Source organism: Saccostrea cucullata, unplaced genomic scaffold (assembly GCF_032062105.1).
Source record: "Saccostrea cucullata isolate Sc308-1 unplaced genomic scaffold, CSIRO_AGI_Scuc_v1 ctg1973, whole genome shotgun sequence".
In the NCBI taxonomy this organism is placed as follows: Eukaryota; Metazoa; Mollusca; class Bivalvia; order Ostreida; family Ostreidae; genus Saccostrea; species Saccostrea cuccullata.
In genome coordinates, this window is record NW_026937468.1 from 2,224 (window position 1) to 74,312 (window position 72,089).

The window sequence follows — 72,089 nt, forward strand, 5'->3', positions numbered from 1 at the left end:
ATATATATATATATATATATATATATATATATATATATATGAAAGCACTCATCATTTTGTTTAAGTTTGGAAGAACAGTATTGATTGAATTGAAATGTAAAAGGGAACGACATAATAGTAAATAATGATCGGTGTTAAGATTTCACGCATCAAAAAAGGAAAGTCAGCTTGTTTGTAAACTTTAAAGTTCATATTGAGTTGTTTAATTTGTGCATTTATATATATATATATATATATATATATATATATATATATATATATATATATATATATATATATATATATATATATATATATATATAAAGCACTAAAAAACCAACAACACTGTATATCCTAAATATTTCAGTAGATACAAGGTCACGGATGGACATATATATAAAAAAAAAATGACCAACGACACGAACAATAGAAATTGCAAATTTTAGAGACGCCCTGTCCCTTCCTCAGGACAAAGAAAAAAGTTAAAAAGTCATAAGAACAAAGGAAAAAGAGAAACAAAAACAACTAGCACTACTACTAAACTACACACTAGATATTTACATACTTAATTACATGATGAATTGGAAATTTTTAAAAACACTAATAAAGAAAGAAATCGGACCGCTATGAAATGTCCGGTCTATCGGGTATACTCGGGCGAAGTGCGATTTACATAATTGAACGAATTAATTATGCTAATTAATTACGACAATCAGTAAATCGTACATTGTTATTCTCTCAAAATGGCGTAACTTTACTTAATAAATATATATATATATATATATATATATATATATATATATATATATATATATATATATATTATAAATTATAAATATATATAGGACTAATTACCGGGAAAAAATAATTAACAAAGGTGTAAGCAATACATAGTTATGAAAGTTGTTCGAGAGTTGGTGACGCAAATTAACTGTAGAGTTTACACTAAATTGAAGAAAATCTTGTTTAGTATCATCAGGAAGTCTAGTTTACGTTCATTCTGGTGAAGTCATTCAGTTTGTTAATACCATTAGGGCACTAATGACTTCAATCTGTGCATCCAGAACTTTTCTTTGCTTTTTAATAAATCTACATCTTGGGTTATGGTCAATCACCACTACTGTCATGTCCTCCCATTTGTGACCCTCAAGGTTGAAATGTTCCCCAACGGGTTCATTGAGTTTTTTGGTCCTAATGGTCGAACGGTGGTTATTGACTCTCCTGCGGAGATCTCCTGTTTCACCAATATACTGTTTGGAGCAAACTTTGCAACTGATGAGATAAATGCAGTTGTCAGTATGACAGGACAAATTCCCTAGTATTTTGTAGCTGCGGCCTGTAACAGGGCTGTTAAAACTGTCTGTGTCAGTGCTGTGCTAATAAAGAATGTCAGAGCAAGTTTTAAAGCCCCCGTTAGGTAATGGGTTGTCCAGTCTGGATATTTAAACATGTGAATTATGATCCATTATAAATTTATGCAGCCAATGGGGGTTCCTTAAAGACCTCTGCCATTCGTTTGTTTGAATGGAGAATTGGTAGGTTCTTTTGAAATAACAAAGGCGAAAGCAATACATAGCTATGTGGGTCTTTTCTTGTAGCGTAATAGGTTTTGCCTGACGCAAATCATCAATAGCTGTACGGTGCGGGTTTACTCTAAATTGACTTAAGAATACCACTTTGCTCCTGATATAAGGCAGGGGACGAACAGAGGAATTGGGTCTAGTTTACACTTAAAAGTGTGTGGGGGATGACAGCTCATTAGTTTGTTAATACCATTAGAGAAGCTCCTTTCAATGCCAGACAAGACTCCCGACAATATGTGGAAGAGAGATCTTTACAATCATTAAAAAATGCTTTTGTAATCAAGAAAGCATCAAAGGCTCTACATCTTGTAGTAATGGATAAAGAGACTTACATGTCGGAAGCCCAAAGACAACTCTCAAGAACGTTTCTATAAGAAACTGTTCCCCAACAGCCATTACCAAAATTGATATGTTTTGAGATTGGTATCAATGTCTATGAGACCTTAAATCCTATTGACTGTAGACCAGGACAATTTTATCTGCTTCCTAAAATACACAAAGAAGGCATGCCAGGTCGCCCCATAGTCAGCGCAATTGGACACCCCACGGAGAAAATTTCTGAATTCATTGATTTACATCTCCGTCCACACGTAGAGAATTTGCCATCCTATCTCAAGGACACCACGGACTACATTAACAAGACGCCCTCTACTGGCCTCCCAAATCATACCCTCCTCGTGACTATGGACGTCACATCTTTGTACACCAATATTCCACACGATGAGGGTATCGAAGCCTGTAGAGAAGTCTGGGATAGTAGGTCCATACAAATTCCTTCTACAGAGTCCCTTGCTAAGCTCCTTGAACATGTTCTCAAGTTCAACAACTTCATGTTTAATGGAGAACATTACCTGCAGGTTAATGGCACTGCTATGGGTACGAAAATGGCACCGTCTTATGCCAATGTCTTCATGGGCAGACTAGAACGCAACTTGTTACTTCAAGCACCATTTAGGCCCCATAGCTGGTTGCGTTTCATTGACGATATAGAGATGAAGTGGGTGGAGTGTCGCGAGAGCCTCGAGGCATTCATTACGTTTGCCAACACCTTTCATCAATCGATCAAATTTACAGTAGACGTATCTAATTCGAAAAACATATTCCTAGATACTACATCTACCCTGATTGATGGTGAAATCGAATTCAGTCTCCACACCAAACCCACAGACTCCCACCTATATCTTATGCCCTCTAGCTGTCATCCCCCACACACTTTTAAGGGAGTGCCTAAGGGTCTAGCCACCAGAATTCGACGCATCTGTTCGTCCCCTGCCTTATATCAGGAGCAAAGTGGTCTTCTTAAGTCCCACTTATGCAAAAGAGGCTACAATGCCCGCACCGTACAAACAGCTATTGATGAGATGGCGGGACATGGCAGGCAAAACCTATTACTCTACAAGGAGAAAGACAATAGCGACAGGCTCCCTCTGGTAACCACATACCATCCCGTCTTTAAGAACCTTAGCGGTATCCTTCAAAAGAAACCTTCCAATTCTCCATTCAAACATTCAAACAAACGAATTGCAGAGGTCTTTAAGGAACCCCCACTGGCTGCATACAGACGCCCAAGGAACCTAAAGGACATGGTAGTAAGAACCAGACTGGACAACCCATTACCTAACGGGGGCTTTAAAACTTGCTCTGACAGAAGATGTCTTCTTTGCAAGCACAGCACTGACACAGACAGTTTTAACAGCCCTGTTACAGGCCGCAGCTACAAAATACTAGGGAATTTGTCCTGTCATGCTGACAACTGCATTTATCTCATCAGCTGCAAAGTTTGCTCCAAACAGTATATTGGTGAAACAGGAGATCTCCGCAGGAGAGTCAATAACCACCGTTCGACCATTAGGACCAAAAAACTCAATGAACCCGTTGGGGAACATTTCAACCTTGAGGGTCACAAATGGGAGGACATGACAGCAGTGGTGATTGACCATAACCCAAGATGGACAGATGCTCAGAGAAAAAGCAAAGAAAAGTTCTGGATGCACAGATTGAAGTCATTCCGCCCTAATGGTATTAACAAACTGATGGACTTCACCAGAATGAACGTAAACTAGACCCAATTCCTGATGATACTAAACAAGATTATTCTCTCAATTTAGTGTAAACTCTACAGTTAATTTGCGTCACCAACTCTCGAACAACTCTCATAACTATGTATTGCTTACACCTTTGTTAATTATTTTTTCCCGGTAATAAGTCCTTAAATATTTCAAAATTTATAATTGATCATAATTCATATGTTTAAATATCCCTGCTATATTATTTTTCTTCGATTATTCTTTATTAAGTAAAGTTACGCCATTTTGAGAGAATGAAACAATGTACGATTTACTGATTGTCGTAATTAATTAGCATAATTAATTCGTTCAATTATGTAAATCGCACTTCGCCCGAGTATACCCGATAGACCGGACGCATTTCATAGCGGTCCGGATTTCTTTCTTTATTAGTGTTTTTAAAAATTTCCAATTCATCATGTAATTAAGTATGTAAATATCTAGTGTTTAGTAGTTTAGTAGTAGTGCTAGTTGTTTTTGTTTCTCTTTTTCCTTTGTTCTTATGACTTTTTAACTTTTTTCTTTGTCCTGAGGAAGGGACAGGGCGTCCCGAAAATTTGACAATTTCTATTGTTCGTGTCGTTGGTCATTTTTAGTGCTTTTATATATATATATATATATATATATATATATATATATATATATATATATATATAAGTACTTTTCATTGGCTGTCTTACCATTGCCCTGTCAACTAGGCTTTGTCCGTATGTCTGTCTGTTGACTTATGAACCCCAACATGGCACCACCCTCAAATACAGGTAAACAAATGTTAGTATATTAATGGACTCTGACCCTATCCCCGCACTGCAGAGGTTCGAGCCCTAAGCTCTTTTACTTATCTACGTCATAGTTCCTAGTTTTATTTCTCTTGATCATCTTAATACATGTAAGAACGTTGCATTTCCGTTCCACTTTATTACTTAGTATCGGTTGACTAGAATGGTCTATTCTGATCAATTTCCTTACAAAATGATTTACAAAATTATAGTTCATTGTCCCATCAACGGGATCCAATTTTTTTCTGACAAGATAAGTATAGTTCATGAGATGAAAGTCTTTTTGTCAAATTATAAAGTCACAGTATGTGGTACACTAATAATATTCATCCTTGTTCAATAAACTTTCATTTCGTTTAACTATCATTAGTAATTTCACTTTTAATAACTAAAATGATTTTGATATTAATATTGTCAAATTTTAAAATGTTCAAACAATATGTCTGTGCTAATCCCTATAGGTTTACAGTACCCAGGACAAAGACCACAAAATCAGGACAGATGTACCCAGGACAAAGACCACATAGTCAGGACAGATGTACCCAGGACAAAGACCACATAATCAGGACAGATGTACCCAGGACAAAGACCACATAATCAGGACAGATGTACCCAGGACAAAGACCACATAATCAGGACAGATGTACCCAGGGCTAAGACCATATAATCAGGACAGATGTACCCAGGACAAAGACCACATAATCAGGACAGATGTACCCAGGACAAAGACCACATAATCAGGACAGATTTACCCAGGGCTAAGACCACATAATCAGGAGAGATGTAACCAGGACAAAGACCACATAATCAGGACAGATGTACCCAGGGCTAAGACCATATAATCAGGACAGATGTACCGAGGACAAAGCCCATATAATCAGGAGAGATGTACCCAGGGTAAACATCACATAATCAGGACAGATGTACCCAGGACAAAGAAAACATAATCAGGACAGATGTATCCAGGATAAAGACCATATAATCAGGACAGATGTATCCAGGACAAAGACCACATAATCAAGACAGATATACCCAGGGTAAACATCACATAATCAGGACAGATGTACCCAGGGCAAACACCACATAATCAGGACAGATGTACTCAGGGCAAAGCCCTGTCCTCAAGAAGAAATACATTATTCGTTTTTATAATAAAGCGATATATACACATGTAACCCTACACATAATAAATGAGAATATTTTCCCGTTGTTTATATATTATCCTTAACATTTTTATTTAATTTATGAAAAAAGATATCTTTTGTATACATTCTGCAGACTGGCCTTAACATCCGACTTAATACACGTTACGCGCTGAAAAGGTACACTAGGACATAAAGGTTCAAATACTTTCAGGGTAGAAATAATTCTTCTTTTTTTTTTTTTACATATATAGGAAAATATTCTACGCACTACGGAATGAACTAGCGCACTTCGTTAAGTATACCTAGTACGTTGCAAGTCTATGTTCTGTACAAACCAATACCTTACACAGAACTTTAACCCCCCCTTAATACTTTTTGGAAAACACCAACTTTCTCTTATTAGACCCCAACTGGTGAAACTAAGGCGGTCTAATATACGTTTTCTACTTCTCTGTATCTTTCTGTCTGCTCGTCCCACTTTCTAGCTCTCCCTCGTCTGTCTGTCAGTCTGCTAATTTTTTTTTCACTTCTTTTCTAAACGCTTTGATTGGCTGATGTTTGGCTGAATTTTGGTACATAAGGGTATTTTGAAATATTACTGATCACATTTGGATAGTGTTCTCATTCAATGATTTTTGAAGGACAAATGGATGGGTTTTTTTTTTTTTGTTTTTTTTTTTTTTTATTTTTAACGATTTTCAGTTCTTTTTTTTAAAACGTTAACTTTGCAGTACTGCTTTTTTCACAAGTTTGTTTACCTTGTTGAGTTGTAGATCCAGTTTGTATTGCGTTGTCGTTCAATGATTTTTGACTAAATTACGGAATTTTCAAATTTTAATGGGAACCAGATAACACGGTGTTACCGGTAGGGGACTAGTATTGGTAATGCAATACTCTTGGAATGTTTGTTATATTTACCTCTGAGAGGTAAGTAAAACAGAATTAATAATATTCCTACTACTAATGTTTAAGGCAAACACCTGCTTTTACAAATTTTCATAACCATCGTTACTTGCATTGATTTCGTTACTGTTGGGAATTCTTGCGTTAAGACGATAAAGTGTTCCAATATAAATTGGATTATTCAGGTTTTTCGTAAAAAAAAAATGAATGTTGCATGAACATGTTTCAGAATAGTAAAACTTTTTAAAACACACGATTCGTTGAAAAAATATAATACGGAATTTTTGTAATGGTTGGGAGTTTTTTTTTTTTAATATTTCATCACATTATAAAAAAAAAACAGAATATAAGAATATCCTTCTAAATTAGATCTTAGAAATTATTTAATAGTAGGTACATAATATATATATATATTATTTTCAATGTCATAGCTCAAAATATTCAATATAGGCTGAATAAATAATAATTATTTTTATCAGTAGGGTCGAACAGGTAAAATCGTTCCCGATGTGCATGTCAATGTTGGGTCACACCTGGCTACATGTAGTGTCGCGTTGAATTGAGTTCTTTGTCACACTAGTAAATGTAATAATAAGCTTAACTATTACATGAATTTTATTGCATCGAATTGAAGAATAAAAAGTATTCCTAAAAACGTAGTCAAAAATACATCTACTGCTTTGTTTTGTTTTCAGACATACATTTAGACAGTTACTTACAAGAAACATGTATCTGTGGGGATGTTGGTAGGTACTTCAGTTAACCCTTTGTCCACACAGTCTACATCTGTCCCGTTACAGTAGTCACTCCTCCAACAACTACAGACACTAGGACAGGCTTCAGTCACAGGTCCGTACATCAGGACACAGAGAACTAACGTCCACACAATCAGAGTCATTCTTATCAATCAAGGATATTCACATCTAGGAATTCTATATCATACAACAAATCTACAAATCAGTCCCCCAAAACATATTTTCTCAGTGTTCGCATGTAGTACAGTGAAATGAGGAAGCAGTTCAGATTTGACACATCTTCACACATGCACAAGGAAAAGCCCCTCCCCTTTTCCTTTTAAGGAAGAGACCATGAACATACAAAGTCCTGTTTTCTGAGAGAACATAAGCAATCTGCATACATTTTCTGTGTTGAATATGAAATAAAAACTTGCATATTCATGATTGGTTTCCTTAACTTTTCATTGAAAATGACCGTTTAAAATATTGTGTTTTATCCTGCTTACCCCTGAAAATTATTCCTTGTATCACTTATTTGGCCAAGCTTAAATAATAAAGGATCATTAAAGGGATTTATCTAAATAAATCTGAAGACCTCTCTCATTTAATGGATCTTGAACTTTGGTTATGTTTTAGATAAATATACAAATCAATCTCGCAAAGTTTAAGCGAGGCCGACAAGGAATAAAATTAAAGAGTTGCATTCATTCTCTCTCAGACTAAGATGCAGGTTCCACGTTCCTTTCTCTTTCAGACACTACTACAGTGGTTTTTCCTAAGATTTTTGAAATTGGGTAAAATATAAATATCCCAAAAATTGATTGCATTTTCTTTGTCCTTATTAGAGAATTTTAAACTCATATAGAAACGACACCAATTACCGGTTCCGGGCTTCTATTTTAACCTTTAATCTTAATCAGGTCGATTGATCATTGACTGATCCCTATCGTGCATCCGCCAGTGGTGACACAGGACCTGATCACATCCGCATATTCCACTTCAAATTGCTGAGCGCACTGTAAAGAAATAGCTGCTACGTATTTCTTTTAATCAGGTCAGTCGCAGCCGGGGTTAATAACCGACAACTTTCTGTTTACGAAGTCGCACTCTATTGGCCGAGCTACCGAGTAAATTATTACATGATTTCTCCAAAATAAACGAAGATCAAGAATAACTTTTAGTAAAAACATATTACTTTTAAAAGAAAAATATTTGGGCAATCATTTTATTGTAATAATGTAAACAGGCGTACTGTTTATCGTGCAAATTACAGTGATTTTGTGTGAGCCATGGACAGAGATGGATATCAGAACCTGTAGTAAAGGGTAATGAAGCAGTCAAAACCAGACGTATTTTTACAGCTAAAACAAAGGAAGAAGACTTAATAATCATATTAAAATATACTAAAAAGGGAGCAAAAACGCGTCTATTCCACTGGCAGATATAAAGAGAAAAAAATCAGCAACAGTGGGGTATTTTTACATCAAGTACCGTACGTAAGCTCGTTCATTATGCATCCAAATAAGCTCGTTCATTATTTATTCAAATAACGGAAGACTAGGTGTGCCAAGAGAAAAACATACTTAAAACAAGATGTGTTTGTGAATCACTATGCGCCCGGCGTTCTATAAAGCATTTTTTATAAAATAGGTAACAGTCAAGGTCACACGATCATTGTCCTTGGGGTATCTTGAAAGCACTAAATTACTGTAACAAATATTTGAAATACAACCCTTGTTTAATAATTAAATTGTATCTCGACCGCGACCTATTTTGTACTAAATTTTAATTCCACTCTATTCTAATTGAAAGCAGGATATGGCACAAATCAGAACATATCCCAAGTAAATGTAAAAATAAAAGGATACGCAGGTATGTTCAGGAAGCATATAAATCATTTCTCGGCAAATTAAGACTTTTTAAAGAAAATCAAGTTTGATAATTTACCCAAACCACTGATAAACGTAAACTATTATTAACTATCGCATAGAGATAAAAGAGTGTCTAACGGAAAGACGTGCACCACCACCACTGCATCACGTGACTTCTATTTATAGCGAAATGTTCCTTAATAAAAAAGCTAACAAAACAACAATACCCCGGAGTTTAATAAATTCTTTGAGTAAATAATATAGTCGGAAAACATCTATTTTGCATAAAAAGTACTGTTAGAATCCCACTGTCCTGTTAGTAAAACAGTAATTCCTCACATTCGCACGAAACCTTACCCGATGTTTTGAATTTTATACATATGAACCGAGATTTTTCGTAAAACCATGCTTAACTCTGGATTCTAGCAGCACTTTCCGAGTATTTTAGAAGACCTACTTCGATCTGTATAAATCTCATGTTTTGAAATATCCAGCTTATTGTTGTTCTGCTGCATTATTTTTGTCGGGAATGACAAAGGAAAGGCCGACCAGGATACGTTTATAGCTAACTGTCTTCAATAGAGAATATAATCGATGAAAATAAATTAGCATACCTGTTTAATTTACTTAACTCCAATATGAATTTCGCATAATATTTACGGTATTGCTTTTAAATGCCATATATATATATATATATATATATATATATATATATATATATATATATATATATATATATATATATATATATATATATATATATATATAACTGTATAAGCAAACTGTACATAATCCTCTGCACCTACTCACTCAGTTTGGTACAAACGAAATCAGGTGGAAGGTTTGATTTTTTTTTCTACTTTAATAAAAATGCAACAAATATGTGGGACTCCTCGCTGTCTCTTAGAGGATGTTAACCCCCCTTCCCAACTCCCTCTAGATCCAACACTAATCTTCTGTTTTGGTGTTGAGATGTGGCGGGAAAATGCTTGGTACATTGTAAACCTTGCTTTATCTTAGTCTCCTGGACCAAAATCTCGTAAGATTCTGTGCTTTTATGAAATCAACATTTCATCATATTTTTGAATTTTTACATAGGAAATGTATAAATGTACACGTCATTTTACAATAAATACAACAAATCCTGTTTTATAAAAAGAGACTATAAAATTGTTGATATACAACGAGGTCTTTGTTTTAGATTATGCCTAACACTCGTGCTAATTTCCTCTGCACTTCAGTAATGTTAGGGTTTGTCTATCAAGATTGGATGAAACATTTACCCCATTATTTATAGAATTTTAATTTTGCTTTTGTTAAACATTTAGACAATCTTTGTTTAATATTTTATAACATAAATGTTAAATATTTTTTTTTTTTTACTCTGCACGACGACTTCAAACTTTTCATATCGAATAACCGACCGCCTCCTGGCGCGCGGCCGGTGTAAAGACGATTAATTACCCCCATCGATTAATGACCGGGGGTCTTTCTTCGACAGCGAAAAATGACCCCTGGTCATTATTCGACGTAGAAAAATGACTCTTTTGCCCGTAGAAAAAGTGTCACCACCCTAAAAATTTGCAGAACCCACGTGAAGAAAAATGACCCCCGTAGAATAATGACTCCCTCTGAATAAAGCTGAAATTCATAGGGGGCAAAAAAATTAGATAAAGAAGCATATTGGCCAAAATGCTCACCTGAGCTTATTTGGAATAAATTGATGATATGTTGATCTCATAACATACGATTATAGCTATATTTTAAGGTCAATGCAATGATTCAGAATCTAAAGGAGTAAAGATTTATCGAGCCTAAAGGGTTAGGTAAACATTGTTTTTCGATTGTGGAAATCATCGTACTGACAGAAAAAATCAACAGTATCACATATTATTATTTCCTCCGCTTGAAAAGCGGGATGGTATGTAATGATTGGGACGTCCGTCCGTCCATCCGTCTGTTACGCTTTGGGGTATCCATCTATTATCCGCAACTTCTCATATATATAAAAAGATGTGTTTGTGAAACAGCTATGCTCCTGTATGGCAACATAGCGAAGATTAAACTTTTCTTAAATGCAATTTAAATATAATGGTACAGTACCCAAAGTAGGGTCTTCTCACAAGAAATACAATTGCAAAATAGGAAAGCCCTAGCACCACTTCAAAATTAATGGCTAAGGATAAGTGTTTGAAGGGTAGGTCGAACTCAAAGGTCAAAGTTGATTGTTTCTTAAGAAAGGTTTTATGTAACAAGGATTACATTTTTGAAGTATGAGAGAACTAGTATCTACAGTTAAAAAGTTATAGCCAAAGTAAATTAAAAATTTTGTATTTTTTTGTAAAATGGGACAAACTCCAAGGTAAAAGTCAAAAGGTCAAATTTGGTGGTACCCAAAGTAAGGTATTGTCAAAAGGAATATGTATACATGTTGAATATGAAAGGCATAGCTAAAATAAATGAAAAGTTATGGTCAAGATTAAAGTTTTTGCGGAGAAACAGACCGCCAGATAGACAGACAAACAAACAGGCGGACACAATAAAACTATATACCCTCGAATCTTCGATTACAGGGACATAAAAAGAAATGGTCTTCAATTAACATTTCATATTATGATACAGTAAAAAGGACGAAACAAAAATGAAAATATTTGTTCTGGTTTTCATATTAAATTCTTTGAAAAATATACTCAGAACTTGGTAAATGGGTGGAGTAAAACAAGAATTAAGAAATGTAATGAATACTGTGTGCAAAATCACAGGAGTCTGAAGTTTTTATCGTAAAACAAAAGAAAAAAAAAATCCGGAACAAAAATTTTCTAACCTTAACTAAAAAAGAAAAACACGGGTTTTATTTTAGTTAAAGGTAGAAAAAAGAATTCCGGATTTTTATTTATTTATTTCTTTTTTGACGATAAAAACTTCAGACTCCTGTGGCTAAATCAAAAAGTTATGTCTACATGTATAGTTTTTGCATTAGAATGTGTATTTTACACTAGCTCATAGCTTTACAGAGCATGTTTTTAGTTGTTATACCGAGCCCACCCCCTTACTTATTTAGAATGAAGTCGATTATCAACAAAAGCGACAAAAAACTACCCTACCTTTATTTTTCCATAAGGAGGGACTAAAAATAAGCTTAAAATTATCTTCTATTCTACTAATTTTCAACTGTTACTTTGCCAAAATACTTTCAAGTATATCCCCAACAACATTTAAAGTATGCTTTAATCATGGCGAAGTAAATTATGATATGATAGAACGTGTGTGAAGGCTTAACTTCATTTCAATATTTTATCTAGAGCCTCTTTCAATATTTATGAAAGGTATATAGTTTTATTTATATTTTTGCTTTTCATTTATTTATTTATTTTTTGTTTGATTTAACGTAATTTTTTTTTTTTGGGGGGGGGGATACAAATTTCCTCCTCTTTCATTGTCAAAAAGGATTTGCCAAACTTTTACAAGCTAAAAGTTGAAATGAAGGAAAAATTAATTTTTCTCGTCAAGAGTATTGAAACCTGATTGTTGCATGGTTTGATTTCTAAAAAACGAGTGGAATATCATTCTTTAAGCAAACACTCTAAGGAGCAAATTAAAAAAAAATATTTTACTTGACAGAATCTCTTTTCACTTTAAAGGGGGTCATTTCTCAATGGGGGTCATTTTTTTATAAGACTAACATATAAAATAATGACCCCTATGACACTTTTTCTACAAAAAATTTTTCTACGGGTAGGGTGTCATTTTTTGTCGTTGAAAAATGACGCCCGGTCATTATTCGATGGGGGTCATTATTCGTCTTTACACGGGTAATAATTATCGCGGGAAAAGCTAGAGGTTTAAGAAGAGATTGAATATCATGAAAAGTATTACGACGGAGGGAAATATGATATTTCATGGTGCTGTCACGTGACGGTGTTCTACCAGGCAAATAGCTAAGCTGTATATACTCATCATTCAAAACACAATAGTTTTACCTACTGCTTGAAAGGGATTAAAATACAAACACTATTCAACTTGATATTAGTATAAAAAATCAGACATGAAGAATATCTTTATCATTTCATTTTTTATTTAATAGTGAGTCTTAATTGCAACCTTTAATCATAAATTAATTAAAGGATTTTAGGCACATAAAATGATATTATTATATAATATGGGTATAAATTATATCACAATAATTGTCACTATTTTAAAAAGAGGCTCATGGACCTTATAGGTCACCTGAGCATCATGCAATAAATTTCAAATGATTGAATTTTGTTCATGTTTTTAATTAGATGCTATGGCATTCACAATATAGAAAGAGGCACCATTGCTAATCAAAACTATGCACTAAGCAAAAGTTAGTTTGTTAACTTAATACCCATAAGCAGGGTAAGTGAACAAAAATGCATGTCAACTAATCAGTAATATTCAGCGATAATCAGGGTGCCCCTACCACAAATGAACCCCTGACCCTAGGTCTACACATTGCACAATGTTTGAAAAGGCACACTTGCTTATCAAAAATGTCTTATTAATACCAAGGAGCAGATTTCAAACAATTCAGTTTTAGTATATAAGAAGAGCCCCCCCCCCCCTCTTTGGTATCCCTGACCCAGGGGCCTTGAAATTCACAATTCTAGAAGAAAAGCCCTTGCAAATCATAATCATATAGATAGTTTATCTGCTTATTACCCAGGAGTAGAGAAATAGATTTTTATAGATGTAATGTATTTTCACGATATAATCATTATAGATAAAGCCACACTCACCACCATAACCCCTGAACCTGGGGCCATAAAATTCACAATTTTGGTAGAAGAATTCTTGCTCATCATAACTATGTCCTTAATTAGTTTATTAAATACCCAGAAGCAGATAAGAAGCTTTTCAAAGATTTAATGCATTTTCACTATATAATCAATAGAACCCCGACCTAACACCAGAATCCCTGACCCAGGGGTCATAAAATTCACAATTTTAGTAGAGTCACTTTTGCTTATTATAACAATGTACTTAGTTAGTTTATTTAATACCTAGGAGCAGAGAAGAAGATTTTCAAAGATTTAATACATTTTCACTATTTAATCAATAGAGCCCCACCCGAACAACAGAATCCCTGACCCAGGGGCCATAAAATTTACAATTTTTGTAGAGACAGTCTAGCTCATCATAACTATGTACTTAATTAGTTTATTTAATACTCAGGAACAGAGAAAAAAATTTTCAAAGAAATAATGCATTTTCACTATATATTCAATAGAGTCCCGTCTTAACATCAGAAACTCTGACCCTGGGGCCATGAATTTCACAATTTTGGTAGAGGCACTCTTGCTCGTCATAAATATAATCTTAATTAGTTTATTTACTACTCAGGAGCAGAGAAGAAGATTTTCAAAGAATTAATGTATTTTCACTATATAATCATAGAGCCCCGCCCTAACACCAGAACCCCTGACCCTGGGGCCATGAATTTCACAATTTTGGTAGAGGACTCAATGCTGATTACAATCATAACAACAGTTTGACTGCTTGATGTCCAGGAGTAAACAAGAAGATTTTTAAAAAATGCACTAATTTTAGTGGTTTTGTCCCACCCCCAAAGCCCCAGGAGAGCAGGGACCATGAAATTCACAATTTTTGTTCCTCTTTACCCACAGATGCTATATACCAAATTTGGTTAAAATTGGTTCACTGTTTTCAGGGAAGAAGCTGAAAATGTTCAAATGTTAACGCACGACGCACGACGGATGACAGACGACGGACGACGGCGGACGAAAACAGATAACAATAGGTCACCTGAGTTCACTCAGGTGACCTAAAAATTAAAGTTAAAGTGTCTGTCACGTGGCAGTGTACTACTTACAAAACAGTTTAATTGTAAAAAAAAAACATAATAGTATTAATAAGTTCTTCTTTTAGAATTTTGTTGACCTTGATTAATTCAATACATCTTTTAAAGAAAGGGGATTGAAAATAACAGATACCATTCAGCTTTTATTAGTTTAAACAAAGGCTGGCTAATATTAGAATATTTTTTTTGTATAAACAATGGGGACTTCAAAGGAAAATGCGCTTGGAAATTGACAGATCTTTTAAATTAATTATTTTTTTACAATACAAAAAATATACAATATTACACACCACGACGTGTCTGAATGTTTTTCCCATTAGAATTCATCAGTGATTTAGAGAATTCATAAGTTTCATTTTGGGTTGGATCTCTGTCTTTCTAATATTTTATTAAAACACAGATTCTTTGAGTATTTTATTTATTGAGATAGAATATCAAATAAAATATATTCTATTGCATAACAAGTCAAATATGATAAGAATACCTAGTGCAGAATAGCAGAACAAGTATAAATAAATATTTTCGACTGGATATACTAAAAATCCGTTCCTAGATGCTGTCTAATCCCAGCCCAAACCGCTCTTGTCGAACGGTAACAGGATTTGCCCCAGGAACAAAAAACTTTTAAAAACAAAGGCATCTTTTTTCAGGGTGTATATCTTGACAATAGCACTTTGGAAAGAGAAATTAAGTATTGTCTCAAGTTAATATATGTAATCTATTTATTCAGATAGTTTTGAATCTACAAAGGCATCTTTTTTCAGGGTGTATATCTTGACAATAGCACTTTGGAAAGAGAAATTAAGTATTGTCTCAAGTTAATATATGTAATCTATTTATTCAGATAGTTTTGAATCTACAAAATATATATACTTAAATTCAGTTCAGTTCATACTTTTGCTTATCTGAAAAATGTCATGACAAGTATGTCTTTGCTTATACAAGTATAGAAAAATTACAATACAAACGATCAATTCATTACCAACTGAAAATTTCTATCTACACCATGTAATCAGGTCATTGTGTTTTGTACATATTGTAGCTGGAAAAACCACAAAAACATCAGCCCAGTGTCTGCTCAGTATTCAAAATTACAGAATACAAGCAGTCAGTGTTTGTTTACACAGAAACGTTTGAACGATGGAGTACGAATAAGTCCTCTTTCAAGCACAATGACAATTTCAAAGAAACCCGGCTGACACTACTTATTTCCAAGTAAATGTAATACAATGTCTAACTATAAGCCATAAAATTCAGCTTTGTGAAAATTAAAAAAAAAACTGTAGTACTTTGGAAGGAGAAATTAAGTATTGTCTCAAGTTTATATATGTTATTTATTCAAATAGATTTGAATATTACAGAAGATATGAATTAAAAAAATTCAACCAGTTCATGCTCATGCTTATCTGAAAAATCACATAACAGTAAGTTCTGTGCTTATACAAGTATGGAGAAATTACATAACAAACGATCATTTTATTACCAGCTGAAAAGTTTTATCTACACCATGCAATCAGGTCATTGTTTATTGTACATATTGTAGCTGGAAAAACCACAAAAAATATCAGCCCAGTGTCTGCTCATTGTTCAAAATTACAGCATATAATCCAGTCAGTGTTTGTTTTCAGAGGAGAGCATGATAAAAGGACTACGACTTAATTTTATTTATAGCACAATGACCATTTCAAGGAAACCCGGCTTGCGCTACTTCTTTCCAAGTAAATGTTATAAAATATCAAACTATTTAACATAAGATTCAGGTTTGTGAAAGTTTATAAAACTGTAGGACTCTGTTAAATAAATTGTGTAAAAGGTTAAGATTTTCATAATATCTTATGTCATCACCATGTTTCAAGAATTTATTAAAACTATGCACAATTAATCGAACAAGAAAATCTCAAAAAAGGGCAAATTTGAAAAGAAACGTCCCTCCTCTAAGGCTGTTGGACCGGTCACGGTAGCCTAGTGGTAGAGCGTTCGCTTCGTGATCGGGAGGCCCGGGTTCGATTCTCGATCGCGGCGCCGCGTCATACCTAAGACGTAAACATAGGTAGTGACTGTTCCTTCGCCAAGCGCTCGGCACTAGAAGTGAAAGTCACGGGTCTTTCGGATATGACCTTAAAAACGTAGGTCCCGTGTCACGGTAGGCGTTGGCACGATAAAGAACCCTCACTGCTCAATGGCCCTGAGTGCCGAGTATAGGTCTAAATTTGAAGCCCTTCACCGGCATCGGTGACGTCTCCATATGAGTGAAAAATTCTCAAGAGGGACTTAAACAATATACAATCAATCAATCTAAGGCTGTTGGTGAGAGAAGAGGCAAATTTGCTGAATCGCGTGGTCACAGTTGTATTTTTAGATTTTGATTGTTCAATCTCTGCTTGCTTTAAAAAATGATACAAAATGACCATTATAAAACATCACTATACACAATTTGAAAAATTGAAGGAGGATCCTTATTGATTATATTTTTTTTTTAATCACGCAGAATTAAATTTGTTGATATACAAAAATATAACTACAATTGTAATATTTAAATGAAGACAGTGACGTAGCATCGTTTTTGAAAAGGGGGGGGGGGCTTTCAATGAAGATTTTCAATAGTAAAAGTAATGCTGGGGAAAGAAGTTTGGGAGCCCCCCCCCCTCCCTTTGCTACGTGCCTGGAGATTTGCAAATTAATTGCCTCCTTTGTATGCATCATTTAGAATGAATATTGCTGCGAAGCCCGTTATCCGTAATTGATCCCATGTTTCCAACAATCGTTGATGTCCCTACTTACTAGACATTCATTCCTTATTTTTTTTATTTATAGTAAATGAAGAAAAGACTATTATTTTTACTGCATGACAAGAAGTTTTGGAAAATCCGATACATGATCTATAATTTAAAGATTTTTAGATTAAGCCTAAAAAAAAATTCATAATTATTTTAGATAATTTTTAAATCTATAACTATTAGAAATATTGATTATATATTCTAGCTGCAATGTTACATGTTTGTGTTTTACATTAATTTGTAAAATGTAAGAGCAAAAGCCGACGACATGCAGACAAAGGTGAAGTTTTAAGGCCCTGTCACGTGACGGTGTACTACCAGCCAAGAAGACAAATTTTATAGAATAATCATATTAAAACATAATGGTTTCATTTACTGCTTCTTTTACTGCTTTGTTGACCGTGATATTTTATAATACATTACTTTTAGAAAAGAAATTAAAACAAAGACACTATTCAGGTTGTATTTAAAAGTAACTCATGGCTTCCATTTTTCTGTTTTTACTTCATAACTAAGGCTGGCGAAAAAGAGAATTGTATGAACAATGGAGACTTATACAAATTGTTTCAGATTATTTAAAGAAAAACGCGCTTGGAAAAAGACAAAGGATCTTTCAAATTAATTTTTTTTTAAATACAAAAAATGAGGAAATTTTACACCCCACTTAATGTGTCTAAATGTTTTCTCTCAGTAGAATTCATCATTGATTTAGAGAATGCATGTTTTTTGTTTTTTTTTGGGGGGGTTGTTGTTGTTTTTTTTTTGTTTTTTTTTTTTTTTTTTGGGGGGGGGGGGGGGGGGAAGGGATTGAATCTCCAATTTGTTTTTAAGCAGGTGCTTCAAGTATTTCATTTCTTGCGCTAGAATATCAAATATAATACATTTTATTAAGTTAAAATGTTAGATATGATACGAATGCGTAGTGCAGAATTTTAGAGGTAAGTGTATAATATTTTCGACTGGAAATACTAGCAATCCGTTTCTAGATGCTATCTACACCAAGCCCTAACATGCCTTTATGTAGAAGAACCGGATTTGCCCTAGGAACAAAAAACTTTAAAGAACAATGGAATCTTTATTTCAGGATATATATTCACAGTTTAGCACACTATAAGCAGAAATCAAATATTTCAAGTTGACATATCTATTTATTCGAAAAGCTTTAAATCTGATAAAAAAAGATCAATAAATATTCAATTAGTTTATTGCCCTTTCCTTATATGATGAAATTACATAACAATCAGTTCTTTGCTTATATAAGTATAGAGAAATTACATAACGATGGATCAGTTCATCACCAACTTTAAAAGTTTTTCTATACAATGCAATCAGTTTAAAGTGTATTGTAGCGGGGATGCCACGAAAAAAAAAACTATCAGCTCTGTGTCTTCTCATTGTTCAGAATTACAGCATGTATACAATGCAGTCAGTGTTTGTTTACAGAGAAGAGTATGGTAGAAGGAGTACGAATTAATCCTATTTAAAGCACAATGACAATTTCAAAAAAACTCTGGTCGGTGCTTCTTCTTTCCAAGTAAATTTACAGTTATACAATGTTAAACTATTAAGTGTAAAATTAAGCTTTCTGAAAGCTTGTAAACACCTTAGCACTCTGTTAAGTAATTTTGGTAAAAGGTTAAGATTTGCAAATATCTTATATCATAACTATGCTACAAACAATATATGAAAACGTCGCACAATTAATTGAACAAGAATATCAACCAGGGTTTTGACAATTGAAGACAAGAAAAAAAAATTACTCATCAAGTATTTGATAGAATAAAAACCAAACTTCTTCTAAGATTGTATGAAGAAGGATATGGAGATGACGAGCAGTATTCATTATCAAGTCCATAAAGTTAATGAGGGGGAATTTGTCGACCTTAAGCAGATTGTATGCTGATGATAATTCTTTACAGAAATGTTCAGAAAATGTACATGATATTCAATTAGGATTGAATAATGATTTAAACAGTGGCTTTTGAAATTTAATCTTATGAAAACCAAAGCTGTATTTTTGAGTACTAAGAAAAATGTAGATTTACCATTGCTCAGAGGATGACTGCACTTAAGGAAGCTTAGATATTGCGACATAATTAATTCTAAAAATGGGCATTTTTCTTTTAATGGTAGAAATGGCCAATGACTTAACTGCAACTTTATACAATTAAGTTAATTAATAGTTCGTATTAACGAAGTTCGAAGTCGTTTTTATAGGGAGGGATCATCGCATATCCAGGAATCTCCATAGGAAAATGAGTACGCCCACCTTTTTACAGGCTTAATACATAGTCAGCGCATGTTTGTCTATTGTTCTCCTTTTTATGGTAGTTGTATATTTATATATATTAGCTCATATTAAAAGGAGATCAATAGACAAACATGCGCTCATGGTTAAAAAGAGAAAAAAAAACTTTCTTCACGTGTTCACTTTCTCCCTTCTAAACAGGCTATTTTGACCACGTTGTTACCAGTTGAATATTATAATTAACCACGTGATTTCTATACCCAGGTAACTCTGAGTGTATTCGATTAAGACAACCCGTGTCGCACTAGTGTTAAATATGCTCATGCTCATTGATTGAACTCAAGTGATCTAAATAAAACATCTCGTGTTGTTTAGTGTTTGTATAAATATGGCAGGGAAAACAGTATATTCCCTGTATATCGGGTTTGAACAGGACAAACAATTGATTAACAAACAATATCCAATTATCAAATAAAGAATAGCAGATAATTTAATACAAGACATCAAAGCTGAAATTAATTGTTCAACAAAATTTATTTTTTACAGATACCGGTACAATCACAGGAACTTGTCGTTACTTATTTTTCTTTTAATAAAAAAATATATATTAGGTATGAGTATATTCTTTTTTTATTAAACGAAAAATGAGTACACATGTAACGTCAGGTGCCTGTGGATACAACATGTATTTTATAGATTATTTATCCTTGCAATATTATTTAACAAGTCAATAGCTCCTCTTATTAAAATAAAAAAAGTAGAATAAGAATGTCTCCACATACATACATGGAAAAAGTTTTAAATATAATAGTGACGTACCATCGTTTTTGAAGGGGGGGGGGGCAAGCCAGAGAAAAAATAAGACACTTCTATTTAGTTGGAGGAAGAGGATGTAGGTTCCACTTCCTTCAGTACAAAATTTTATTCATACGATACGACTTCAGCCTTGCTTGGCTTTACTGTAACAAAAAGGGGGAGGAAGCAATCGGTGGTATTTCAATGAAGATTTTTTAAAAAGGAAAGAGATGTTTGGAAAAAAAAGTGTGGGGAGCGCTTCCACCAGCTGCTACGTGCCTGTATCCCCCCCCCCCCCAAGTAAAATTTTGCACGGGTTATAATAATTGGTCAGAAAAGTACCATAGCTGACGTTTTTCATTAATATAGTGTTAGGATGTGATAGACATATACTTTTACAAAAAAAAAAAAAGAAAACTTGAGCGTATGTGTTTTTCATGGTCTTACATGGCTGTGGATTTTAATTTTGAGTCTGTAAATTTAATGTTCAATATTTAAACTAATTTTTTTTTTGAAAAAATACACATAGAATTGTTCAATAATCATTACGATTGTAATTAAAGGCTGAATAGGTAATTTCTATATACTTATAACATTTATTGTAAACAAAGAACCGGTTGGTTCTTGGGACCCGACTTCATATTTATAAGTTTACATTGTAATACATGCATGTAACTGAAATTGCTCTCACATTTGATCCTGCAATTATGTTAAAAATGAATTATTAATTATAATAATTTAACTTCATAAGGTAATTAACACGAGATATCTATGCTGCGATTGTTAAATCTATCAAAATAATTTTAGTGAATCAATATGCATCTATTAGACATTTTTGTAATCAAGTGGCCCGTTTTACAAAAGAACTTACACCGAAGACCAAAATTGATTCTGCGATTTTATTCTTCTTGAAAAGAATTTAGAATGTTTCTATGGTAACAATTTCCAAAAAGGTTAATTTTAAAAAATTTATAATCAACATCAGTTTTTGGGTTTAGTCGTAAGTTCTTTTGTAAAACGGGCCCCAGAGGTTTGGGCAATAATTATAGACAGATTAAAAAAAAAAAAAAAGATAAACTTTATTTAAAAAAAAAATTAAAAACTGCCAATGATAACACAGCCGTAATTTTAAGAGGTTGACCTAAAAACTAAAAAAAAAAGGGGGGGTATCAAAATTATAATGCAGTCTTTTTTCATTGACGTTGTAAATTTCTAATACAAACACTGACAAATTTATGCAGAAACAGTTTTCGCATTAACAATGCGACTTCACTTCCCGCCATTTCTTTCACCTGTTACTCCAGGTAAACTGAGGAGTATACTCGCGTAACACGGGTTGATCACCCGTGTCGAAGAAAGGTTGTTTTATTTACAACTCTAGTGACTCGTTTAACCCGTGTCGCTTAATCGAATATACCCTCTGTGAATACTAAAATTACATCACGTGACGTGTAAGGAAACACGCATTCTGCTGGGCGATATTAATTGTCCTCATCTGTTTCAATCCGTTCCCATCGAGCCACTGGTTATTTTTTTCTCTTAGATATCTATATAAGAGTGTTCTTATTCTTATCTCAAAAGCGTCTCATTTTACTATATCAATATTTTTGAGTGTATTTGGTTGGTTTTCATGATTAGTCTACAAGAAAAAAAGAGATATGGGTTTTTTTTTTAATGTTTTGAACCATTGCTTAACATGAATATCCAAAACAAGATGCAGTAAATAAAAATTATATCATTACCATCCTCAACACGCTTTTATATGGGGGAAAGTAATTTTAAAAAAAAACCCATAAAAACATAAGAAATTGTGATGTTTTTCCTTCTTTTTTTTTTAAATAAAAAGGGGAAAATAAAAGTAACTCATTAATAAAAAAAATATGGTAGACTTATTGTTGTTAGCGGGTCTCAATCCCGGACCTCATAGTTATTGCATCGGTGCATTACCGACTGAGCCAGTCGGTACTTATATTCGAACACGCGAATTATTGACATCAACCATTGCTGACCGATTATCAATGGCTACTTCTACCGGTCGATGTTGTATGTTAATAGTTACAGTATATATGTTTTGTTTGAACTTAGAAAATAATAGTGACGTAAAATGGCGCGCGCGAGAGAGAGAGAGAGAGAGAGAGAGAGAGAGAGAGAGAGAGAGAGAGAGAGAGAGTGCACCACATATATATACAGAACAACTTTTCTAATTTTTGACCACTCATCACAATATTAGCTCCACCTCTTATGCATATTTATTAATCTTATCTTCAATCAAGGGCAGATAAGTCTAAATTCCCGATATTTGCAGAGAGGTGGGGTAAGAAAACAACGAATTATTTTATTGCAGAGCTGTTTATAACCATTATGACATTGCATTTCATTTGGAAATAGACCAAACTCTATAACAAATGATTTAAGGCAAAAATAAGCACAACTAGATACGATCTCGTTGCGAGCAACGAGAGGTCTTCCGTCCGATTCAGGAAAAAAAAACTTGTAAAATCGAGCTGAAAACTGATTCAAAATTTTGATCACAAGGAGGATTGAATCCAGGTCGCCAACGTGAATGCGCCTTTTTTTCTCTTTTCTCCCCAACGCGCGAACCATTTAGCTATTGGGAATACTGCTTTAAATATACTTGTGTATACCTTTGCAACAGTACACCTGTCTAAGAATCATAAAAGGCGGGCCACTATTCATAATTTCGTGTCAAACGCCACGCGTAAATATTCGCACCTTTCCTTTGTACTGATCTATTAAAGAGATGCAATAGCTTCAATGAAATTAAATAATAAAACATTCTTATCATCTTTTTTTTCGGCGTTAGGAAAGTATTTTAACACATTATACACATTACATATCGTATCTAGCCCAGTAACACTAAAGCAGTGAAACGGAAATTAAGTTTTTAAGATTGACACTGAATTGCAACGTACTGCTACGTGAGAGTCCAAGTAGTTTTTTGCATTTCATGTATCCTTATGTCAGAATGGTTTAATCAAACGCTCAGCTGCCTCCATAAGCCCCTACTCGCGAAATGGCGGAGTTGACAAAGACAGCCGCCATCTTGGATCCGCTTCAGATTTTCAAATATTAATATCTAGAGTTCAGATTAACCAATATTAAAACAACTTATATAGTAAGCCTCAAAAGAAGTGTCTCTTTTAATATTCCAAAAATAAATGAAAAATATTGAAAAACAACGAAAGTTGAAAAATTGGACTTTTTGAATTGGCTTCCGGTAGCGACAGGAAGTACTGACGACGAACGAAAAGTCGCGTCCTGGAAAGTATCGATCATCATCTATAAACTCTGAAAGTTTCAAATTGATATCTTTTACCGTTTTTGAGTTTAATCGTGGACAAAATGTCGTTTTAAAATCAGGAAAATGGTCCAAAACTTGGCACCAGAGAGGAATTTCCAAAAACTGTCTTGGAACTTTGAAGAGTATCTTACAACACATCTTTCCTGAAAATTTCATGTAATTCTATCCAGTAGTTGTTGAGAAATCGTGTCAGAAAAATAATAATAATAACTAGAAACGATCTCGTTGCAAGCAACGAGAGGTCTTCCGTCCGATTCTGGAAAAAAAACTCGTAAAGTCGAGCTGAGAAGTGATTTTGGTCACAAATTGAATCCAGGTCGCCAGCGTGAAAATCCAATCCGCTTTTCCCCTTTTATCCCCAAAGCGCTAACCATTACCCTATTGGGAGTACTGCTCTAAATGTACTTGTGTATAGTTTTGCTACAGTACACCTGTCTAAGAATTATAAAAGACAGGCCATTATTCATAATTTCGCGCCAAACGCCACGTTAAATCTTCGCGCCTTTTCATTGGACTGATCTATTAAATATGTGTGATAGCTTCAATGAAATTAAGAAAAAAGAATGTTCTCATAGCCTACATTTCGAGGTTTAGAAAATATTTTTAACACATTGTACACATTCTATAGAAAAGTAACACAAAAGCAGTGAAATGACTATAATTTTAATTTTTTTTTATTTCCCGTCTCAGAAATGTACTATGCCGATTAGTTATACTTTCATAAAAAGGTTGAAATGTTTCGCCAAAAAACATGCCTCGCTCTACGACAGTCAAGGAATCAGATACCAGTTATGTTCAATAACTTGATTCAGATCTTTGAGAAAAGAATGTTAATATAAACTCCATTAGACGATTTTATTAAAATGGTTTTCTCATTTCTGTCTTTTCTATTCGTTTAATATCACACAAGTGTGCATGGGAAAAACAGTGGTTATACGTTTTATACTTACTCTATACATGCATCGATATTGTTTCTTGAAAAACTATAACTTATAACTATGATTTAAGATCTGTTTTTCCGTCTTGCAAAACAAATGATAATATAGGTATCTCTCATTTGCACATTTAGTCTTTTCTTTTTCTACTTTGAGAACCAACCAAAACCAGTTACAGAAGACGTTTGAGAAGACCCTGGAATAAATCTTTAGTTTGACACAGAATTGTAACGTAATTACTACGTGATCTATTAACGCGCAAACCATTAAGCTATTGGGAGCACTGCTCTAAATATACTTGTGTATACATTTGCAACAGTACACCTGTCTAAGAATTATAAAAGGCAGGCCACTATTGATAATTTCGCGCCAAACGCCACGAGTAAATATTCGCGCCTTTTCTTTGGACTGATCCATTAATAGGTGTGATAGCTTCAATGAAATTAAATAAATAAAACGTTCTTATGGCCTTTATTTTATTTCGACGTTAAGAAAGTATATTTAACACATTGTAAACATTACATATCGTATCTAGCCCAGTTAAACTAAAGCAGTGAAACGGAAATTAAGTTTTAAGATTGACACGTAATTACAACGTACTACTACGTGAAAGTCCAAGTAGTTTTTTATATTTCATGTATCCTTATGTCTGAATGGTTTAATCAAACGCTCAGCTGCCTCCATAAACCCCTACTCGCGAAATGGCGGAGTTGACAGAGGCAGACGCCATCTTGGGCCCGCTTCAGATTTTCAAATATTAATATCTAGAGTTCAGATTAACTAATATTCAAACAACTTATATAGTAAGCATCAATAGAAGGGTCTCTATTAGTATTCCAAAAATAAATAAAAAATATTGAAAAACAAAAAAGTTAGAAAATACATTGTTTTTAATTCGTTTCTCCTTACGACAGGAAGTAACGACGACGAACGAAAGGTCGCGTCCTGGATAGTATATATCGCGATCTATAATCCCTGAAAGTCTCACATTTATATCTTCTACCGTTCTTGAGATTAACCGTAGACAAAATGTCATTTTAAATTCAGAAAATGTCCCGTAACTTGGCACCAGAAGCGAATTTTCAAAAAATCTCTCGGAAAAAATAACTTCAGATAATAACACATAATTTCTGTAAATTTCATGAAAATCCATCCAGTAGTCTTCGAGAAATCGCGTGCACAAAATTCGGTGTACGGAAAAATAATAATAATAACTAGATGAGATCTCGTTGCGAGCAACGAGTAGGTCTTCCGTTTTATTTCTCGATAAGATGAGATGTGATTCTGACTGAGATATCAGTTAAAAGAGAAAGAAATTAAGTTTTTCTTCATCAAATTTAAAGTTTCTGATATCTATCAGTCTCAAGTATATAGTCTCAACATCTTTTGTTCAATATGGCTTATAAAACTGTTTCCCCTTTTCGAGAAGTAAAGCAAAAAAAATATAGCATTTTGGCCCCTTGCAACCCTTATATCCATAAAATATGACCAAACTTTTGTAATATATTGTTGCAAATCATAAAGGTGACTACTTTTGCTTCAGTGATGCATAACAAAATATTGATCATTAGAGAATTATAGATTAAAGAGTTTTGGCCCTTCTGAGCCCCTAATTTGAGGGGTCAGCCCCATTTTTTTGGTATCAAATGAAAGTTCTTGTGATTTTGAAATTTTTTTATTCAGTATTTATTCGTTTTTAAACGTATTTAAAGATTTTTATTCGTTGTGGAGATATGCTAAACGGAAATGTTATGGGGCCACCCCTACAAATCCTTAATGGGGTCGTTTTACAAAAATCCAAAGTATGGATATTGTTTAGAACATTATTCTGACCATCTTTTGTTCAATATGGCTTTTGAAAGTATTCCCCCTTTTGAGATATAAAGCGTCAAAGATTTGACATTCTGGCCCCTTGTGACCCCTAATTACGTAACATATAATCAAAATTTTATCATATATTTTTGCAAATTGTTAAGATGACTAGTTTTGCTTCAGTAATATATAACAAAATATTGATCATTAGAGAGATATAGATAAAAGACTTTTGGCCCCTTTGAGCCCCTAATTTTAGGGGTCAGTCCCATTTTTTTAATATCAAATGAAAGGTCTTGTGATTTTGAAAATTTTTTATTCAGTATTTATTCAGAGAATTATTTTCGTTGTGGAGATATGCTAAATGGAAATATTTAGGGGCCACCCCTACAAGTCCTTAATGGGGCCGTTTTACAAAAATTCAAAGTATGGATATTGTTTAGAACATTATTCTGACCATCTTTTCTTCAATATTGCTTATCAAAATATTCTCCCTTTTTGAGATATAAAGCGTCAAAGATTTGACATTCTGGCCCCTTGTGACCCCTAATTACGTAACATATGATCAAAATATTATCATGTATTGTTACAAATCGTTAAGATAAATACTTTTGCTTCAGTAATGTATCACAAAATATTGATCATTAAAGAGTTATAGATAAAAGACTTTTAGCCCCTCTGAGCCCCTAATTTTAGGGGTCAGCCCCATTTTATTGGTATCAAATTAAAGGTCTTGTAATTTTGCACATTTTTTCTTCAATATGTTTTAACAAATTATGAACAGGTATGAAGATATGAAACAAAATGTGTCAAATTTTGTGAGATATTTCTGAGACATTTATTTGGGCCCTAACGTGCTCCGGCGCCTTTTGCGCTAGAAAGATTTGGAGACCCAATTACAACTCAACAAACCTTCCTCTGTTTTCACTGAAAATCTTAAGTCGATATCTTAAGTCGTTTCGGAGGAGTTTCCTGGACAAGCCGACCCTCTGAAAATCAGAAAATCCTAAATATCTCGAGATAAGAAGTGACGTCATCAATCAAAAAAAATTCCAATAAGGTTCAGATCAATACCTACCAGATCTGAAAGTTTCGTGAAATTTGGACGAGTCGTTTCTGAGAACTTGCGTGCACAAAATCGGTTGGAATAATAAAAGGGAAAAAGAAACCGAACGAAAACAATAAGGTCTTCCGTTGGAGACGGAAGACCTTAATAATAAGAAACAATAGAATCACTATAAGGTCTTCCGTGAAGACGGAAGACCTTAATAACTAGATACGATCTCGTTGCGAGCAACGAGAGGTCTTCCTTCCGTTTTAGGAAAAGAAATTCACGTAAAATCGAGCTGAAAAGAGATTCAAAATTTTGGTCACAAGGAGGATTGAACCCATGTCGCCAACGTGAATGCGCTTTTTTTTTTTACTATTTTTATCCTCAACGCGCTAACCATTAAGCTATTGGGAGTACTGCTCTAAACATACTTGTGTATACTTTTGCAACAGTTCACCTGTCTAAGAATTATAAAAAGCATTCATAATTTCGCGCCAAACGCCACGAGTAAATATTCGCGCCTTTTCTTTGGACTGATCTATTAAATAGGTATGATAGCTTCAATTAAATTTTAAAAATAAAACATTCTTAGCGCCTTTATTTTCTTTCGACGTTAAGAAAGTATATGTAACACATTATACACATTACATATTGTATCTAGCCCAGTTACACTAAAGCAGTGAAACGGAAATTAAGTTTTAAGATTGACACTGAATTGTAACTTACTACTGTAATGTGTCGGACCTGAGCGGTCAGTAGGTCCGTGCTCGGATTACCGAGTTTTACTGGGGATTGATTGATTGATTGTTTATTGTTTAACGTCCCTCTTGAGAATTTTTCACTCATATGGAGACGTCACCGTATGCCGTTGAAGGGCTTCAAATTTAGACCTATACTCGGCACTCAGGGCCATTGAGCAGTGAGGGTTCTTTATCGTGCTAGCGCCTACCGTGACACGGGACCTACGTTTTTAAGGTCATATCCGAAAGACCCGTGACTTTCACTTCTGATGCCGAGCGCTTGGCGAAGGAACAGTCACTACCTATTTTTACGTCTTAGGTTTGACGCGGCGCCGGGAACGAGAATCGAACCCGGACCTCCCGATCACGAAGCGAACGCTCTACCACTAGGCTACCGTGAACGGCAGTTTTACTGGGGATATGATTGAATGCAATATTTACAGATAATAATATGACACCTGCCTGGTGTCTTTAAATCAAATGACCTAAGTGCTTTGAACACTAATATATCTTCAGTTAATACCGACACCTGCCTGGTGCCATATGACAATTGCCTCACCATACAACTGACTATATAAGTCAACAGCCACCTGCCTGGTGCCTCTTGATTTAGCCTTTAACACCTACCTGGTGTCTTACTGCTTTCCAAGTTGCCTATATAACTCTAGCCAAGTAGCTACAATATACTATACACAGTATTTAACTTTGTGAGAGCTTCTCTGTCCTAATGACAAACCAATAGCTAACGTCACACAACTATATTTTAACTAGTCACTGACTACAGCGACTTTGCACAATTCGATTTGATCGATACACTAACTGGTTTCTGTACAAAAGTGAAGACACAAGCCAATTCGCTGTACTGCCCCCTTGTACCTCAACCTAAACACTGATAATAGGTTATCAGATATCATATTGATAAAATACTACAGACTGCCTTTCTTTTGGCAACACTATTATTATTTTCTAACAGAACATCATTTATCAATATTACTTGTATAATTCTTTTGTCAATTGACCAATTAATTACAATATTTACATTGATTATGTATTATAATATAAACAAGTAACGGGAGGTAACTCCTCCAACCATTTCACTACTACGTGAGAGTCGAAGTAGTTTTATACATTTCATGTATCCTTATGTCAGAATCGTTTAATCAAACGCTCAGCTGCCTCCATAAACCCCTACTAGCGAAATGGCGGAGTTGACAGAGAGAGCCGCCATCTTGGCACCGCTTCAGATTTTCAAATGTTAATATCTAGAGTTCTGACAAATCAATATCCAAACAACTTATATAGTAAGCATCAATAGAAGGGTCTTTATTAGCATTCCAAAAATAAACAAAAAATATTCAAAAGCAAAAAAGTTAGAAAATACGATTTTTTTAATTTGTTTCTCCTAACGACAGGAAGTACCAACGACGAACGAAAGGTCGCGTCCTGGATAGTATATATCACAATCTATAATCCCTAAAAGTTTCATGTTGATATCTTTTACCGTTTTTGAGTTTAATCGTGGACAAAATGTCATTTTCATTTCAGGAAATGTCCCGTAACTTGGCACCAGATAGGAATTTTCAAAAAATCGCTCAGATAGATCAAGTTCATGTTACGACACATTTTTTCTGAAAATTTCACGTAATTCCATCCAGTAGTCTTCGAGAAATCGCGTGCACAAAATTAGGAAGTCAAAAAAATAATAAGAATAACTAGATACGATCTCGTTGCAAGCAACGAGAGGTCTTCCGTCCGTTTTAGGAAAAGAAACCCAGGTGAAATCGAGCTGAAAAGAGATTCAAAATTTTGGTCACAAGGAGGATTGAACCCATGTCGCCAACGTGAATGCGCTTTTTTTTTTACTTTTATATCCCCAACGTGCTAACCATTAAGCTATTGGGAGTACTGCTCTAAATATACTTGTGTATACCACGGTACTTTTGCAACAGTTCACCTGTCTAAGAATTATAAAAAGCATTCATAATTTTGCGCCAAACGCCACGAGTAAATATTCGCGCCTTTTCTTTGGACTGATCTATTAAATAGGTATGATAGCTTCAATTAAATTTTAAAAATAAAACATTCTTAGCGCCTCAATTTTATTTCGACGTTAAGAAAGTATATACGACACATTATACACATTACATATCGTATCTAGCTCAGTTACACTAAAGCAGTGAAACGGAAATTAAGTTTTAAGATTGGCACTCAATTGCAACGTACTACTGTAACGTGTCGGACCTGAGCGGTCAGTAGGTCCGTGCTCGGATTACCGAGTTTTACTGGGGATATGATTGAATGCAATATATACAGATAATAATATGACACCTGCCTGGTGTCTTTAAATCAAATGACCTAAGTGCTTTGTATAATTATGTATCTTCAGTAATACCGGCACCTGCCTGGTGCCAAATGATAATTGCCTCACTATACAACTGACAATATAAGTCAACATCTACCTGCCTGGTGCCTCTTGATTTAGCCTTTAACACCTGCCTGGTGTCTTACTGCTTACCAAGTTGCCTATATAACTCTAGCCAAGTGGCTACAATATACAGTATGATTTAACTTTGTAAGAGCTTCTCTGTCCTAATGACAAATCTATAGCTAACGTCACACAGCTACATTTTAACTAGTCACTGACTACGGTAACTTTGCACAATCCGATTTGATCGATAAACCAATTGTTTTCTGTACCAAAGTGAAGACACAAGCCAGTTGGCTCTACTGCCCCCTTGTACCTCAACTTATATGATCATAAGTTATCAGATATCATATTGATAAAATACAACAGACTGCCTTTCTTTTGGCAACACTATTATTTCCTAACAGAACATCATTTTTCAATAATACTTGTATAATTCTTTTGTCAATTGACCAATTAATAACAATATTTACATTGAATATCTATTATAATATAAACAGGTAATGGGAGGTAACTCCTCCAACCTTTTCACTACTACGTGAGAGTCGAAGTAGTTTTTTACATTTCATGTATCCTTATGTCAGAATCGTTTAATCAAACGCTCAGCTGCCTCCATTAACCCCTACTCGCGATATGGCGGAGTCTACGGCGACAGCCGCCATTTTGGACCCGCTTCAGATTTTTGAATGTTAATATCTAGACTTTGGATTTGTCAATATTCAAACAGATTATAAAGTAAGCATCATTGGAAAGTTCTCTATTACCCAAGCTTAAAATACTTCAAAAATATTGAAAGACAAAAAAGTTTAAAAAATCGACTTTTTAAATTCGCATCTTGTAACAACAGGAAGTACTGACGACGAACGAAAAGTGGCGTCCTGGATAGTAACTACGACGATCTATCATCCCTGAAAGTTTCATTTTGATATCTTTTACCGTTCTTGAGAAAATCCGTGGACAAAATGTCATTTTAAAATCAGGAAATGTCCCGTAACTTGGCACCGGAAGCGAATCTTCGAAAAATCTCTCAGATAAAATAACTTCAGATAACAACACATTGTTTCCGTAAATTTCATGAAAATCTATCCAGTAGTCTTTGAGAAATGGCGTGCACAAAATTAGATGGTCAGAAAAATAATAATAACTAGATACGATCTCGTTGCGAGCAACGAGAGGTCTTCCGTCCGTTTTAGGAAAAGAATCCCACGTAAAATCGAGCTAAAGAGAGATTCAAAATTTTGGTCACAAGGAGGATTGAAACCATGTCGCCAACGTGAATGCGCTTTTTTTTTACTTTTATATCCCCAACGCGTTAACCATTAAGCTATTGGGAGTACTGCTCTAAATATACTTGTGTATACCACGGTACTTTTGCAACAGTCTGTCTAAGAATTATAAAAAGCATTCATAATTTCTCGCCAAACGCAACGAGTAAATATTCGCGCCTTTTCTTTGGACTGATCTATTAGATAGGTATGATAGCATCAATTAAATTTTAAAAATAAAACATTCTTAGCGCCTCAATTTTATTTCGACGTTAAGAAAGTATATGTAACACATTATACACATTACATATCGTATCTAGCCCAGTTACACTAAAGCAGTGAAACGGAAATTAAGTTTTAAGATTGACATTCAATTGCAACGTACTACTGTAACGTGTCGGATCTGAGCGGTCAGTAGGTCCGTGCTCGGATTACCGAGTTTTACTAGGGATATGATTGAATGCAATATATACAGATAATAATATGACACCTGCCTGGTGTCTTTAAATCAAATCATAGGCGCTTGGTTACAGGATGGTGTATTTTGTGTATTATGTGTTTTTCTATATGTGTCTAAATACCCTCAGTAAAATAAAAATAAAAATTCGCCGAAATTAGCACGTTTTAAAAAATGTAATATTTTGAAAATCAGGGGGTACCTCGGTTCACACTAAAAATTCATCTATATCTACACTTTTCCTACCGGTGTCGGGTGAGATCTAGCTTCAAAAATGATTGAATGACAACTCCCTATCATCTGTTGACCTACATATGCCGTTTTAAACAAGCAGTGAACCGAAACGTCCTCGATTCTGCACCTGTTTATCGAAAGCAACGGAAGTGGTTATTTCGTCTATGTAAAATGTAGAGGCGTCCCGGAAATACATGGAAAATCTAGAGAGGTCAGAAATCGCGCCAAACTTGTTTTCTCTAGATTTTCCGTGTAATTCCGGGACACCTCTACATTTTTCATCGTTAGAAATCGGCACTTACGTTGCTTTCGATGTCTGTACATGGTAAAGAGGACGTTTTGTCTTTGCTGCATGTTTTATACGGCAAGTTCAAATTGGCAGATATTCAATCATTTTAGAAGCTAGATCTCGTCCGACACCGGTAGGGAAAATGTAGATATTGATTAAAATCAAGTGTGAACCGAGGTACCCCCTGATTTTCAAGATGGCGAGTGACGCTCCTTTTCTCTTTTTATACACAGTAAATATGACATTTTTTAAAACGTGCTAATTTCGGCGAATTTTTAGTTTGATTTTATTGAGGGTATTTAGGCACATATAGAAAAACACATAATACACAAAATACACCATCATGTAACCAAGCGCCTATGAATCAAATGACCTAAGTGCTTTGTATAATTATATATCTTCAGTTAATACCGTCACCTGCCTTGTGCCATCTGATAATTGCCTCACTATACTCGTAAAACTGACTATATAAGTCAACATCTATCTGCCTGGCGCCTCTTGATTTAGCCTTTAACACCTGCCTGGTGTATTACTGCTTACCAAGTTGCCTATAGCCAAATGGCTACAATATACATACACAGTATGATTTAACTTTGTAAGAGCTTCTCTGTCCTAATGACAATCCTATAGCTAATGTTACGCAACTATGTTTTAACTATTCACTAACTACAGCAACTTTACACAATCCGATTTGATCGTTACACCGATTGGATTCTGTACCAAAGTGAAGACACAAGCCAGCTGGCCGCACTGCCCCCTTGTACCTCAACTTAATCAATGATCATAAGTTATCAGATATCATATTGATAAAATACAACAGACTGCCTTTCTTTTGGCAACACTATTATTATTTTCTAACAGAACATCATTTATCAATAATACTTGTATAATTCTTTTGTCAGTTGACCAATAAATTACAATATTTTTATTGATTAGCTATTATAATATAAACAAGTAACGGGACGTAACTCCTCGAACCATTTCACTACTACGTGAAAGTCCAAGTAGTTTTTCACATTTCATGTATCCTTATGTCAGAATGGTTTAATCAAACGCTCAGCTGCCTCCATAAACCCCTACTCGCGAAATGGCGGAGTTGACAGAGACAGCCGCCATCTTGGGCCCGCTTCAGATTTTCAAATATTAATATCTAGAGTTCAGATTAACCAATATTCAAACAACTTATATAGTAAGCATCAACAGAAGGGTCACTATTTATATTCCAAAAATAAATAAAAAAATTTGGAAAACAAAAAAGTTAGAAAATACGCTTTTTTCAATTTGCATCTCCTAATGACAGGAAGTATTGACGACGAACGAAAGGTTGCGTCCTGGTTAGTATCTTTTACGATCTATAATCCCTGAAAGTTTCATCTTGATATCTTTTACCGTTCTTGAGATAATCCGAAGACAAAATGTCATTTTAAAATCAGGAAATGTCCCGTAACTTGGCACCGGAAGCGAATTTCCAAAAAATCTCTCGGATAAAATAACTTAAGATAATAACACATTGTTTCCATAAATTTCATGAAAATCCACCCAATAGTCTTCGAGAAATCGCGTGCACAATATTAGATGGGCGGAAAAATAATAATAATAATAAGAAACAGTAGAATCACTATAAGGTCTTCCGTGAAGACGGAAGACCTTAATAATAATAAGAAGAAGAAGAAGAAACAGTAGAATCACTATAAGGTCTTCCGTGAAGACGGAAGACCTTAATAAGAAACAGAAGAATCACTATAAGGTCTTCCGTGAAGACGGAAGACCTTAAAAATAAATGTAACAACAGTGATTGAAAAAGACCCAAAAACCGGCGTTAAGTGCAGTCATCCTTTCGAGATTGTGACTTAGATTTTGTATCATCGCATTATCACTTAGGTATTCTCTTTTCAAACGACCTCACTTGGTCAGCGTACATTGATTCTATTGTGGCCAATGCATATAAAACATTAGGTCTACTTAAAAAACTGCAATTCAGGGTCAGTGCGAAAACTTTATCTCTTTTATATACTACTTTTATAAGACCTCAGTTAGAATACGCAACTGAAGTTTGGTGTGGGTGTTCTAGTCAAGATTCCGAAAAATTAGAAAAATTACAACTTGCAGCGGCAAGAATAGTCACTGGTTTAACTTCATTAGCATCGCGAGATTCTCCCTATTTTGAAACTGGTTGGGAACCACTTGCTGTAAGACGAATGTCCAAATTAAGAACAACTATACATGTATAAAATATATTATAACATAGTACCCGAGTATCTGAAAGAAATATTTCAAAATATCCGATCACACGAATCAAATTACGTTATGTATTGTAGACACTCATGTTCTGTTATGGGGAGATAATTCGATCAGTATTTCTGAAAATATAATGAAAGTTTATATTTGAATGTGCAATTGTTTATCAAGAGATCTGGTCGTTTTTGAGCATTTTGATTCGTTCGTACATACTACATCAATTTAAATTCTGTACATGCATTACCTATGTTAAACAATCTTATTGACCTTTGGTTCCAGTGTAAATTAATTTTTTTGAACAATATTTTGTGTAATTAATTGTTATAAAGGGGAGGACGTTCTAAGTATTAAGTACTTGTGTCCAATCCTTTTGTTGTAACATCTTAACAATAAAATATGTTCAAACCAATGAGGGGGAAGAGGCGAAATACGAACTCCATGACCGGAATCTTCATTGTAGACTTTGAATAGTCAACATCCACTCCTCCTAACGAATGAAATAAAATAACCTTTACATTACATCACTATACAATAAATTCAAACTTTAACATACAAGAAAGACGCTGTTCTTTATAATGAAAAGAAATTCAGTAAAATTTAACATATCGATGAAGAAAAATATATGTATAAACTTATATAAAATTCAATTTGATATTTGCAGAGTAATTCCCTCATTTTTATGCTTCATTCGTACTTTTTTGGAAATATTTAATTGTGGTAGTTCTAATATAAACAATTGTTACCTGAAATCCCTTTTATATATCTTGCAGATAACCCCTTATTATATATATATTATCTGTAAATAATACCAAGTTTTAACCTTCTGTCATGATGATTAAAGATAGTAAGAACAGAGATATGAATTACACGTTATTAATGTCCCTGGTAAGAGTTTTCTATTAAAGTTTTAATACCTATTGGACAATTAGATATATTGAATTTAAACCATGATAACACTTATCATTTTTTTTAATCTGCTTTACAAACTAAAAAGTACATTTAATGAAAAAAAAATCAAAATAAAAGGTTTGTTTGAGTGATACAATGGACTCATAAAGTCAGAAGCATGATAATTTAAAATTTTATTTTCAACAATAATACTGATAAATCTTAATTTACAACATTAAATTAATTTATGTAAAACATCTGACATGGCAAGAAGAACAACTCCGATTTTTCTCTTCGCCAGTTTACATTCCTGTAATCTGATAATCTCTTATCAGCAACTGACCAGATTCAGCTAATTTTGCGCACGCCTTCATTCTTCCAGCGTGCATTGCTTTGTCAACATACATTCGCCAGTCATCTTGATTTGTTTTTGTTGTGAGCCATTCAATCACTTGTTATCGCAGGTACATAAGTCTACTCTGTTAGAAGAATTTCTAATTCAATTTATTGTTGGATTATCCTTTATATAGGTACATTGGTGAGATTCTTTGGATGCTAAAAATTTTGTGTATGCTTTACAATATTTGACGGATTTTGTGTTTGACTGGCGAAATACGTTAATACAATGCTATGGAGACCCTGTTTCATGCGCTCATCATCGTAATTACAACTTAGCAGGAGTAAATGGAATGTGGTGAACGTTAACGTATGTTGACTTGAATTTCTTTGTTCTGCTTCGCTCCAGTTTGCCGGTCTTGGAACCATGAATGACCTAGTGAACTTTGTGGCTATTTATATATTGCCCAGCATCCAAGATGCATTGCGGTAAACAGTCAAAATGGCGTCTGTTTTGATTGCTGGAAGTTCACATGTTAAACGATTTGAGCACTATGTAAATCAAAATCGAGAATTTCAGAACTTGAATTTAAATCCAAACACTTTTGTAACATTTTATGGTATAAGTGGAGGAAAGCTGACAAATAATTCCCACTTGCAGGCGTTAGAACAAAACTTAGGCACGTTTCTCCGGACTTTCTCATCTTACATTTAGGTGGTAACGATCTGGACACAACTTCGGCTGATGAAACATACGCTTATGAGTTATGTTTACGACTTTGTTGTATTGCGGAAACATTTGCCCGTCGTTTCAACATTAAAAAGACAATTGTTTGCCAACTGATGCCGAGATATCGGACACGGGTATTAGATATAAATAGTTATAATGAACTAGTAATTAAATTCAATAGAATACTGAAGAGAGAGCTGTTAGGAAAAAACTGTTTGCAGTACTGGAATATAAAAGGTGTTAAAAACAGCCAGCGTCCAGTATTTTGCGATGGAGTCCATCTGAACAACGAATGGGGCATGCGAATTTACTACAGAAACTTGCGTGGTGCAATTATCCAATGTTTAAAATAAGATTGGTAGCAGGGACATCTACATCGTATGGTCCGTCAACATAAGCAGCACATTTTCATTCAGGTTCACTTGCAACTAAGAAAGATAAGTCTGTTCAACATCTGCACGATCTCAAGCAAATTATGCATTATAATATGTAATGAGTAGTCTTATTTATACGGTTAGTGGACAATGGTTTACAATTATGAATGGTAATCAGTATGTCTGCGTTTTATTACTGCATATTGTATTTGAGATCTCAATTATATGAAATGTCATAAACATAGATATAGAATACGCTACTTAAACTGTGTACAGTACAAGTGGTAACATTTTATGTTGGTATCAGATACACTGTGAGCTGGCACAGTTGTAAACGTACATTCCCGAAAGTATGAGTTTGCACAGTGAGCTGGCACTAATGCATCTCATATATATGTTGATACACGTACGGTTTAGAATGTGCTATGGCACATACTTTATGAATTTGTATGTACGCACGTGTATTATGTTTCTATGTTCGGGCACTATGATAATGTACGATATGTTCTGATACAAATATGATTTGTGTGCAAACACTTTCAGTTACTCACTTGTGCATAGGCGTACATTAAGTAGTTATGATGTCTTCTTTTATTCAACGAATTCAATTGAGTATGAACGCTTTCAACTATGGCTATGATATGAGCATGATGAGCATAGACATGTATGTTGGACTCAATCATTTTTGTCAGGCATTTTTTTTAAAGCCATGTTTACACGAGCGCTTGGTACATCTTCATTGTGCCAGGGCAAGCGGATCTGTAATCAGGCGAAGATTCCTGACGGGAAGTTGGTTTGAGTTTACAACAAGCATGTGATTTGTATGATATCACTTAAGTTTCGTATTTTATTCAAGGTAGGAACATGCCACCTAAGAGAAAAAGGAGTCGGGTGACAAAAGCTGCGGAGCCAACCGAGTCTCAACCAAAACGCAGCGCACCGTCTAAAGACCTGGAAATCGTGGATACAATCCAAAACGCAATACAAGCAGCCATTCCTGGTATTACGAAGGCGGTAATGGATGAGATATCCAAACAAAAGACTAGTACTGACACCGCTATAATGCCAAGTCCTTCAGCGCCTGAGGGGGAAGCGGCCAATGACAGCGCTGTGGAGCCTACGGTTAATCTGGGTATTTCTAACACTTTCCTTGAAGCCCCAGAAAGTATTTCAAAGCCTCTAGCCTTAGGCATTGATTCTAAAATTAAATAAAAAATATGGGCAAACGAGTTCGTCGATTTTGGCACTTTATTAAAGCCAACTGAAAAACAAGTAAAATTTTCCATCGAAGAAGGTGATGATGGCTTAACATTTGTAAAGGAAAAATCCACCCCTCTTAAGATTGAATCCATTCCTCAATGGATGAAAGCTTTTCATATATTCGTTAGTATATTTTGCGAGAGGCACACAAATGATGCCACAAAATTGATGAAATATGCGTCTATTGTTCAAAAACTTGCTGACCAGTCTACTGCATCAGCAGCCATTCAGTATGACAAAACTTTTCGTCAATGGAGAGAAATATCTCCAACCAAACTTCCATGGGACCAATTAAACGCCGAATTGTACCAAGAGGCATTGGCATCCGGTATTCAGTCAAAGTTAAAGGGAGTAACACAAAAACCTACTTTTCGTCCCTTACAGGGTACCAAGGGGAGGGCAGGGAATAATAAACTCGTATGCTACAACTTTAATAATTCCGAACAGGGAATTTGTCATAGAAAAGATTGCAGATTCTCCCACACATGGCAACGCTTTGGTGGGGAACACAGTAGAAAAACTTGCCCATCAACCCCAAAACTCCCCAATGTAGCAAACAAAAATAAGCAAAAATCTATCCCCCAAATCGGATCATCAGAAAGTAAACAGTCAACCCTTAAACTTACAAAATAATCCTTTTGATATAGTAACTCCCGTGAATCCTCAACGGTTACAACATTGGCTATCAGATTACAATGTGAGTGACAAAAAATTTTTAGTTGATGGCTTTACAGAGGGTTTTAAAATTCCTTTTCAGGGTGTTCGTGAGCAGAGGTTTTGTAACAACTTAAAATTAGCTGATCAAAATTTATCTATCCTTCAAGAAAAAATAAATAATGAAGTACGTTGTGGTCGAGCAGCGGGACCTTTCAAAAATGCTCCATTCAACAATTTTCAGTGTTCACCATTAGGTTAAGTGCCCAAAAAACAAGAAGGGGAATTTAGAGTAATACATCATTTATCTTATCCCGAGGGACAATCTATAAATGATGGGATTCCGCAGGATATTTGCTCGGTTCAATATCAAACCATCGATGACGCGACTAATTTATTAAAACAACTTGGAAGGGGGATCTTGTTTGCAAAGACAGATATTGAAAATGCTTTTAAAATCATTCCAGTCCATCCATCAGATCGCGAATTGTTGGGTTTTAGAGTAGGAGGTGGGTTTTATTTCGACAAAACCTTACCAATGGGCCTAAGTTACTCCTGTAACTTATTTGAAAGATTTAGTTCTTCATTGCATTGGGTAATGGAATACCACTACCAATCAAGCTGTGTTCATGTTTTGGACGACTTTCTTTTTATGGGACCAGCCCATTCAAACAATTGTTTGAAATCTTTAGAGAACTTCCTTCAATTATGTAATGACATAGGTATCCCAATTAAGAACGAAAAAACAGTGTATCTCACAACGACAATAACATTTTTAGGTCTAGAAGTCGATTCACTAACTATGGAAGTTAGGTTGCCAAGGGATAAGCTTGATAAGCTAAGAGATGCAATAGATTCGTTTAAGCACAGAAAAAAAGTAAGTCTAAAAGAATTACAATCTTTGATTGGGTTACTTAACTTTGCTTGCGCGGCTGTCCGACCAGGTCGCACTTTCCTACGACGGCTAATCGACCTCACAAAAGGCTTAAAGCTACCCCATTTCAAACGGCGTTTGAACACAGAGGCTAGGGCTGATCTTGAAGCTTGGTCTGTTTTCATCAATAGTTTTAATGGTAGGTCATTGATATTAGATGATAGGTGGGAAACCTCTGAAACACTATGTATGTATACGGATGCAAGTGACCTAGGATTTGGGGGTACATTTAAAACAAAGTGGTTCTTCGGAGAATGGCCACAAGAGTGGGGCCAGTTTCACATTACAGTCAGAGAATTGCTTCCTATTGTGATAACTTTAGAACTATGGGCATCTGATTTACGGAACTCCTGTATTAATTTCTATTCAGATAACATTGCAGTGGTATACATCATTAACAAACAAACTTCAGCAGACCCAATAATTATGAAGTTAATGCGTCGTTTCATAGTAAATACATTAAAATACAATATTCTTTTCAAAGCAACACATATTCCAGGTGTACTTAATGTAGCTGCTGATCGCCTTTCTCGCTTGCAGGTCCGGGAATTTCAGGACCTATGTACAAATATGGACCCAGTGCCATCAGCAGTTCACCCAACAATGCTAACACTCTAAAAGATATAGCGACAGCCATTCTGAAGAATTCCCTCGCTCCTACATCAAGGGCAGCTTATGAAAAAACATTTGCTTTTTACGCTGACTTTATGTCAACCTACTTTCCTAATATCTCTTTACTGCCTCCTACTACTGAGCATTTGGCGCATTTTATAGCTTTTTGTTTTCAAAGTAACATCGCAGCATCAACCTTGAAAACTTACATTTCGGCTCTGAGTTATAATTTCAAAATTCAAGGTTTTGAAGATCCATCACAACAATTTGTAATTCGCAAAATGCTACAGGGATATCAAAAGTTAAAAACAGTAGGAAGTGACACAAGATTGCCCATAACAACGTCAATTCTGAAACAGCTTGTAACTTCTTTAGACAAGTTAGGCATTTCAGCCTATTTATGCAGTATGCTAAAGGCAATGTATTTGCTGGCTTTTCATGCTTTTTTAAGGGTTGGTGAAATAACAGTTTCGTCTTCTACGAACGTTAAAAACGTATTAAATCTGGTCAATGTAAAACTCGTTTCGGATAAACTAAATTCCAGTGAATCTCTTGAGATTACAATGGATAATTTCAAACATAGTGCAGGCAAACATATACCCACGTTGATTCTACAAAGAAACGAATCGGAAGAGCAATTTTGTCCTGTTCAGGCTATTCAGCTATTTCTTAAAGTTAGAGGCCAGTCACCAGGCCCTTTGTTTGCATATCCAAATGGTGATGGGTTACTAAGACAACATTTTACAAATTATTTGCAAATGTCTCTTAAATGGGCAGGGCTAAATACGAGTCATTATAAAGGCCACAGTTTTCGAATAGGAGCTGCGACATGCGCTGCAGCAATGGGAATTTCAGAGGAAAAAATCAAACGAATGGGAAGATGGCATTCCGACGCTTTTAAAAAGTACATAAGAATCCCTGTGCTTCATATTTAGATGAATTTGATCATGGGGTCATGAGTCTCTGATCAAATAGTATAAATTAGTATTTCACCCCTTTTATTTCTTCGCGAAAGCATAGGTGAGGGTCAGCAGGTTTTTGAACAGTAGTTTTCCTTTCGGTTAATCTGTATATATGTTGCCGTAGGTAATGACTTTCAGACTTTTGAAATTTAACATTGGGTCATGGGGACATGGGCCTCTGATTCCACAATTGCTAGTGAACTATGGATGAGAGTTTGTTGTCATTTGAAATTTGACACTGGGTCATGGGGACACGGGCCTCTGATTCCACAATTGCTAGTGAACTATGGGTGAGAGTTTGTTGTCATTTGAAATTTGACACTGGGTCATGGGGACACGGGCCTCTGATTCCACAATTGCTAGTGATCTATGGCTGAGAATGTGTTGTCACTTGAAATTAGACACTGGGTCATGGGGACATGGGCCTCTTGACTTCATAACGGGTAATGTAGCCTTGCATGAAAGCATTTTGTTACTTATTGCTGCATGAATGATATGAACAGTTTCTTCACGAGGACAAGGGCCTCTGACAATTCTTAAAAGGAAAATACTGACCATTACTTGTACATCATTTAAGCACTTTTGTATAACACAAATGTAATTCGTATTCTTTATGTGAATGTTAACATATCTCATATTCATTGAAGACAATAGTTTTGGGTGGGGTTTATTGTATTCATTGTTTCACCATGAACACAATAAGGTGGCGATTTTTTATGCCCCACCTATAATAATTGGCTTAACAAAATGTATTTGTTAATTTTATGCACATATTTTTTATGATTGTGTAATGTTTGTCAATTTGTTTAATTAGTATTTTTGCATGATTTGTCTCGTCATTTATTAGATCAAAATAAATGACAATTTTCAATTCAAACTCTCTTCATTTTGTTTTTACAATATCAAACGAAGCAAAACTATTGTCAGTGTATTTGCATAAAATCTTAATTTACAACATTAAATTAATTTATGTAAAACATCTGACATGGCAAGAAGAACAACTCCGATTTTTCTCTTCGCCGGTTTACATTCCTGTAATCTGATAATCTCTTATCAGCAACTGACCAGATTCAGCTAATTTTGCGCACGCCTTCATTCTTCCAGCGTGCATTGCTTTGTCAACATACATTCGCCAGTCATCTTGATTTGTTTTTCCCACCGTCCCACCCAAATGCTTTTTATTTTTATCTTCTTGCCATGTTTGATGAGAGAAATAAATTGAACGATTAAAATCAGTTTGTTCTTGGTATAGTAAAACTGTATGGGCGATTTTTTATGCCCCACCTATGATAATTGGCTTAACAAAATGTATTTGTTAATTTTATGCACAGGTTTTTTATGATTGTGTAATGTTTGTCAATTTGTTTAATTAGTATTTTTGCATGATTTGTCTCGTCATTTATTAGATCAAAATAAATGACAATTTTCAATTCAAACTCTCTTCATTTTGTTTTTACAATATCAAACGAAGCAAAACTATTGTCAGTGTATTTGCATAAAGTTATTTTTATCACTATGAGTTACCCTTCTTTGCATGGAACAGCTTAAATGAAAATTTGTTTAAGTGTTTTGTCCTTGTACACCTAGACAAAACGTGTTTGATTTATATTATGTGTTTATTGTAACGCTTGTGTAATCTAGCAAAAGGCGTTTAAGGTGTTTAGAAAAGTGGGAAAAATTGTTGAATAAAGGCTTGACCCAAAGGAAAATAACACCTGAAAGTGATAGGTACATGTAAATGTTATTTAACTACTCCTCCTTACGTATCCCCCACTGGTGTCTATGCAACGCATCTTGTGCATTTCAGCCATCGATTTTCAAAGTGGAGGGCCAACCAGGGAAAATTTTCTTTTACTCACCTGAAAATGTTGACAAGCAAAAAAAAGTTGGAAGGGGGTGGGGGGAGGGTAGAGGCCAACTTTCCAATGCCAACTTTTTATACTACATTTCCATCAACACAAAAAGTTGGGAGCGGGGGAGGCAACCAACCTTTCAATGAACGTTTCCTAAAGTATTAGTATGGTTGTGAAAAAAATGCGGGGGGCAGGCCCCTCTGTAACCCCCCCCCCCCCCGTTGCTGCGTGCCTGCATTTCTTACATGTACATTATTGAATGCTAAAGGAATTTGTGTATAAAACGAGAAACCATGATGATTAGGAGAAGACACTTAATGTAACTGGTTATGTATCAAAATGATGCAATTCCTCGTATTTTGTTCAACCTAAAAAGTATAAGCTTGTACAATTTTTTTTTATAAGTGATTACCTGATTTAATTCAAAGATGAGGTATTTGATTCCGATTCTTGTATCCATCATAACTATCGGTACAGGAACTTTTTTATGCGTCCGGATTGATAACTCTACATTGTTTTTGTCCTGTCTTTCTGTCTGTCTGTTTGTCCAGCCGTTTGTCTGTCTGCAAACTTCAACTTTCGCCTTAATCTTTGAACCATGAAAGATAGATATTTCATATTTGGAATGCATACTCAACGAATAAAGTTTTTTTTCAAATGACACAAAGGTCAATGTGACCTTGACTGTGACCTATATGCTAAAAATAGCTTTTTTTCCCTGCAAAACTTAACCTTCGCCGTAACGTTGAGCTAATAAAGAAAGAGACTTCACAGTTGGTATGCTTACTCTACTAATTAAGGTCTTTCTAATAATACCAAGGTCAATGACCTTGTGACCTTGACTGTTACCTATATGCTAAAAATAGCTTTTTTCGAACTTTGTTGAGGCCAGGTGCATAGTGCTTCGCAAACACATCTTGTTACATGTATATGCTTATCATTACACAGTCAACAGAAACTGTATCAGAAGATTAATTCATTGTGCGAATAATTCAGTTTTTTCGGGGAAAAAATCTTATTCATTCGTTGATCTCTTAAAAAAGAGGTTGTTTGGTTGCCCTCTCTTGGCCAACTGACTAAAAATTAGGCTGGTCCCCTGGCACGAAATTCACTTTACACTTGGTGAATTCCAATAAAAACAAACAACCACTGTAAAAATATAAGGACATTTATTTCATTTTATAAACTTCATTTTACTAGTCATTTTTGTTACAACAACAAGCAACATGATGTTGGATAAACTATAGAAGACCGGATGTAGAGTTTTAGATCATTTCATACTATTATAATAGGTACTTTACGGATTATTTTTGTAAAACTACTTTAATGTCTGGTTTTCATACCGATTGAAAGATATCTTAAATAAAAAAATAAAACGTATTCAAATAAGGCAGGATAAAATTAATTCTACTTTGAACCATAACCAAAGAAAAGAGAGGAAAATGTACAAACAATTCATTCTAATGAGTATTCCTTCATTTGCATGAATCTTAATGCTTTGATATTTGTTTATTATGTAAGAGTATCGGTCTTTGGTCATATTTCGTAAATCTGTCAGTTAGAAATATAATTTAACTCATTCCAAAATACACTTCATAGAGAGCCAATATAATGTAGAACGCATAAAGATTCTAGTTGTTGAAAGTAAAGGCAAAGCAGAGTTACAGATATTTTAAATGCTAATGCATTTTGTTTAATGATTTCAATTTCTTGAAAACTACAGATGCAGTACTTAGGCGCGCTAATGGCTAATGACATAAAATTAAGTTTTCATAGAGAAGGATATGGAGATAATGAACGGTATTCAATCTCAAAGTTCGTGAAACAAAAACAAAATAAGAGCAGAGCAAACGCGGACCTAGAAAACATCGGAGGTGGGAGAGCAGGTGCCATGGAGGAGTGAGCATCCTCTGCCGACCGGTCACACCCGGTACTAGGTAATATCCAGGTGATAAGTTAGAAAGAAGAAAAACCAAAAAATATAATTATATATTAATCATTTAGGAAGAAATATAATAATGTTATATTAATAATACAACATGACATTCTAAAAATAAAAATCATTTAAAATACGTTTACAACATATACATGTATTGTACATATACGACCATGTATCTACATACATTGTAAAAATTTATGTAAATTGATGATTTCCAATGAAAATAACTTCATTAACAAATAACTGTACACTGTACATGCTCATATGACATTGTAAAGAATATAAATATAACAATATATTTACAATACCATCTCAACAAAAAATAATTATAACAATTGCCTTCCTATACAAGAGATAATTCTGATAAAATTATATACAAACATTGGATTTCACTTAAATTATAACATCTAGGTAAATAGTCTGTGCGCTTGAACTTTGCAGATAAATTAACCAGCTAAAAATAAGTGTTCATCAGCAAGACTAAGATCGAGTTAATGATATAGGTTCGAGTTCACTAGCTAAGGGCTCGAGATCACGAGTTATAGGTTCGAGTGCACTGGTTAGCGGCTCGAGTTCACGAGTTATAGGTTCGAGTTCACTGGTTAGCGGCTCGAGTTCACGAGTTATAGGTTCGAGTTCACTGGCTAGGGCCTCGAGTTCAGACTTAAATTATAGACTTTAGTTAGCCAGCTGGGGACTTAAGTTCAGACAGGTCGACTAAACTAATTTCAACTGAAGTTAAAACCTACAGACTCAAGTTTAAAAAATCGTGGAGTCGAGTAGTTAATACTTGAGTTCTATAGTATAACAATGATAGTGCGTTCCACACAGTTATTGTTCTAGGCACAGTTCTTTACCTGTAGAACTCGAGTCATTCTAGCTCTTTATGCTCGACTTAATTTACCGCAGGATTGGGTTCAAACACCTACCATTCGAGGTAGATGCAATCTCACCGGCTAAAAATGGAGTTTTTTGTCTCTAAGCTCACATTAACGACTCCAAGTTCAAGTTAAACGTTCTCCCTGTGAGCAAAAGTCATTCACTAAGTTTGTTTCTTTTTAACTCTACAACTTTAGAAGAGCATTTGGGTGAAAAACTACCTTGAATATCAGCGCACATCTCTGTCACATCCCGTAGAAGAGTTCCATTTAAATTGAGTACAACTATCGACAAACGTTTAAATGAAGCGTCTTTTCGCATGTTTTACACTTGACGTAACAACACCAGTAATATTTACATTCACAGCGTTCAACTATTGTTTTGGTGAAGCTTCGGTAGCCCCGCCCACAACACATTGCGTCACATCCGCCCCAACCGGAACTGTCAGTCCTACAAAACCTACAACAAAAGGATAAAATTAAAAATCAAACAATTATACATGTATGTCTTTTTTGAATTTCTTACCACTTATTTGTAACTTCCTGGTTTCTTTTAAGGATGTATACACTTAATTTAATTAAAAGTAAAATATTTTAGTTTTTTGTTTAAAGGGGAATAAACGTTGCAGCTAATGCAGGAATGGAACATAACCCGTGTTATAGTTTCAGTGATTAATTCCCGTACTAACGCTCAGAGAAAGAGCTCTTAGTGTTTTTAGCAATTATATCTGTACAAATAATTATCTAATATAAGATAAAGTACCTAACTCAAACATTGTATTTATCGGTACACGCCTTGCACGTTTAATTGATGGAATAGCCACTGCTATGAAATTTTAGCAGGTGATTTGGTTATTGGTGTTTACCGACTGATAAACGACAGTTGGTTTTTCTTGAGAAATAGAGGAGAAAAAAAATATTCACTCCATGTAAATATCCATGTTTAATTAAGCGAAAGTCTCTACGTGACTTTACTTCATGTCACTTATGAGAAGTTTTTATTTTTCGCGTATTTGATGAATATGACGCGTGAGATTCATTTGATAGAAGAAAACATTTACTTTTATAATTAATCAATACACTGCATTCTAATATTTATATAGCTACCCTTGATGCCTGCTTCGTAGATGACCCTTCCTATATTACACGTATATATTCCATCTAGTACGAAAAACAGTTCAGAAGTTATCTCTCTTTGATTACATTCTCTCTACATGTAATACAAGACCAGAATCAGTCTAAACTTTAAATATGAGTAGACTTATTTTATTTTTCCTTCACGCTTGCTAACACCCTAATCAGAGTCCGTATGATTAATACATCACAACCGTATAGATTTACGAGGGGAAATTTTTATCACTTTAAAAAGAACGCGAGGGCTTCTCTGATGGTATCGCTGAGAATATTGTGAGCATGAACTCGGCTCTCTAGGGGCAAAGAGGTCATAAAGGTCGCTTCTGAGAACCGAATTCTCTAGAATAAGAAGATAAGAAAGGTCTCTTTATTCTTATTGTCAATTGTAATCATCATTAAATGTGTTTTAGACACAAAAGATTCGTCCAACTCTGGACAGAAGGCAAATTCAATTATTAGCCATCAGCGGAAGAGCAGTGCATTTATATGAAACAGAAACTGAGCATCAGCGAACCAGCAAATTACTAAAAACAAGACACACCGCATAATATCATGCATATCAAGAAAAGATCAAACATCATGTTTTTGTTAAATATATATGCATAAATTTCTTTTTCGTAACTCGATGCAAAAAATATAGAACTTATAAATAAAGTCAAATTGTATTGATTTTGTAAGATTTTTATAAACTATTATTTATTTTATTATCATTACTTACCTCTCTTGAGTTCCGGCTGACCCCGTTTTAGGATCCGGACTGCAATAGTCTGGATACTAGTAAAATAAATCAGAGTTTTTTGGGAAAACACTCTGTACATTAGGTTAGGGGGAAAATATCCGCTTTTTTTTGGTTTTTTCCCCCCGCATTTCCCCCGCATTGGCGTTATAAATTTTTTAAGGGGGCCCCATCACAGAGAAATCCGGAATTTACCTCCAACATGTCTTTATGGAGCAGGAACCGGAAACTCCGTGACATTTACACGCTGTGGTCATACTCTGGGCTACAATTTTTTAAAACAATAGTAATTAACATAAAAACATCTTCAAAAAAGACAAACTACCTATAACATATATTTTAAAAGGGAATTTTTGAAAATTTTTTTTTCAAAAATTATAAAATCACTGACAGGTAAATTACATGTACTGGAATTTGCAAACTGAAAACTGAAAGCCAGATTCATATTCTTTCATGTTTACTTGATCCGAAAAGTTATTTATTTGGGGGAAGGTTAAAAGTAATTACATCATTCAGTAACCAATTTATACGACTATAAAACACCTTAATTAGCTCAGAAATATAGTTATTCATAAATGTTATCCGAAATATAAGATTGCAAGGATTTTTCATTTAATATTAGGTCAGAATTTACAAGATTACAAATTCGTGCTTCTAATTTTTCTGGTTACAGACTATTTAGGACCTGTACAAGATTCATTACGTCATTTCCAATGACGTTACGTAAGTTTGTTAAATAATGATAAAAATATAAAAAAAATCCAAGCGTCCAGCGGCGTTATTATGACTATTCTTTTTTGATTTTTTGGAGTTTCTAATTTTGCCTTTCTTCATCAGTTCTGCATCAGTGAACTGTTGGCCAAAAGGGAGTCCTATTTCAGATCGTCCCCGCAACCCCCCCACTTAAATTCCTCTTGGGGTGGGTGGTTGGGGGAGTTTTCCACAACTACATTTAGTGGTCACTCCCACACTACATGCACGTGCAATGGAATGCACGAGAGAGGCCGAGGCTATAGCGTATACATAAGCTTGCTCTCTGGTTCCGGGAAAATATGTTGAGATGGTATTAATTTATATTCAGAAAAATTTTAGCATAGTAGTATGCTGTATTTCATATTACTGTCATTATAATTAATCATAGTGATAAAGATTTATTTAAAGTTTAATCAAGTTCAGATCTTTCCCAAATCATTTCTCATTCATTTGAGATAATACCCTCAAATAATGTTAAAGACAGAACACCGAAGGACAATAATTATGTAAGAATTTTTTTGGCAAATTATGCCTGGTTTCGCGCCAATAATGTGCTTCCTCTTTGCCGCCTCTCAATCAGACATTGCTTTATGAATCTCTGATTCTAGAAAATGACAAATAAACGAGGGGAATAAGCAAAAGGGGGTTTTAAAAAATAATAAAAGGGCCCATGTTCCGTTTTTTTTACAGTTAACAAACTACCCACCCAACACCGGGGAAGTAACTTTTCCTAACAAAAAATAAAATTTTACCGGGGGTTTTCTCCGGTTTGGTAACAGAATAAATCAGAGAGATGATACCGCGTTATTTTTACATTGGTAGATTTATATGTCCTGTCTTTCACAATTTATATAATTTTCTGCTTCAATGTTTGAAAGGAATAAAATCCTCATAAACGACTTCCTTGAGAATACCGTTTGTTTCACATCATAATTAGAAAATGGCACAAAGGATAAAAAGGTCATTTAAAATAACTTTAGGGGTCTATAAAGGTCGTTGAAAAAATAATTAACAGAATAGCGACCTGTCACTTTCCATCTATATAGAAAAAAAATTACATCAAATTTGAAATTTTGAGATAATAAACGCATTTTAAGTTTTAAGCATTTCTAGTTTTCTTGTTTTGTTGACTTTGATTGCTAAGTTGACCCTTTCTTCGTTTAAACTTGGCTTTCTGTTATTATTTTTTCAAAACAAAAGAATATATAAACTCCTTAATCTAAATAGATGATAATCTATAGACGTGAACTTTTATGTTATACCTGAGCCTTCTCAAAGTAACTGTACTCTTTTATTAACATATCTGATTGATAAATAATTGCAATGTTATAGCATGTACATGTACCTTCTCTCTCTCTCTCTCTCTCACTAACTTTGACAGAAAATAAATTACTGAATTTCAGAACAGTGGTACTTGTACATGTATAATGACAATATTTCTTCGTTATGTAAGATGTTTCGCACCCTTATTCTCTAAACGAGACGGAACCCAGCACCAGCTCTTTTATACACTCTTAATTTATTTACGATTTATTTTTGTCAAAGATGCAGGAAATATTCTATTTCTGGCTGCCAGATTTATAAGGCAGATAGTTTTTAATGCTTCATAAACCACTGTAAATGAAGGGTATACAGTTTATAGCATTTCGTCACGTTCTCATCCAAGGTGTGATGGGCAAGGCCAGATCTTTTATTGACTACATGTGTTCTTTAAAAGAAATTTTTGGACTTAATTAAATTTTCAGTAAAGGGATACCATTCTATTAAGAGAGATTACCACCGTGTCAATAACAGAATACCTGTGTATTGTTGATAGTAGATACAGACAAGCGGTCTATAATAAAATCTAACACATCATTATTTCATGAATTCTCAAAATAGTTTTCTACATGTTTTCTATCTGCATTCATTTTACTATATTTGTGTAAACATGAAGTCATTTTGAGTTAATGAATTATTTTGAAAGTTGAGTCAAGTTGAGTTATATATTAGATATATGGTTCAGTTAGCAATTTTAATATTTTTAAAGAAGTTTAAAACAATTACGATGATAATTCTTTGATGCATCTCGAAATGGTCCTCTATCTTTAACAAGAACGTGTGCAGAGCGGTAATTTTGTAATTGTAAACTGAAAAGGACGAAGAATTTACCTCTGGTGAGATCACGTGATAATTTTGGCGCCCTACGAACAGACGAACAGTTCCATCTTCTGTCTGGCAAACTGCCCTTGACAAGTATCCATGGCAACATAAGCTGCGTGCGCAACTGTTCCCATTAAGTCCAGATTTTGTTTACACTGTTTGCTCTGCTTGCCGATAAGTCCCAGAGATTTCGAACAATTTTTATCGTCAGTCCAAGATTTCTGCTTACTTTGATAAAGAGTTCTGAAAAAATTAAAAGAATTGGATTTTTTAAATATTCAAATGATTAATAACTGTTATCGTTTATTTTAATACGTATATACTTGCACAGCGAATCTTTTTTTTTTCTTCACACCGACTGTAGTCTCGCATCCAAAAAATATACATGTAGTACTAGTTAGCATTTATATCTAAACAATTTCTCCCTCTGAAGGGAAAGCAATATTGTTTTAATTTGAATAAAGTATTATTTTTAGCATAATCTTTTATAGTATATTTGATGAAAAAGAGAGGATAGACTCTAATTAGTATCTATATGCGTATTGTGTATGGAGTTATGATAGTCATATAAGAATCATTTAAACAAAATTTTATGCTGAATTCTTCCAAGGTTTGAGGGAAAGAAAATTCCCGTTCAATTAAATACTAGTATTTATTTATTTGCATTGTGCAAAAGTCGATATGCCCCCGACTGTTCCGGGTCACACTCGATTTGTCACCTCGCTGTAAGGGTAAGTTCGACTGATCCCGGACCCAGATCTCGGAGGGCGAATTAACATCTGCTCGTTGGATTAAGACATGAATCCGCTGCGTAAAAGGCGGGAGATTACTGAGGGTGCATTAATGTATGTCAGGGGATTAGGACCCGACTTTTTTATGAACTCGATCAGCCCTGTCATTGCATACAAAATCCCTGTGTCAATACGACACGACATTATACAATCACCGACACTGCTTCGGTGTCAAATCAAAGCATTACCTTGACGCGGTGTGCTGGGAAAGTCGTCAGGGAATTTAACTTAATCCAAGAAAACATGAAATGTTGCAAAGTTTTAAGTCCATCGACGGTAGAACACAGAGAAAGGTGAAAGAAGGTGACGGGAAATATGTAAAGATGTTTTTTTATAAGAGTGAACTATGCCCAGGTCTTGATTTATCTACAGGTGCAGGTCTTCTAGTGAATACAATATCGTTGAAGGAACAAAAATCATTAAAGTCCTAAACATAAAAAATTCCAAAGAGACCGTCTTCCCAAAAAAATATTGGAGAAAGGTGCGCTATACACCTTAAAGAGATTATATGTTACACTATACGTTCATCAGTCGCTTCCAGTGTTCAAATAGCTAAGGAAAATAAAGACACTTTCTATAATGTACACCTCATGTCTTTATTTTATCATGAGAGCCTCGGGTCATCTAGCTCACCTGAGTCAGATCATCTGATTTCAAGCATGATATATTATATTGCAAGCCTGAACTCAGCGAAGGTCCCTGTTTTCAACATTTTGAACCAGCAGCAAACATATACATGTATACTGATACACATAGGTACACACAAGTAATCTTTGTGTATTAAATCTGGATGATGCTTTTATTTTTAAGTAGAAGTATGGCACTGTGATGAACACATCCCAATTCATGTGAAGTATAAAAAACCCCTAGCTCCAATTGCTCAAAAGTTATCCAAGGTATTGTATTTTTTGGGAAAAAGTGGGTCAAACTCCAAGGTCAAGAGGTCAAATTTGGTGATACCCAAAGAAAAGGCTTGTCACAAGGAATACACCTGTAAATAAAAAAGACACAGTCCCACCCACTCAATAGTTATTGGCTAGGAAAAAAATTTCCAACAGGCAGAGAGAGAAAACAAACAGATAAACAGCTACAGACACACACACAGGACAAAAAAAATATCCCCCCGGGATCTTTCACCCAGGTGTATAAAAATTAAACAAACTCCAATAAATACTACGTGAGGATGTTGTTTTCATACAAACTTGTCTTATCAATTTCATGCTTCAAAAAAAGAAACTCTTTTGATAATTGAACAAATTAAGGAACAGTGTAAACTGCGACAAATTGCGGATTGTTGTTAATGTTCTTCATATCAGCGTACCAATCGATCATATTGAGGTTAAAACTTTAACCTACAAATTGTATATTATTTTGAAAACGTCGCAACATCAGCTATGGTATCAGATGACCCCAGATGACCTTTACAGTTCATCACTGTTCGACCTTATGATAAACACTGACTATCTCAATTGACCAATCCGGGAGTAGCTTACAAGACCTGTAACCGGATATGGACAAGATAACACTAAATACCCGGGTGGGGTTACTGAACTCCCCTCGTATCGTCTCCATCACATTTAAACCCCCGGACACGCTCGGTAGATCTATTTGACCTGTTGTTCAGTTGATCCTTATTAAGTTAAAAAAATGTGGAGGGATTTCCAATTTCGGATTTTAATTTTCCGCAGTTCAGAAACACATTTATCTTAGTCAGTCATAACAATAAAATACAAATAAACAAATAGCAGTGATGAATATTAGTAATTCTCTTTGTAAAAAACGGAATTCAAAATAACAGTTATATATCCCCGGTACATACTAGTTATCTTAGTTTCAAATATAAGGGTATTGTCTAGGTCTTGTGTATTTATGAAATTGAATTTACCATAGTTTCTTAAGTAAAAAGGAAATATTTCTTAGTAAAGAGGAACGCAATTCTTCATTGATAATAAAGTGTTCTTACTTCCTTTTTTTCTAATTTTAAGGGGGAGTGTGCCACTTATTAGTTAACCCTAAGGAAGTGTCAACAATCCCCCCAGCCTTGACTTTTGACAAATTAGGACGAGGAAATCGATTGACCAGAAAAATTCGAAGTTAGAGCCCGCCCTTTTATTTTTCTTTGACATCAATTCCCGGTTTCTGTGACAATCATAAGAGATATTGAAATCTGAAAACATCTGCATTTATTGTACACGTTTTGATGTCGACAGGATAAAAATGAACGAAGCTTTGGTTACAATTTATCATAGAGACCCAAAGGGGATAGCTGTGGTTACATCATGATGGATTTCCTCTAGAAAACACCTGTCGCGTTGTCGGAAATCGGGTGCATGATCCCTGTAGGTTCTCTCTGGTTTTTTTTTAAAAGGGGGTTTAAACGGAAATCGTGTTAATGGGGTGATTAGTAAAAACCGGAAAATAGCAGTAACAAGTAGCCCGAGGCCACAGTGCGAGTAACCACAGACAGTATCCGCCCATCAAAGACTGAAATTGTTTTAAAACTGATTCCCCCGATTTCAATGGTCCACAGAAAGACTTAAAATAAAAATCGTATTGTTTAATTTCTCAGACTACTATAGGATGTGTGTACATTTTTTACTTTACATTTTGGTGATTATTAATTTCATGACAACAAAATCTGCATGATTTTTTTTAAAGAATAAAAGTCAAGGTTAATTTTTTGTTTTGAGGGCATGCACAAATCTTGTATTTTGTGCTGTCTAAAATGACTTTAATGGGTACCAGCTTATTGAAATAATCAATTTTATGATCTATTTATTAACTAATGAAAAGGTCCCAATTTTCTTCTATAATTAAAAGGCAAATTTTGGGGACTTGAATTTTAATATTTATCCATTATTTATATAAACTACATGGTAAAGCCCACTATTCGACCGATGTTAATTAATTTGATTTATATGTGAATTTTTTGGTGATAAAAGGGCGATACCTTTTTATATTAAACTTTGTGATGTAAATACAAGCCCAACATAAATTCCAGCATTAACACGGCAGATTTATTGATAAAATAAACGAAAAACTTCACGGGGTTCATTAACTTTAAAAGTTTTATTCCCTTTTCTTCCCCTTTACTATTTATGGGAAAATTTTCTATATTCCACTATGAACTGCCTGTATAATTTTTAGATTTATGCATCGAAAAGAAATTTTAATGGTTTTTTTTAAGAATCAAAATCCAAGGGTAATGAATGTTGCATAACATAACTTACATATAGGTTCAGGGACAGGTTAGATCATTAATTGAAAAACACATCTGGCCAAAATTTAAAATACACCCACAGTCTATGGGAGATAGGTCTTACAATGTATTTGACATACAAAATGTTTTTAAACGAAATCAATCTGTTCCCACCTTTGTGAAATTTATGAACATACGAAGGGATCGGAGGGTCCATGAATATTTTCCTACACTGTAGTTTAAGGGGCTGAAAAAAGAAAATTTGTAAATCCACTACTACAAAAATCAAAATCAAAAAACAGAAAAAAAAATTTTTACATGCATATAAAACAGTAAATGACTTTTTTACATTGAGTTGGGAGGTTGAAATTTACCCTAGGTTGTTTTCCTATTTTAAAATAAATTAAGGCCCTGACCCCCATCCCGCTTGATCCGCCAATGGTTTAACTTTGTCAAGTAACAGCTTAATTAAGGAAAATACCCTGTTTAAACGCAAAAGGCTATTTTTTTTCTAGATAATAAGATATTCGTCGAAAGTTGCTCGTGTTATTCTATGGGTGCTCTAATAATTTCTTTAAAATGCTAACGTTACATGTTTACAGGTGTACGATTCTAATTTCCTACACGGCCAGTTTTCTTTATATCAACATAATTTTAATGAGTAATTTTTTATCCTGACTTATCCTTAAGTTGAAAAAATTAAAAATAATTTCTATTTTTCTCAAACCCACCAAAAAATTTTTCCCTCCCTTTGTTTAAAGTAACACATCATCTTCATTTAGGGAATAAAAACCCCTTAAAAACCAATTGGTATTTAAGGACTGAAGACGTTCCTAATTGATGTTTTGAATTTGATTCAATGATTTTAAAAAAAACTTTTAAAACAGCACAAGGTCTAAATATTTTTTTAAACACAAGAAGTCGAAAGTCGACAGTAAAATCGAAACCCATAACGGCCACGTTATTTTCCGCATCCCATCTTCGATCGCAGTATTTCATGATCAACAGAACACGTGGAGAAAGCTTTAAAGCATTAGTTTACCTATAAATCTCAAGGAAACATTGAAGTATACGTGCTTGAACCTAAATTTCAAGGTTTAGCCGAATGTGATATACTTATAACCCATAGGAGGAAAAGTATCTACTATCTAGCTCATTCCAACCAATGTGACTACAATTAATTTCCAATGCTTTTTTTTCTTTTCAGATCGCTTGTTTGGGTAGACCCTATACTGATGCAGAGGGGTTGTTTAAAATTTGCATGGTAACAAATTCAGCAAGATATCGTAAAAAGGGGATGACGCCTAAGGGTTTGTCTGAGATGTGGATTCAAATCTTTAAATTTTTCAAGATCATCATGTTGAGATATTGGGTTGAAATCTCAGGATTTGCCCATATTCATTCAATTTGAGAATCTGAAAAAGGTATAAATTCTTCGGAACTGAAAATCGTTTAATAAAAATAGTCCTACAAAACAGAACATCCCTTACATAAATATTCAAGTTCGAATTGCCTCGAGTATTTTTAGTAGAGATTATCATGCTGGGGGTAATGTTAGATTGCACTCAACAATCTAACTCTCAATGTCAGTCTTCGTCACAAAACACCGGGAGAGAATGAATCACAAATTGAAAGCTCATTCTTAATATTTACTTAATCAGTATTTAAAGATGAAAATCAAAGGAAATTCTGCACTCAAAAGTCCTCGACAGCATTATGGGTTTGTTGACATAAGTCGTAAACATGATTATTAACAACCAATAAATACATCATTCTGTTTAAGACTTCGATACTACCCTCCACGTTAGGGAACCCTCCAATTGTAAATAAGACCCTCGGCAAAGACCAAGGTTTTGTAAAATGCCTTGTTCAATGGTACTTCTCAATGGCACTCCACATAACATCAAAGGCTCTTCTGTTTTGTATCGCTAGAAAACTTTAAATTCCACCCCAGCGTCATCTGTGAACGGAATTTGTCCATTTTTGTTGATACAAAATTAATCATTTTAACATACCCGGTAATGCAGCTTTACAACGTTAACTTCGTAAAGTTGCAACTGGAAACGCTGGTACTTTAAGCCTAATAAAGTAAAACATACATTTCAACTTGCTGAAGGGAACTAAATTAGAAATTTAGAACGTTCATATATATTGTATTATGTTTATTCACCAATCAAGGGCCCACAGGGGGCATGAACAATTATTACAAAATGATAACATTGATTACAATTCTATATTAAGGATAATGTAACATGACTTGTGATTAAGTTTGACATTGAGAAGTGCATCACCACACTGGATCAAAAGCATAGAAACCATAGAATGATAAAAGAAAACACAATTAAATAAAAATGATAGATATAAGGCAAATTATGGCAGTACTCTAATATAAAACTAGTATCTTGAATACAAAGGGCACACAGGGGATGATTTACACAGCCTGTCTGGCAAACCTGTACCCTAAGTATTGAAGATGGTCATTCAAAAAAAAAAAAAAAATCATTTAAGTATTAACAGAAATAGTAATTTCAATTAATAAGTACTTAGCATATAATTAGAAACTTTTTGCAAACTAATCTCTTGGTGCATGTAACAGACTTTTCTGCTCAACATGTTTTCTAATCTTTTATAATTGCTTCTTATTGCAGATTTTAAAATTCATTATTAAACGATAATAGTGCTATCTAAATGTTGATACGTGTGAACAACGCTTGTGTATATTACTATGTGTTGTTCTCACATTTATGTATTTGTATATGTTGTATATATACATAATGTATGTTTCTATGTGTTGTATACACAAAGATTGTATTATGTGTTTTATTTTAACATAGGTGTTTTTCTTTCGTGTTGCATATTATATATACATTGTATGTGCCTTTTATGTGTTGAATACATGTATATATACATATGTGTGTTTTCATGTGTTGTATAGATACATACTTTGTATGTGTATTTTTATGTATTAAATATACTTGTCAAATATTGTACATACGAATGTGTGTTTTTATATGTTTTTTACCTATACACATGTGGTTTTACGTGTTGTATATATATAAAAAATATGTTTCTATGTGTTGTGCATACATGCATTGTATTATCTGTTTTTATGAGTTGTGGGTTCATTGGAAGGAGAGGGAGAGAGGACCAGTTTACATTAGGATAAGGATTCGGAAGATTCCATCATGGGTTTTTTTTTTCGATGATATACTTGAGTTTTTATACGGGAACCTTTTAAATTTGGCCCCAACTTATCTCTCGAAGTCCTTGTTTGGCTCGAAGTAAGTCTGAGGTCCCGAATTTTTCCTCTATATAATTAAGCAAATTTACCCTTGATTTTGTATATCAAAATGTTTGTTTTCCCTTAGTTTCTATTTATTCGAAATGAAAATTTTACTTAGGAAAAGAAAGAGGTGGGGATGGGAATGGGGTATTTCGACCTTTCTACCTACTTGATCCATGATTACTTGATTTGACACCCTCTTGGAGAAAGTGGGGCGGGGTACCTTCTAAACACTGAGGGTGGGTTTAAATATTTGTTTTCTTTGGCACTTTGACACCTTCTTTTGAAATTGATTATCTGAATTATAGGAGAATAATTGTAACAGGTATATCAAGATACAGCCATGAAATCATTTGTAGACTGGAATTGTAATTGAATAGCTTGAATTGTCAAGATCCGACTGTGTCAAAGAACACTTAACAATAGATTTTGCCCGTCTACCTTACACACATTGAAAACGGCGGGGATTTTAGTGTCTATGCAAATATAAATATTTGTTAGATAATATCCTGCAATTTGTTTTTATCGCCTCATAGAGAGTCACGAATTTAATCTGCAGTGAAAAAAAAATAAAAAAATAGCAGCTTAATTTTTTCGCATTTCGCACCAATCACAAAAAATTCGGGCATTGCTCATCATCTTTCAAATTGAAATATTGAGATATTTACATATGTCAAATTAAAACCGTGTACTTATCAATTACGTACCCCAGATTTCTTTAATTAAACATCATAGAATTTAATGCTAGGCATTTGAAACAAGCCTTGGGTTGCTTTTCACCGCTGTGGATTTTAATTGGTATTACGACATTTTGATGAACGTTTTTTAATTCTTGTTAAACAATTGTAATCCAGCACGAACGAAAACGACTTCGAGATCCTGATTTTTGGGAAAAAGTAAACTTTTATAAACATAGTAGATGAAATACCGCTAAACCCTTGTAGGATTGGGTTTTTTTCAAATAAGTTAAATTTAAATACATAATTATAAAGTAAATATAGTAGATTTCTAGTTATCAAAAAAAAATTTCCTTTTTTCATTTTTACCATAGTGACTATTTTTGACGCTAGCATTTTCTATAATCAATTTTGTTGAAAACTTCTAAGAAATTTTTTTTTTAATTCTTATCTATAATCCACTTTTTTTAAATAATATGATTGAATTTGATGACAATGGAAGTGTTTTTCTTTCACATTATTATTTTGAATGTTTTTCCTTATCATAAAGGATGAAAAGGCACATGTCTTTTTGCATTAATTTCATTGTATGCCCTGTTTGTGAACAGACAAATTGAAATCTAAACCTCGGCATAAGAGTCTAAACAAAATGTGATAATAACCGCTCAATTAAAGTTTTATCTACGCTTTTTTTTATGTGGTGAACTTTTTTTTATTAATTTAAATTTGTGAGGTAAAAATCTGGGGTGATTTGAACTCTTAACCCGGAAATAAGTCCACTTTGGAAAATTACACAATAGAAACATAAAAGTCTTCTAGTACAATGCAGCTGTTTTCACTTGATTATTCTCAGTGAAGATGTGATATACTTTCGATGCACTTTTACTGGGATAGAAGCTGTATGCTATCGCAAAGAGATTCGACACATGCGTTGACATCAAAGCCGAAGGCCTTTTTCCAAAAAAGTCAAACTCTTTTCCCCGCATTGCATGAAGGTTTCCCCGGGAAATATTTTTCACATAAAACATAGGATATCAAAAGGAGAGGCCTTTTTAAGTCCGTTCATTCAGAAAAAGAAATCCCCTGTTTCCTTGGCACAGATCATTACAGCGTGTCACCACGACTTTCCAGTTCATGGATTGATTTTTGATTTAATACATGAATAAAAATAACACACACTACTACTGTTGAAGAGAATTGTATAAATCGTATAGAAAGTTGTGTAATATTTTTGGTTAGCTTTTTCCCATATATTCGCCAATCCTTCATCTTTCCATTTAAGATAAATTTTTCTATTTTATAGAATTTTCCAAAAAAAAATCTTTTATAAATATAAAAGTAAATTATATTCCATTTTCTAGATTATACGTGTATAAATGAAAGAAACATTGCTCCTAAAACTCTCTTTCACGGATTTCTTTTTTGGGGGGAGTACATGTATAATTGTATGTATGGATAAATTGTCGTGTTACTTCAGAAAAGTGATAAATAGTCACACGAAGTCAAAGTATGGTCAAACACAGTCATTGTAAAAGTCAAATAATATATTTAGTCACACAAATAAAAAAACATTTAAGAACTTATAGTAATAGTCAAACTAAATTAAAGTTATAGTCACACAAAGTCAAAAAATATAATCACATAAAGTCAAAGTAGTAATCACAAAAAGTCATAGTAAAGGTCACACACAGTTTAATTAAATTATGGTTACATACACCGTTAATGTAATAGTCACTTAAATTTAAAGTTAATCATAAAAGCATAATCAAAAATCAAAGAAATTGGCAGAGAAATTACAATTCAGCCTCTTAATCGATTTTGACGATTTTTTTAAAACCGTAAGCCATTTAATTATAGGTCGGTTTTAATCTCCGGTTTTTTATCCTTAATACCAGTAAGTTATGTGAAGCAAACTCTTTGTACATTGGTCACTATTAGGAACCAGAAAATGTAATATTCAATTTGAATGAAGTTGTCATAAAACTGCAAATTCTCGCGAGATTTCTGTTTCAACAGCTGGATGATTTACGAAACGAAAACCTCGCCCGTGAGCCATTAACGTCGACCCCCATTTAGCTGGCCCCGAGCCCAGAAATTTATTATCCCCTGGCCTAATATATTATTTGTTTTACAAGACAGATCTATAAATTTTGACAAAACAAGTTAAATTTTGAGGTTCGCAGACGCTGGTGCTGGGGTATAAAAAAGCCACGTGAGACTTGGCGAGATCTGCCGAGATCTCTTCCAGAAAACTCGTTCGATTGGCATTTATTGCCAACCCATGTTACGGACTTTCATAATTTACAAAGACTTTTCTCTTGAAGCACACGTGGTTCTATTACAATATCATTTACTGAATGATGTATGTTTATATCTTAGCGATTTTTTGTGTGTAGGTTTTTCTAGTATTTGATACTATCTGAAGAATAAATCGTTAACTTGTTGAAAATTAAACCCCCGAAGACGTCTTTTCGGCTTATCGTTATACTTTCATAAACTCTAATAAATATGACGTTTGGCGAAAATGAATGGGTTATGTCTAACGGCTGAAGAATGAGGGAGGAAGCCAGGAATGAAACTTCGGTATAACGGGCTATACTACTAGTCCCCCGAACAAGAAAGTCATCTAACGATTTCCACGTTGTTTTCATACTTTTATAAATTTCAAATCTGTTGATCTGAGTTGGGATCTCTTATCTGAACTTTTTATCTAGGGCTTTTCAGTTTTTATGAAAACATTGCAACAAGATGCGGCGTTTTTCCCGATAACAGTTGAGGGTCCACCAGGATGTAACATTAAAATGTCACATGCAATATTTGCTACTGAGGCCATCTTAATTTTAAAAAATGGTTTGGTTTCCCCCTCCCGACAGACTGACTAAAATTGTTAAAATTTTTATGGGCCCGGGGTTGATAGATCCGGGGGGTTTATTGTTTTTAGCTCACCTGAGCCATAGGCTCAAGTGGGGGTTTTTTGATCAAAATTTTTCCGTTGTCTGTCGTCGTCGTTGTCGTCGTCGTTAACTTTTCACATTTTCGACTTCTTCTAAGAACCACTGGGCCAATTTCAACCAAACTTAGCAAAAAAAATTCTTAGGTGAAGAGGATTCAAAAATTTTTTTTAAATAAAGGGGCCCCGCCCTTATTCAAGGGGGGGAAATTTAGAAATATGAAAAAATTTTATCGTATGTTTTAAAAATCTTCTTCTCAAGAACCACTATCCCGGAAAGATGAAAATTTTAGGGGGGACCCAGGGTGAGTTTGTTTTAAAAATTACCCCCGGGGGGGGGCGGGGGCCCAATGGTGGGAAAATTTTAAAAGGAAATATAGGAATATTTTTTTAAAAAAAACTTCTCCAAAACCATTGGGCCAGCAAAGATGAAACTAATGTGGAAGCGTCCTCAGGTAGTGTAGATTCAAATTTGTTCAAATCATGACCCCCGGGGTAGGGCGGGGAAAAGAGCAATCGAATTTTACATAGAAATATATAGGGAAATTTTTAAAAATCTTCTTCTCAAGAATAACAAAAGGGATGAATGATCGTATTTATACAAGATCCTGTTTATATGGAAACATTCTCAGGTAGTGTAGATTCAATTTTCTTCAAGTCATGACCTTTTGGGGTAGGGCGCAGGGCCACAATGTAAGTTCAAATGTAAAGGGCAATAAAGCCAAAGGTAGTCAAAGAAATATGCAAGCATCCTTAGTTAGTGTAGATTCAATTTTTTTTCATATCATACCCCCCTCCCTTTTAAGGATTGGATGGGACCACTATTGGGTTTAAACTTTTCAAAAAAACTGATTTCTGCTTTTTTCCTAGCCACATTGCTCAGGTGAGCAAAAGTGGCCCATGGGCCTCTTGTTGTCCTGTCTATCTCTTTGTCTGCAAACTTTAACCTTCGCCATAACTTTTGAACCATGAAAGTCAGAAACTTCATATTAAATTTGGTATGCATACTCCACTAATAAAGCTCTTTCAAATGACACCAAGGTCAAAGACCTTGTGACTTTGACTGTGACCTATATGCTAAAAAAAGCTTTCATGTCTTCAAACGTTATCCTTCGCCGTAACTTTTGAAAAAAGATAACATTCATTTTTGGTATGCGTACTTCACTCATTAAGCTCTTTCAAATGACACCACGGTCAATGACCTTGTGACCTTGATTGTGACCTATATGCTAAAAATAGCTTTTTGAACCTTAACCAAACCTTTTTAACCATGAAAATATAGAGACTTCCAAAATTTTTTGGGATGCTTATTCCACTAATCAAGTTCTTTCCAATGACACCAAGGTCAATGACTTTGTGACCTTGAAGTTGACCTATATGCTAAAAATAGCTGTTTTCGAACTTTGTTGCCGCCGGGGCATAGTGTTTCACAAACACATCTTGTTTTTATCCTGGACAGGTTGCTTTTTTTAATTCTTTTTTTTTATGTCAACAAATATTTTGAATTTTTCCGGAAGAAAGATATTCCCACTAAAACCCACCACCCCATAATTTTACCCTGAGTAGGGAAAGGGCAAACAAATATTAATTTATTTTATTTAGACGGCCTTAGTTATTTTGCATAGACATCAAGCACAGGCACTTGTTTCAAATAACCCCCTTTAAACTTTAGTATAATAATTATACCATGGGTTAAAAATTTATTTCCGAAAAATTTTTGACATCAAGCCACAGGTTACTTTTGCAAAGGGGAAACGCTAAAACATGACGTCACAATAAACGCTTGCGTCAAAAATGATATGACGCATTCAGTTTACATCATAGGTTTTCCCTTTTTGTGTTGTGTTTTCTTTTAGGCCTACAAGGTATGTTGAACCATTCTTTAAAAGAATTCACAATCTTTTGTTAAACGTGGTTCAAAGCATGATTGGACGCATGTACACCACATGAGGGATATCGATGATGTTTAGGCAAACAAGGAATAGGGCCTACCGTTACATGTATTTAAATAGCCTAAGCTCGAAAATCCATCTTTGGGAGATAGATCTGCATTGCAACTTCCATGGTCCTGTGTCGCAAATAGGTGCTCGTCCTTTTTTGAGACCTTTTCCCACAAGTTTTTATTGGTTGGAGTTATTTTAGGACTTTCATATTTCACATGTGTAGCCTAGTTCAATGTTGTGACAAGACATCTCTTTGGGTACCAAAATATTTTACATCTTGATCTTGAAGCTTAACACATTTTTTTAAAAAAAAATTTCCAAAGTTTATTTTTGTCCATACCGGAGCTAGTGTTTTCTTATTTCATATTAAGCGTTTTCCTCAAAAAAAAGACATTCAAATATGTTTTATTTTTATTACCTTGACCTTGCTGCAGAACTGTAGCCATTGTGCTTTTATAGGCCTATTATATAGCCTATATATATATATAAAATTTTCAAACTTTAGTCATAGCCATAACTTTTCAGTTTGAAAATTGGTGCTAGGCTAGGGCTTTCGTACTTTACACATGTATTCACTGTGAAAAACCTTTAATTGGGTGTATTTTTTTTTTATCTTTTGACCTTGAACTTAGAGTTTGACCCACTTTTAAAAAATTTAACCTTGACCATTACTTTTGAATCGTTAGTACTAGGGCTTTTACTTCACGGGTGTTTACACCGTGTCAAGACATTCCTTTTGATACCAAAAATTTGACCCCCACAAAAAAACTTGAACATTGAACATAAATTTTTGACCGTTACGGTTAGTACTAGGGGTTATATTTCACAGGTGTACTCCTTGTGAAAAGACTTTCCTTTGGGTACCAACAATTGTGACCTTTTGAAAATTACCTTAAAATTTTAAATTGCCCTTTTGGGAAAATTTTAACCCACGCCAAAATTTTTTACCCTCGCCACAAGCTGTTTGAATGGTTATGGCAAGGCATTTGTATTCCTTATGACAAGACGTTTTATTGGCATCGACTTTGACATTTGATTTACATTGAAAAAATAGTCTTTGTAATGAAACGCACATTTTGTTCTTGATGGAAATAGACGGATGTGTAGCGGCGCCCATTTTGAACTCTACCCTTAGCCGGACGGGACGTCACAAACGCTGGGAAGATGAAGCATATGACGACTACAGCGGGGGTGAAATTGACTACAAGGAAGAGGTACGTAAATTATATCTAAATGACTAATATACTCCACTCTCCTATAGCTCGTGTGGAATTGACTTTGTCATGTTTGAAGAACAGGTGTACTATTTACTTGTACTGTAGCAATTGGAGGAGGCTTTTTGGTCAGCAGTGCTGTTGGAGGAATGCAAGGGTCTTGTTCTGTTATTTGTTCAAAAAAAATAAAAAAAACAACTGAAATTTAAACACAATCACATTTTTAAAAATTTTCCCTTTTTGACTAAGGCCGATTTCAAATGACTTTCAATACGGTATAGACTTTTTAATTTTAGACAGGGGGTGCTTAAATTGCTCTTCCATGGAATCTGATCTTATATCAATTTTTTTAACGTCTTTTTTTTTTTTTTTTTTTTTTTTTAAAAAAATTAGATTATACTATGATAATTTTTTCGTTTTTTTTTTTTAAAATTTTTTTTTTAAATTCTGATTTATAAATTTGTTATTTTCTTTAAAAACACTTTTCCTACAGGTTTGGTCCGATAGTTAAAAAAAAATTGCCACAAAAGGTTTACTGCTGTTGCTTTAGTTTGAAGTGCAACCTCTTTCGTTCTTTGCAAATAGTTCAAACCAGTTTTTAAAGCTTCAGCATCGGATACTTCTGGTTATGGTTTGGAGACATAATATTGTGTAATATAATTCCACACTAAGCATTATTTTATTTTCTATTTTACGTGACAGACGGAAGAGGAGGCCAGAATTAAGAACTTATTATTAAACTGGGAGAAGCTGGCACTCAAAGCCATCTTTGGTCTCTCCTTCTTCTCGCTGATCTGCATGGTGTGGTACATCTGCTGTAAGAACTGCTGTAGATATCTGGTGGTGGGCCCTTTGAAGGAGGCTTTTATCGACTATTGGACAAGGTTTTGTCCTTGCTGCGTGAAGGACAAACGTAAGATATTTCCATTTTTGCTACAAATTAAAGAACAAAAAATAATATAATGCAAATACATTTACCACTCAATCATCAATTAAATCTTGTGTTGTTTTCTGCAAGTTGTTTTATGTATGTCTTTTATACAGAGTTTCACAGAATGAAGGTTCAAGCCGAGAAGTTTGGCCTGAAGCTTACCCCCTCAACATTCGCTCAGCTGAGGCGCGTGGCGGAACAGGCCGCGGAGACGATGGGATAAACCTCAAAACAACCCGCTTACATTAGGGTCCAAAACAACGCACAGATACTGGGAAGCTTGGAAGAATTCCGAAACAATGGAAAAGATGCTTGAAAATTTTTGTAGGATCCAGTCCCGGTCTTATTTTTACAAAGTGAACAGGCATTTTTTGTCTTATTTCGAGGTGCACACAAAGTTGTGCAGAATGTTCATCGATAAAAAAATGGGAAAAATTTGGGCCTTTTATTTATTTCATTAATACTTGATATGGCGAACATCAACTTTTTGAAAATATTATACATATTCTGGAGAAAAAATATATCACTGTATATTGAAAACAATTCTGGTTTTTGAAAGCAGTACATGTACTATAGTATGTATTATTTTTTAAACGGAAGGAAATAAATATAACTGTTAAATTGACCAGAAAAAATTTATGTAGAAATCCCATATAATCTAAATCCCCGTATAGCTTTGAAAAAGCAGTGGTGAAATTAGAGAAAAATCTTCTGAATTTTCTAAGTACATGTAGGTTGTTGTTTTATGCTCTTGTAATGAAAATTTTGGGTTTTTTGGATATAAATATATTTGACCTTTGGGGGACCCACTTTTTGCAAAATTTAACTTTGGTAATAACTTTTAAAAAGTTGATGCTAGGACTTTCTTACTCCACATGGGACAAGGCTTTCTTCGGATATCAACAACTTTGACCTTGACCTTAGAGTTTGACCTCCTTTTGAAAAACTTTAACCTTGACCATAACCTTTAACAGTTGGTGCTAGGACCTTAATATTTCACATGTGCATTTTTATAGCAAGATCTTTCCCCAGGTATCTTTGACCTTGACCTTAGAGTTTGACCCACATTAAAAAATAACTTTGGCATATCTTTTGAATGGTTTTGGGGCTTTGGATTTCATATTTCAGAGGTATATCATTGATACCGTCCTTTTTTTAATAACAACACTTTTGATCTCTTTACCTTGGAGTTTGACTTGTATTTTAGAAACTTTAACCTTCGCCAAAGCTGCCAAACGGGAACATCAGTGTTACAAACACGTATTGTTTCCTGTGATAATGTTCTATTACAGTTTACATTTTATTTTGAAAGAGTTTTTCACCCGTCACATTAAAAGAAAAGTTTAATGCACAAATATGTAGTCTAAATAAGAAAAATCACAAAAATGTACATGAAGTAAACATTCACAATATATTGAAAATTTTTGGGAAAAAACGCAAGCCTTTATCAGCTAGATCCCTGTACATGTTTCATGTGAATCTGGAAAACTTATCATGTACCGACATCACTGTTATCAGGACCGTCCTGTGCATACTGAGGACCGCGTGATAGCTACTGCGTTATAATATGGACGGTCAATAGGAGCTTCCGTGTTACTAAAACAGAAAATGATTCAAATAAATTTTTTAAATTTTTAAAAATTTGATTTATTTAGGCCCTAATAATTCAATGGTATATATAATGTTTTTGATGGACACGTAACTTGGTCATTTCAATGTTTAAAACTGCGCCTGGATGTGTGTATATGGGTGTCTGGCGTTAAAATCTGGAGACCGGGGATAAACAATTGGTACCAAAAGTCAAAATTGCTCTAGTAGGTACTTATGCTGTTGGAAAAACATCCATAATAACGAGATACATCCGGGAAACGTTTTCTTCTGAGTACATATATACGAGAGGTAAGATAACGCAGATGATAAAGGAATAAGTGGAAAACCTTGTTGCAGTCCTTCTGTCTATGTACTTTTTCAGATTATTCAAGGACATACAAAAGGCACTCTCCTGACTCACAATGGCTGCTCTAATGGCTACTGTATTTAATGAGCACTTTTTTCTCTATACATTACTAAATTTAAATGTTTTTATTTTTTAATTTTAATTATATAGTGGTTCTTGAATTTTTTTTAAAAAGATGCCATTATATCGCAGTTCTTGAATTTTTTTTTTAAAAGATGCCATTATTATGGAATCTGGATAGGGCCATGCAGTTCACTATCGCACCATCGAAGTTTGGGTTGATAATGCGATGACGATGAAGCAATGGTGCGATAACGATGAAGTTATGTTGCGGTATTGCGATAACGATGAAGTGATGGCGCGATAATGCGATGGCGATGGTGCGATAGCACGATGAAGCGATGGTGCGATAACACGATGTTGCGATAGTGATGGCACGATGGTAGGATACCCAGAAGCAATATTCACTTTTACTCATTGTTTTTATCCCCCATCGTCATCGCTTGATCGCATCATTGTCATCGTGCTATTGAACCATAGCCCCATCGTCAACGCATCATCGTTATCGCATCATCGCATTATCGTGCCATCGACCTATTAGTCGTACTCCATGGTGCGATAGTGAACTCCCTGGCCCTATCCGGATTCCATACATTATATTTCACTTATTCTTAATTATCTCACCTCCAAAAATTTTTTATTGTGGTTCTTCATTTGAATACTAGTAAATTGAATAGAAAAAGCTTTCAAATGAAAACTTTTAAAAAAATTTCAGAAGGTGGATATAAAACAATTATTGTTGGTTTGTTTTGATGTCAACTCGATGCTTTAGCCATCTTCGAAGTACAGTTCTTCCATTGTTTTATTTGCTGGGATGTTAAGGTTCATAACTGGAGGTGGGGGTGCCGTTTCATTGAACACACGTTCATTAAAATTTTTGCGCATTAATGAGAGTGAGAGTCATGTGCAAATAAAAAAAACTTTAAAAACTACCCAAAATATTATACTTTCTGGATTTGGGGGAAATTTCACAAGAAAAACATAAAATTTTTTAAAAAACTCCAGATAGAGCTAATGTAAAAGGGCTTTGTTATGTCGAAGTCATTCAACATCTATATGTTTTCAATCATGCAGAAAAATTTCTATATCGTAACTTATTTATTTTTTTCATTTATACGAAATATGGTGGACAGGATTATCAAAAAGAAATAGCACCAACTTTGTATAAAGTAGCACAAGTATGTATTTATTTTTAATCAAATTTAATGATATCATTGCTGTATATTCTGAAACATTTCATTAATATTTATTATCTGTATCTCATGGTGTCGACATTCCTACAAAAAATCCAACAAAAAAAACATAAAATCATCAAATTCTGAAATTTGCATTTATGATTTATATCTAGATTAAGATTTAGATTATGATAAAACGCTTTAATTTATATTTATGCTATAGTACATTGGGACATATTTAATAAAATACTCAATATATAGAGAAAATATTTAAACTTAAAACCAATATTCAAACAAAACAAATCAGGAGCAAAGCAAACCTGGGCCTCTAAAACATTAGAGGTGGGATAGGTGCCAGGAAGGAGTGAGCATCCCCTGCCGACCGGTCATCCCCCCTATGTAATCCCTGTCATTATCGGAAAATAAGGGGAAATTGTAGACAACTAAGTGTGTAAATAATAGCCTTACATTTTGTTTTAAACAACTTGTTTGTCAATACTCTAATTGACCTGGTTAAAGAAGTTGTTCATACCTTGAGCATACTCTTGTCGCATGCGTATCGAATTAAATGAGAAAATAAAGCTCTATGTGTAGATGATAAGTAAGATATAAGTAAAGGAAAATTGATGATTAACATCAGGTACCATGGAGGGGTAAACATCCCCTTTTGTCAAATCACCCTCCGCCGTGTGCTCATCTTAAATACTTTTTTTATATAAAAAGTTATCTTTATTGTCAACTTGTTTATAAAATAAATTTATACGTAAACCATATCAGATACTTTCTACACGTTTCGACGAAATTTAGGTGTTCGCTAAATGTTCTATATTTCGAACTATAAGTTGTTATTCCACCATGGTTTTCCGTTTTGTATTATGTTCTCGCCGACTACACGATATTTTATTCTACAGGGAGTCTTAATTGTACACGACATATCGAAACCCAGCAGCTTTGAGGATGTGGAGGAATGGTTAACAATATTTGCCAGGTAAACGTTATCAGTAGTCATTTCGCCATCATCACTTTGCACTCTGTGTGTTATTTTAAAAAGCCAATGGACCTTACAGTTAATTTTATTCTTTCTTTACAAACAGTAGACGAAATGCATATTATGTCATTCAATATATTTTAAATACCATCCTTTAAAAAAAACTTAATATTCTTCCATAGAAAACTCTTGGAGACCCGGTGATAATGTTAATTGGTAATAAAAAAACTTAGATCCGCTTGGGAAAACTGATGATCCTCCCCAAAAAAACAAAAATCTCACCACCGGACTTGCTCGAGTTTCTTATGAACAATGTGAAGAGGTATTTTATACATTCTGATGACCAAGTTTTCAGTTTAAATCATTGCATCCTTTAGACAGTTTGCCATTGCATTCTTTAGAAAGTTTGTTATTGCATTCTTAAAACAATTTGTCATTGCATTATTTAGACAGTTTGTATTGGATTCTCTACACAGTTTTGTATATTGCAAACTTTGACATTTTGTCATTGCATTCGATCGTTAGACAGTTTGTCATTGCATGCATTAGAAATTTTGTTACTGCATGCTTTAAACAGTTTGACATTGCATCTTTAGACAGTTTGTTATTGCATTCTTTAGACAGTTACTTAGTAATCGCTGTATTATTTAGACAGTTTATCATTGCATTCTTTAGACAATATGTTATTGCATACTTTAGACAGTTTGTTATTGCATTCTTTAGACAGTTTGTTATTGCATTCTTTAGAACGTTTTTGTTATTGCATTCTTAAGAAATTTTCTCTTGTATTCTCTAGAAATTTTTAAATTTCATTCTTTAAACAGTCTGTTATTGCATTCTTTAAACAGTTTGTTATTGCATTCTTCAGACAGTTTGTTGTTGCATTGCTTAGACAGTTTATCATTGCATTCTTTAGAGAGTTTGTTATTGCATTCTTTGGGGGGTTGTTTTCATTTTTCCCAAAAGTTTTTTTCCAAATTTTTAGACAGTTTATCAATTCATTCTTTAGACAGTTTGTTATTGCATTCTTTAGATAGTTTTTTATTGCATTCTTTAAACATTTTGTTATTACATTCTCTAGACAGTTTATCATTGCATTCTTTACACAGTTTGCATTCTTTACACAGTTTGTTCTTGCTCGCTTTAGACAGTTTGTTATTGCATTCATGAACAGTTTTCATTTCTTCCTTTAACAGTTTGTTAATGCATTCCTCTGACAACATTACATTGCTTTTCCCGTTTA

At 34.3% G+C, this 72,089-nt stretch overlaps 1 protein-coding gene and 1 pseudogene across 3 annotated transcripts; one reads left to right on the forward strand and one right to left on the reverse strand.

Annotated features, from left to right (window-relative positions):
* Positions 1-36,602: 36,602 nt before the first annotated feature.
* Positions 36,603-43,737, forward strand: LOC134248256 (uncharacterized). Of its 3 annotated transcripts, none has more exons than XM_062730671.1 (3): positions 36,603-36,845; positions 38,678-38,953; positions 41,210-43,737. In XM_062730671.1, the coding sequence occupies exons 2-3, from the start codon at positions 38,686-38,688 to the stop codon at positions 42,214-42,216; spliced, it is 1,275 nt and encodes a 424-aa protein (XP_062586655.1). In that variant the 5' UTR covers positions 36,603-36,845; positions 38,678-38,685; the 3' UTR covers positions 42,217-43,737. The 3 variants fall into 3 exon arrangements, with proteins under 3 accessions (XP_062586655.1, XP_062586654.1, XP_062586653.1); XM_062730670.1 differs by lacking the exon at positions 36,603-36,845 and adding an exon at positions 37,129-37,863; XM_062730669.1 differs by lacking the exon at positions 36,603-36,845 and having other exon boundaries at positions 37,870-38,953.
* Positions 43,738-46,452: 2,715 nt separating this feature from the next.
* LOC134248258 (protein Wnt-11b-2-like) lies at positions 46,453-52,613 on the reverse strand (annotated as a pseudogene).
* Between the last annotated feature and the right edge of the window lie 19,476 nt (positions 52,614-72,089).

Excerpts from the sequence above, each read along its gene's own strand:
- LOC134248256 (XM_062730671.1), top strand. The coding sequence starts at position 38,686 with ATGCCACCTAAGAGAAAAAGGAGTCGGGTGACAAAAGCTGCGGAGCCA. Across the intron at positions 38,954-41,209 it reads GGAGCCTACGGTTAATCTGG|GTCCGGGAATTTCAGGACCT; the intron begins GTATTTCTAACA and ends TCTCGCTTGCAG.